The 72,089-nt window shown below is 44.6% G+C and overlaps 1 protein-coding gene across 1 annotated transcript; it reads left to right on the top strand.

Moving 5' to 3' along the window:
* Window positions 1-11,848: 11,848 nt before the first annotated feature.
* On the top strand, window positions 11,849-67,112 carry LOC115327572 (zwei Ig domain protein zig-8-like). Its single transcript, XM_040209939.1, has 3 exons — window positions 11,849-11,854; window positions 62,944-63,154; window positions 66,850-67,112. The coding sequence occupies exons 1-3, from the start codon at window positions 11,849-11,851 to the stop codon at window positions 67,110-67,112; spliced, it is 480 nt and encodes a 159-aa protein (XP_040065873.1).
* The last annotated feature ends 4,977 nt before the right edge of the window (window positions 67,113-72,089 follow it).

The following is a 72,089-nucleotide window of genomic DNA, read 5'->3' as shown; positions in this document are numbered from 1 at the left end:
GTTTTTTTAAATACAATATTTAGCATTATTTCGCGCATTAAGTTCCCGGAAATTAGCAGCACATTCGGAAAGTTGAAGTTGAGTGTTTTTTTTTTCCATAACTCGCGGAAATGATAACAAACGGTTTCTCCGGACATTTAGTTGCACATTCACAAGATATATTATAATTTATGTTGCATAATTATCAAACCCGCGGCCTTTCTGTAACCATCGGTTCGAGACAGATTCTCTGTCGCTCGGTTAACAAGTGCTCATTCAACGCAGTAGCGCACTTCAACGACCCGCTGATCAATCTTGCCGTCCGCTACACCATTGTAAAAATTCATTACGGGCTTGAATCATCGCGATATGTGTCATATGCCTTCCAACGATAAGTGTTTCAGAATTGAATTGTAAAAAGTTGGTTATCAGATATATTATTTTTGTTTTGCAAGAAATTCTTGCCTCACTCTGAGCACCTATGCATTCGACCATAACAACGTAAAAAAGAAACATGAATAAACAACGGCCAAGGGGAGCACAGCTTCACGCACGAAGCCCGAGAAGCCCGGGCAATTGGCGCCTCGTAGTCGCGTCCAGCCGGCGCGCCGGCAACCCGGCCGTGGCCGTGGGGCAGGCGCCGCGACGTTGCGGCCACTGCGCGCCTCCGTCACCGAAGGCACACGGCACACGGCGAATTCTGCGAATCCCGATGAGCCAGTAGATTTATTGGAGTAAGACACATGGCAGCGTGGCAGCGTCTCACAGGCGTCCATTCTGGATGCCACTTGTCTCTATGCGACGCTCTAATTGGCCCACTGAGTCGTAGCTTCCACAGTTTGCTAAGTGTGCCCTTAGGCAACCAGCCCAACCAGCAATGCAGCTTGGAAGTTGGCACGACACGTTGTGCCATCTAGCGACTGAAAAAGTAAAACAAATTGGATAGTCCAGGACGGCCTGGGTCGCGAGGATTGTAAGCGGGCGCATTTAGAAACCACGTGTGAACGTGGCATTTTGGGTCGGCGTGAGCCTTTTTAGAACTGTTTTTTTTATAAAATTAAGTCTCAACTTCACGTCTCTATGACCTTTCCGGGTTCCTGTGACGTCTCTCCTAAGCCTTGAGCTTCCCCAAAAATAAACGCCGCTATTGCTGCGTGAAAGACTGCCACGGTCGTGCAGGTGACCCAAGCGTCAGACTTTACCGCTTCCTTTTAAGACCTTGGGAAGCGACACGGCGACAAAGTGGATTACTGGAGTGCGATGCATCAAGTAAGTGAATTTTACATTAATTGTTGAAGTGAACGAAAATAGATGTGCAGGCTTGAAAAGTGGTCTGACAGACTCCTTTTGCAAAATAAGTTATAACGTATTTATACTAGTTTTTTTACGAGTCTCTGAGACAAACCATTTAGAGAAATACAGTAGGAAAAATTGGGCCGATTGTTGCTTCGCTTTGACGTCGAGAATCAGGCGATCAGGTCTTCAAGCGAGATGCCCTTCGACCTGTTCCGGCACTCGTAGTTGTAGGCGTGCATTTGGTTGCGACCGCGCGCGCCGTTCGGCACGCGCGGTCGCAACCAAAACTTTTTAAGCATGCAAGTTTTTAAATAGTGGATTTTCGTAGAACAAATTTTTGTTTCGGCTACCAAATTTAATACTGAGTCTGGTAACAAATGTGACGGCGCGCAGAAAACAGTATGCAATTTTTTTTTTTCTAGAAAAGGCTCATGCGAAGCGTAAATATCCTTCTCACACGCACACTTTTTTGCCTGTCGCCAGACTTGTGCACTGTTCTCTAGCATGGAGAGTTTGGTTCTAATTACCCACATTTTATTCTAGTGTCGTGGGGGCGCCGGGAGAAGAAGAAGACGGTCGAGCAAAGCGCGAGCGGGGGCCAGCCGGCGAGGAAAGAGGAAGAGCGTGCTGCACGAGGCTGGGGCCGGGAAGGAACGATAGAGCCGTTCTGGCTGGTCCGGCCCATGTCGGTCCCCGGAGCGTTCCACCAGCGAGCTTCGGATCAGGACCGGCGGAAACGGCGAGCCTGGCCTTATCGGCCTAGTCCATTGCGATGCAGGAGTGGTTCTGCAGCGAAACTCTGGCTGTGATAGCCCGGAACAGCTAGCGTAGGCAGTGCGTGGGAAGGACGATCCGCAGGCGTGGACACGGATTCCGACTGCCAGCTATGAACGACGGGCGACAACTAGGGTCGGCGGGTCCGGACTGCCGGCTCTCGAAGACGGGCAACCGGGAAGTACAGTAAACCCATTCGCTGCCTTCTCGTTGCGTTGTGTCACTTCCTGGGAGACGAGCGAAGCACAGACCGATCGGGCGGCGATTATTATAGAGCGACGCCGCAAGCGCACGAAGACAGTTCAAACAGGTGTCCAAATGACAGCTCCAGATTATGCTCTCAACAATTGGACCTGTCAAGGCTCCCGATGGTCTTAAAAAACCGCATAAAATAAAAAGGGACATGGCGCGCACGTGCACACGGGGACTGCTGAAATTGGGTTCGTCGCCGCTCGCCACGGCCCGACGGGCAGGCTAGCCCGTCGGGCCGTGGCGGCAGCACTCTCGTGGCGCCGCCTGGCCATTGCCGGCTGGCTGTCATGCACTTGGCCCATCTTGCCCCAAACGACACTTAAAAGCATGATATCGCACAATGTGAAAGACCTCACTCGAAGCTTCGATCGATCATGACACCGCCTTTGTCGCACTTCCTGAGTGATGACTCATTGCGAAAGGTACGTTGAGGTGCGCGGAGAAATAAAATTCCGGGTGCTGATGAGGATCATGCGAGTCATTTAATTTTATTGCAGCTGTGCGAACGTTATAGTTGACGCAATCGTAAAATTCCGTGCCCACTGACACCAACTTGACAACAGGAACCGAAATACACATGAACCTTTCTATGCCACAGAGAGAGGAGCGCTAGCCGTTTGGAGCGCTTCCCCAACTCCGACGTTACCGCGCCGCCTCGAGGCGCCGTCAGTCCGTTGGCGTCTCGCAGTCTACCGTGAAGCGAAGAGCGAACGCCGAAGAGAAACGAAAGCGACCCCCCCCCCCCCTTTCCTCATGCCCCCTCTGCCCTCTACAGCTGATTGAGACATTGCGGAGGGCGCTGGCAAGGAGGAGCCTGCAAGAACAAGCACCCCCCCCCCCCTCCCCCCCTCCTCCGCCCTCGACAGGAACCGGCGCGTCACATGGCGAAGGAGCAGGCGAGCGACACCCAAACCAACCCTGAAGGCCCGAACCTCACGCAGTAGTTGCGAAGCGAGAGTCTCCTCGACCACTAAGACGGCCTGGGAGCTCACGTGACCAACCCAGCTATGAATATACCAGCGCTCACCGCGACTCATCATGGCCATGGTCCTCAGGCTCACGCCATCACGCAGACTAATGCGATCACCGGACTCATATCCACCCAAAGACTCACGTCTTGATTCAGGCTCATGCTCATGAGCCTCGAAACTCAGAATCACACTCATGAGTACTTCACTTAGCGCTCAAGCTCACACTCACACTCAAGAGTTTTAAGAACTAACAATCACACTCACGGTCAAATTCACGTTCATGAGTTCGTAGGGCTCACACTCGCACTCACACTCAAAGAGTTTTAAGAACTCACAATCACACTCACGATCAAACTCACGCTCATGAGTTCGCAGGGCTCACACTCGCACTCACACTCATTAGTTCTCAGAACTCGCGATCACACTCGCGATCAGACTCACGCTCATCAGTTCTCAGGACTCACACTCACACTCACACTCATAAGTTCACGTAACTCACGATCACACTCACACTCACACTCACAATTTTTAGAGACTCGCGGCCTCACTCACGATCACCTCAAATCTGATGGTGAGCGTGAGTGATCGTGAGTGATCGCACTCATGAGTGAGAATGCCGAGGTATGGTGATGATTGAGTGTCTGATAGTTGTCGGGCAGTACTAGTATTTTCCTGTGGGGTTCGGTTTTCGTCGGATGTTCCCTTCATTTGTGGATTAGCCTCGAGCAGACTTGAGAGCAGTTCTTTAACCAGTGGAGTGAAGGTGTGATGAAGGATCATTTCCGTCGCTACACACTTTTGGTGGAAGTCATTCAGCACCTCCGCGGAATTCCCCGAGTGTCCGCACATGCACCGCGCTGGTGTCGCATGCCCTCTCGAAAGAGTAGAGAAGAGAGGAGGAGGAGCAGCAGCGTGCGCCTCAGGCGAACTGAGAGGAGCAATTTACGCAAAGCCTAATCCGTGCAAAGTACGACGCGTGGAACGTGAGCGTTTAGGGCCCCTGAAATGTACTTACAGTGATTGCGCTGAGGAATAAAAAGGAATTGTTGGATATCTAAATGAAAGGAGTAAGTGATTTTTGCTTTATTATGCAGCCCAAAAGGAAGGTGAGCAAAAGGAGCTGATAGAGTCACCTCAAAAAACACCCCGCATGTATTTTTTTCGAGTTTTTTCTCTATAATCAGAAGAGGTCGTCTGCTTTTTTCTGCCATCGCTGCTATGTGTTCGTTTTTGCCGCAGCCCAAGACAAAGCCATTCTGCGTATTATCCGGGTGACAATCCCGGCCGTTCAAAAATCCCTTCTCGGGTCGTTTAGCCGCGATTTCACGTGGTATTTTACCCGCTGACATGCGAGACAGGTTACTCCGGTAATATTTGGAACATAGGCAATGCAATGCCTCACAACCTAGGCCTCCGTGACCGCAGCGGCACTTGCGTACCCGGTTTCTTTTATTATTTCGACCTACCGACTTCCATCGATTGAATCCGAATGCTCTAACGAAATAAGCCGCACATTTTTGGCATTTCCGTGCATTCTAGTACGTTGTCCCGGATGATTAAAGACATTCAGACTCATTATTTGCCATAAATTATAAAACATGAATTTTGATGACTCAACAACTTTCAAGGATGGTGCAACGAGTTATGTGCTATCCATAAATACCCCGCGAGACAAGAATATTTTTCCCCTTTCCACACAATACGAGTTGCAGAAACAAATAACAAAAATAGCAACATTAGCCCCCCTGCTCGCAGACAAAAAAAACAACAAAAAAAAACAAAGCTGGTACGTGATCACGTACCGGTTGTGTGCTGCTAATGTTCATTGTGCTAGCCACATTCAAGGGTAGTAAAATCACGGGCCACGTGCAGTTTACCCCACGTTGTTGGTGTTCGGCTATTTCCGTCACTACAGAGATCGGACTCCGACCACTACCGGAATGCTCGTTCAGGCATGGATTTTAACAAATCCGTATCAAGTACTCACGCATCTTTGCTGCCGAAACTAGAAGTCTAATTTGTCTGCGGTCGTAATGAACTGTAATTATCACAATGTGAACCGATATTAACGAATCTTCGTTTAAACGAAGTGGGCTTGCTTTATACGGGAACTCCAAAACTTTACAGAGGGAGTCTTGGCAAAAAAAAAAATTACCTGTAAAATTTATGCTATTCATATTACAGGTTTTTTTTTCTGCGGGTTTGCGATGTCTAGACGCAGTTATATTAAAGTAATATCTGTCAGAACTTTTTAAAAGGCGCAATTTTATATATGTATATCAATTGACAAAACTTTATAGTGAATACTATGTTGAGCTTCGGCCGAATGATAATCGAACATTGAAATACAAACAAATAACATAATATAATATGTAAGCGATAAAACAAACGTAGAGGAAACTCCCAAAGCCAAATACAGTTTACAATTCCTGAAATGATTAATAATAGCTTTATTTGATATGACCAAACCTTTTGTCAAGGTCAGTCATACATTACTGTTGCATAAATTGCTTTTATCTGGTGTATCTTCAGAGTTATCTACATCCTTCGAGAGTTACTTGTCACTTCGATCGAACTCGGTTTGAGTTTCTGACAGTCATTCAAGAACGATAGTTATTTATCAACGTCCTGTGGTCCCTAGGGATCCATCCTGGGCCCTCTTTTGTTTTTAATTTCTTTATAAACGATACGGTGTCTTCTGTCCAAATTTCTTTGTTGTTACTTTTTGCCGATGATCTAAAGTTGTTCAGAATTATTCAATCTACTTTAGCTGTGATAACCTACAGCGTGAAGTGTCTTCAATTGTTCAGTGGTGTGAACATAATATTTTATTGCTTAATCATGCAAAAACAAAACTGTTATCTTTATGCCGTCGTCGTAGACCTCACGACATCCGTCACAACACAGACGACATGCAACAAGCACCGAGGAGAAGCTCACTTGTAATTCCGAATACCTCTCCTATAATTTCCCAGCGATTGTTCTTAGCGTCATTATCTAGGTAGTCTGGCTGGGTCTTGTAATATAAAAAGGGAAACAGTCACACAGTTTCAAGGAGCCGCTCCGTTGGGGAAGACATCGTGGGGAAATAGGGATACCAGACGACACGAAACAACGCTACGTCCTTCGGAACGTGAAAGACGCGCGGAGGACCAGCTTGAGCCTTGCCATGGCCTCGCGACGTCATTATCTACGCCACCTCCCACTGGCTCCTCTCTTCTGCGGTGAGTAGCGGCGAGCCCTGAGGCGCGCAAGGAGCGGTTGGCTCTGCGGTGCTATACGTTGCGCCGCTGAAGCCGAAAACTGGTTTTGGTCGGCGGCCGGCCGCGTCCACTGTCGCGCCGCAAGCCTCCGCGACGCCAGTGTGGTCGCGCCTTTACAGGATTTCTTTGTCTTGTGGTCGTGTATACATAGGACGAACGGGACATTGCTTAAATGATAGACTTCAAAAGCATGCGGCTTGTCTTGGCAACAATTACGGTTCTCACTTGCCGGTGCGTTGTAAGACTTGTGGTTGTTCCCACATGCTGGACGATGCACAGGTAGAGGGACGCAAAAAAGAACGTTAGAAAGAGAGTTGCTGGAGGCGGCAAAAATACATGCTTGCGACAAATACGTTTCCATAAGCGTTGCATTAGTGTATATTTCAACCCAAAGAGTACAGTTTTATTAGCACTATCTAGCTTGTAATTATTAACACTGCGCGGTTTCCTTTCTCGTTCGGGTTGTGCGGTGAGGTGATGTGGCGGTTTTCCGAACATTTTGGACAGAAAGTGGGCGCGCTATATCGCCTGATTTGGTGGTAAGCTATTGGGATGAGATTACGCGCGTGCACAGCGATAGCAAAATTGGAAGCGTTCAATGAACTGTAGTTGCCAGTTAGCGCTTGTCCTGTGTGCTTCTACGTCTTTTTGTCCCATCCTTTTTGCGATTTTTTAATATGATTGACACATTTAGTCTCTACTGCTGGATGTTTAGCCTATACGTGGTATCTTTGGCTCCGGTTTGGTGGCAACTATGTGGCAATCAAAACTAAACGCTAGAAAATAGTATATTGGAATTAACTTCCACCTCGTCGCAAACCCGAAATTTGGCCCGTATTAGCCCTCTGGGATTACCATGCTTGAGAATTTTGGACGTTTCTCTGGCCCACTACCTAGCTTCAGAACTCCTAACGTCGTTGTGCATTGATGGGTGGCCTCTACGCACCACACGGTAGTCCTAGGATCCAGCCACAATCCTTGCGCCTTGCTATTGCCGTAGTGCATCTTAGTAGTTTCCATCAATATGAAATACCCAGTGTGATCAAATGACACAGGAAAAAATACTAAAGGTCTAAATTTTTGGCGGCATAATTGGTGTACTGTGAACCAATTCTATATTTTTAATTACCCTTGGACTTCCTTTAAAGACACAAAGAGTAGCAAACAGTACCAGGATGAAACGGAAGATTAGTTAAGGTTAAGCCACACACAGATTAGGAAACGCAGGGTTTGTTGTATTCTCGCTTCGCCACGCGTTTATTGACATTCTTTTGCGGAGCGCAAGTTCGTCTGCTTTTTTCGCAGGGGTTCGGTTGAGTTCAGAACGCCGATCTCTGATTGGATTCGATTGGAAGGAGAGTGGCTAGGCTTAAAGGTCGGTAGCATTGATGTCTAGCCACTGTGCTTCCAATGACAGCCAATCAGAGTTCGGTGTTCTGCCGGCAGTGCAACCCCTGCGCGAAAGGCAGACAAACTTGCCCTCCGCATTGGATATTTACACAATCTCATTGACAGCAGACAATAGTAATATTGCCGGAACTTATCACCCCCGCCTTAGTTGGGGGGGTTTGAAATGAATTTCGGGTTGAATTAGAATTATATTTTGCGTATGGCACAATGTTCAGTGTGCCAAAAGGAAGAGGGTAGTCAAAATCACGCGTTTCGATACGAAGATTTGAAGGTATGGCGGACTATTTAGTACCTTCTTTCCTTCGAAGGCTCTTTGCCTTTTCACTGCGATACGTCCTCGGTACTCGAAGCACGTCAGCCGGTTCCACTTCACGCTTTGGACACGAGCGCCGCGTAACTCGAACAAACGTGCTCGTCGACGATCAATTCGTCGAGGAATACTTGGATTCGTGTCCGATGCCAATGTGTGCCACGACGGCACCTACCATCACTTGCGAGAGATAAGCAGCGCGGTGGACGCTTGGAAGTTATCGCATTCCTAAATCAACACTGTAAAAATCGACAATTTCACACTACTAGAATTTTCCGCCGATGAAAGCAAACGTTACTCAGATTGCCCGGTCGGCAAGAATGATAACTCGCCTTCCAGATATGATTGTACCAGATGCAAGAAACATTGACGGCTAAGCCTGGAGACACCAGACGGCTGAGAAAACTCTCGGTTACGGGGCCATGCCATGTCTCAACCAAGGAATTTATCATTTTGCGTTTGAGTTGAGGAGGAAAGCTGACAAGGTACAAGCTGAAAAATCATTTCATGACCCCTTACAGCTGCCAGTTACCATTAGTATTAGTATATGTATTAGTATTTTTATTATAATTTGTAGTATTAGTATTAGTATTTAGTATTAGCGTTCTGAAGACACGCCCTAACGTCCTCAATCTGTTACTAACTATTGGAGAGGAGAGCAGACCGTGGCGCTCCAAGCGTCTAAATTTAGAACTACATGTATGGGGACAACAAATGAAAATGACTCAGCGCTCGGCTTATTTAACCGAACTCAGTGTCAGCGTTCAGCTGGAGTTCGTGTTCTCCGGTCGCCTGAGGAGGAGGAGGGGCTCTTTTCTTACTACTCCGTCCAGCATGAAGAATGCAGCGCGCATGGCGAATATGCCCAGCTCAGCACAAAAGCTGAAGTGGGTCAAGCTCGCATTCTCTGACGACTGCTTTCGAAAGAGATCCGGCACTATAATAAACGTCATTCGTTTATTGTTAGTATTGTCTCGTTATGACATGGACATGCCCACAAGGCCTGTGAACATGTCCACAGTCTTTGTGTTGGGTAAACATCGAGGTGTGGGGACAACGAGCGGGTCAGAGCGCCTCCTATAGCTCGATCTCATCGCCAATAGCGCTTCACGACAGCACAGGTATTAACTTTGCTATCTGAAAAGCGGTTGTCCAAAATATAAGCTTGATTTAAGCACATCCTTTGTACGAGGCTCGTTCAACAAGATACCTTTATTGTTTCCGATGTCTATTGCTCTAGCCTAGAATTGGTCAGAACAGGCAAAACAGGCTGGCATGATCCATTGACCTAGAATGCAAGCAACGTGAGTTGATGGGGAGAGTTCGACGGAATGTCACCTTAGGTATCCGCCGTCACCCTCCAATCGGATGACAAACGACAGCAGCAACGAATGCTTCCGCGAGCGAATACCAAACTGCGAGAAACTATGTGGCGGAACTTCTTGGTATTGATTGAATCGTGCACCTAGAGTCGTTTTTTTTGTATACATTCATCGCTGTAGGTTTGTGCCGAATTCAAAGTGGCGCATCAGGAAAAGGGTGTCCGTCACGTGATTGCTATTGTCGCAGCAAATGTGTTGTTGGATAAAAAAAACGTTTACTGCTTTGTTCACACCTAACGTACCCCGGCATCTCATTAATGAAGCTTTTACCAAGAGGGATTTTCGTCCCTTATGACTTTGCCTTCACTGTGCAGGTCAGAATTTCCAACTCTAAGCTCAGCGCGCCGTATTCACTTAGTTTGCGCTCGGCCACACGCGCTATCGTCATTTCATCGCACTTCGATCCTCAGTTTCCGATATCAGCATACTCAGATTCGGTTAATATCACTGCAAGACAAATATTATTTGTACCCTGTAGTAGACCCGGGTCGAGATGCCTACTGAGGGTTCATTCCAATACAGCAGGTCGGAGGGACATGACCAGCTGCCAGGTCTCCAACTCGCCGAAGAAGGGAATTCCCGAGCTCCCGTGTCTGAGCTCGTGCTCTACTGTCAAAGACGACGATTGTCTTTTGCAGTCACCACATTTTCTTTCCTTTTAGGAAGGCTTGTAATGGTCCGGCTCGAGGTGGCTGCCTGACGGATGTCTCCTACTGCAGTCTGGCTGCAGTGGAGACCCCGAAGGAACTCGTGTGTCACTGTACTCATACTGGGTGAAAACCTGAAAAGGCCCTGGCACGTCCATTGGGAAGGTTGCAATGTCGGAATCGTCATATGTCAGCCTTGGTTTCATTTTAAACTTCGTAGATGACGTTGAGAATTCTTTTTGTGACCACATCTTTTATTCAGTGTTGTTTGTGGAGACGATGTTTTACTCACACTTTCTACTGGATGGTGAAGGTGGCGGATCCCTCGTCTTTCTTTGCCGCTTTGGCATGGGTTCGTACCTTGGAAAGCATTAATAAGCAGAGAACCGACCGGTAGGACCTGCTTGTGAGCAGTCCACATGGCGGATCTCCCTTTGAGGTGTGGGGGTGATCCGGTACTTAAGCAAAAAGTTTCGCATCGCTGCCTTCCTCTCTGTCGGAGGAACGTCGAAGAGCAGACTTCAATGTATTCCCAAACGTCTCTGCTTGTTCGTTGTACTTGGGATGATACGGAAGGGTAAAGAGATGAGCAATTGCGCCACTGTCCACGATTTGTTTTAAATTTCGAGCTGATGAACTGTCGCCCATTATTGGTGATAAGTTGCTGTGGCACGCCTTGACGAGAGAAAATCTCCTGCAAAGCATCGATGGTATCTACCGTTGTTTTGAATTTCATCGGCATAACCTAGGGTCATTTGGTGAATGCATCTATGATAATGAGATAACTCTGCTGATCTAGCTGTTCAAAGTCACCATGAAGTCTCTGCCACAGTAGCTCCGGAGCTCCCCAGCCGCCCCAGCGGTTAAGAGGAACGCGTGGTATGTTATCGAAAACACTGCTGCAGGGCTGGCATTGCTGCGTCGTGCGCTCAATGTCTTTAACTATGTGTGGCCATCAGATGTACGACAGTGCCAACATCTTAATTTTTGTTCATTCCACGTGTCTTTCATGAAGAAAATGTATTAATTGGTGCTGGAACTTGCGTGAAACTACCCTTCGCGAATTCGATTGGATGCAACCATTGAGGATGGTTAATTCCGATCTCTCTCTACGAAACGGTACGAGGTCAGAGTCCGTCACCTTATCTGGCCAGCCCTGACTGATGTACCGCTATACTCGGAAAGGACAGGATCTAACGCGGCTTCCGTGGCGATGTCATTTGCCTTCACTGGTAACTAAGACAAACTATGGGTGTAAAGCGCGAAGACATTTTGTGTTTCACGTGAGATGGTGAAAACTCCGCTTGCAACTTCTTTGTCGAAGTCCTCGTCAGGACCTTGTGAGAAACGCGAAAGTCCATCAGCGTTTCCGAACTTAGCCGTTGTCACGTATTCAATGGTGTAGCTGTAGTTCATGAGTATGAGGGCCAAACACTGGAGTCTGTTCGCCGATGTCACGGGGATGCCCTTCATGATGCCAAAGATTGCTGTCAGAGGTTTGTGTTCACTACAGAGCACAAATTTGTGCCCCCAAAGGAACTGGTGAAACATGCGGACACTAAAAATGATGGTAAGTGCTTGCTTTTGTATTTGTGCATGAACACACTCTGATAAATTCAGTGCCTTAGAAGCATGTCCTATGGGACGTTCCTTGCCTTTGAGCTTCTGGTATATCACCGCGCCCACGCCTACAGACGATGCATCCGCCACAATTTAAATCGGCAGATCAGGGTTCAGTAGACAATGAATTCCCTAGCCGTCAGTTGTTTTTTCATGTTTTCAAACACATCTACGCACTCGGAACTGCATTGCCATGCGGTGCCTTTTCAGTAGTTTGTTCAGCGGCGCACATTTTTCATCAAGGTTCGGAAGGAACTTGCTGTAATGCTACACCATGCCAAGAAGAGATCTTAGCTGGCTGGTGCTCTTAGGCTCTGGCATATTTAGGATAGCCGAGACATTTATCATGGAAGGCGTGAAGCCTTTTTCGGAAACGACTTGCCCGAAGTACTCAACCTTTTCTTGAAGAAAGGCGAATATTTCGTCTTGAAAGTGAAGCCGTATTCCTGCAGCCGCTGTAGCATTTGTTGAAGATGTCGGATGTGTTCAGGAGCATTTCTTCCAATGATGACAATGTCATCGGAGTGCTTTGCTTTGAAACGTGTTTATTGATCGACCAAGGGAGTATCATCGAGGTAAGAGGCAACGCCTTCGAGCCCTGCAGTTATATAGTCCACCGTGCGCTGAGACACTGCTGAAGTGGAGGCGACTTCAAAAGACATACGGTTGAATTTGAAAAGACCTTTGTGCGTTTTGATCCCGAGAGCCGTTATTGCCTCTTTATAAGTTTCAGGCAGAAATACGCTTCTGAAAAGTTTAACTTCGTGAATTTGTTGCCGCCATTAAGTTTAATGCAAAGCTTTTCTGGGCATGTCAGTGGGTACTGGGTTATCTTGAGCTGAGGATTCACGCTGACACTGAAGTCACCGCGGACTCGAACCCCTTCATCCGACTTTGGGACGACCACAGTCAGAGTGGCTCACTGCGAGAAGTCCACGGGTGTGAGAACGTTGTTCTTGTATTGCTTGGCCAAGTCTTTCTCAACTGCTTCTCGCGTAGCAAACGGTATTGGGCGGGGCTTGAAGAATTTTGGTTTCGTGTCAGGCTTGAACTGAAGTTGAAACTTGAGTTTAATGCAACAACCCAAGTCGCCAGAGAACAAGGTCAGAAATGTTGCGAACATTGTTTGAAGTGAGGCTTCGACTTCCAGTTACAGAGAGATTGAATAAGCAGTTTGTTTAGGTCGATCTTCAGCCTTTGGATGCACATTCTTACAAGCAGGTTGGTGCGTCGCTTGTCAGTCACAAATGCTTCTAGCTCTTCTGAGCGTTTCCAAGCATGACCTGAAGCAAGCACCGACCCTCGACCGTGATGTTTTTTTCTTGTTGAGGTAGAGAAGGCTGTAGTCGTATTTCGGCAAGCTGGTTCTCCCTATTTTCCGCACCATGTCAGTGTCTAGGAGTGTCAGCTTAGATCCTGTGTCGATCTGCATCATTACGAATGTTCCTTGAATAATACAACTGACAAAATCGCCATTTGATTCCGGAGTGACGAATACGTCGGTGACTGTTTTCACCTTTTCCTTGTTATTGACAGCTGTCTTGTGGCGTTCCTCTGATCGGCATACTTTTGCAATGTGGCCTCGTTTTCCACATAAATTGCACGACCCAGTTCGGACGCGGCAGGACTCTCCCAGTGGTTGGTGTTGCCGCATCGAAAACACTTGACAGGTGCGGAAGTCGACGGCTTCACCTTTTCAACGATGAGGGCAGCGTGGTCACCCGGTCTAAGCGTCGGGACTCTGCTTCGGTGGTGGGGGTTGGGTCGGCCAGCCGAAGTGTGACGTCCAGAGTTAGGTCTCTATCGAGCATCAGAAGTGCCCGGACGAGCGCCTGGGCACGTCTGCGCACCCACGATGATTGCCGTCAAAAGGGATGAACATCTGGTGCCGGCTTCAGATTCATAGTCGCAGTTAATGAGGATTGATATTGCCGCGCGCAGGGGTCACGGACTTCTAGAACTTTCTCGTTTATTCTTGCTCCGGACATAACTTCTATCGTTTATACCCGCTTATGTTGTTCTAGAAAGTGCGTGTTCATTCTCGCCCCGAGCGCGCTACGCTCGAACCTTCTCTGCCGAATCTTCGAGATAGTGACTTAATTTAGATAAGACGCCGCTCGCGACCTTGTCGAGTCAGTCTCGCCCCAGCGCTCGATCCTGCGGTTTCGCCGACTTCGACGCCCGCGACGCTCTGTTATTATATTTTGTACTCTTTTATTTTTGGCACAAGTTCGCCACATTAAACGTTTATTGCTTCCTGTTTATCTATTGTTTTTAGGGACCACCCGTGACAATATAAGCCGCGTTATGAAGACTTAGATTGTCTCATTCTCTCTCTGACGAGTCGAAAACAACTTCGCCAGTTCAAATTTCTTCAACTTCTTAGGTGCTAAAGCTTCTGCAAGCTTCTTGAGCAGCTCCTGACACGGTGTCTTCAGAAAACTCTGTGGCTGGATTAGGGAGTAGAGCAGCTTGAATGTCTCGGGACCAGTTAAAGCGATCAATAAGTTTCCCTTCTCTGCGCCAGCAGTGACCTTAGCGACGTCGAGTCAAGCTTGAAGCTTTATCTGATATAACTTCCAGCTCTCCTTTTTGGCGTCCAATAACCCGGAACCATGGAAACAGTAGGGTCTGGTTATCACCTAGCCTATATTTACAGAGTCTGGCAGTTTGACGACGGAACAATAAAGTGTCCGATCGCAGATTTAGTGCGCGAGGGTCTGGTAGCACAGAACATTTCTTGGGAGCCTGTAGTCAGCACACAGCTTTTGCAGTGGCGAGGATTCAAACCATAAGTTTTAAACCCGTCGAGAAAGGAAGCGGTAGCATGAGGAACGCGAAGAGCACGAGCGGACATTCTATCGCTTGGGACAAGTGTGTTGCGCCGTCTCGCCGCAGCGGCGCGCCCGTCACATTACTCTCCTCTCATTCGTTGCGTGCCGCTCTACCTTTTCACTTTCGCCGGGCACATCTCGTGGCGATCTGCCAGTCTTTGTCAGTATAGAGAATGCTATGATCTGGTTTTCCACCATGCTCACTGCTGCTCTGCCATGCTTCCATTGAGTCCGCTGTGGTCTTCACCTTCGTCGCCAGTGTAGTAGACCAAGTCGAGGAGATTACTGACAGTTTATTGCAATACGACAGGAAGGAGAGGCATGGCCAGCTGCCAGGTTTCCAGATCGCCGAAGAATGAAATTCAGGAGCTACCGTGTCCGAGCTAAGGCTCTGGTGACAAAGACGACGACGTTTTTTGCAGCCACAACATAAACCTAATCGTTTGAACAGCGAATACACAAAGCCAGATTGCGGTCTTTAAGTTTAGGAAACTCTAGTGGAAGTAATGCATCGTGTTAACAAATATTAGTTTGTATAGATTTTCCTATTACCATTAAAGACGTAATTACTTTTAGTGAAGAAAATATGGCGAAACAAGTAGTTAAATTCCTACATAGGATTTCATCATTCTCCATGCAAATTTTTATTGCACCTGATCAGAAAACATTAAAACCCAGAATTTTAAAAGCAATCTATGGAATATGTGCGAAGCAATATTTATAATTTAGAATGTGTGGTGCTCCGCTGTTCTTAAGGTAAGTAAAGCACCAAGAGGGCGAATCAGATAAATACAAATAGAAGGGGCACTTACTTGGCATTACTTGAACAATATTACAAGGTATTCCGAAGCTACGCATTCCCGTATATGTTAAACTTCCATCAAAAAAACGTAGGCTACAGGTCTGGCACTTTGAATATGCCTTCATTCCAATGTAGTTAACGCAGGTGCATTACTTCACAATGATCCATCTCCTTTCTGTATAACACTCCCTGGCTTATGAATCAATATAAATTATAGACTGAACACACCATCAATAAATAATTGCAACAAAATGAGGGCAAAACGACTGAATACATTAAACTATGTCAACATTTAATATTAAATTACTAGGAAAATAAGCCTATGGGGACATGTAAATGTTGTGAACGACAAGCAACCTAAGTCTTTGTGGCACAAAGTAAACCCACTAGAAATCAGGCTTTTATGATTCCTACTGATGCAACCAAAAGAGCATTTAAATGAAGCTGTTACCATGCGGGGTTTTTATCCCAGATGTTTTTATCCCTCAAGTCCAAATTTCGAACACTAAGTTGCGATGCGCCGCATTCAGTCGAAGCGTTCTCGGTCATGCGAGCGCCCGTAATTTCTCTGGCACTGCCTCTAAGACCTAGATACTCGTTTCTCATCAAGAAATAATAATAATAAAAAAAGGCAGCAAGTTAAAGGGAAAGGGGGGGGGGGGGGGTTCTTGAGGGAAGCGGTCTTTTTAAACTGGTCGCGGGCTGTTTTTAATGGCCGCTCCATTCTTGAGTGCCACCAGCGTCAGCGGCCCCAAGTATGCTACCTTTTGGGTTTAACTATCTCGCTCGGCTGGAGACGCACTTTTGTGCCACCGGAACGCAGGAGAAGCCGCGGAACGCGACTCCGGGAGAAGAGCGGCGATATTTTGGGGCTCCCCTTTTTGGCGTTTTGCACAAAAGACCCGTGTCAAGAGCAGATGGTAGCGGCAGCCACTAACATTCTCGCTGGCCGGCTAGGGCTGCGCTGCGCTCAAGTTCTTTTTCATTTCGTTTTTACTGCTTTCTCGGGTCCCTATTTGTCCTAAAATTGCTCCTGTACGGGACAATGGATACAGGCTTAGGAGAGAAAGACAGAAACGACCGCCCTACGACGAACCTCGTCCGCGTTGCGCTGGCTTCGTCACAATGCAATGCAATGTAGTCGAGGAGCTCCTACTTTTTTCCCGTGCAGGTCTCTTTTTTTTTCTGCTGAGCATGTAAATGATTTTGTAGTACGCACGTGATCACTTCAAGGTCTAGTTTATTAACCGCTTCGATTCAGGATTTCTCGTCATTACCATCTATAAGACAGTTCACTTGACATGCTTCCTGCTCGACATCTTGAGAAGCGTCATGTTGATGCACTTCCGCCTTTTGAGTTTCTACTCGTAGGTGAAATATTTGCCAGCTCGCTCGAGTTCTATTCCGGCCTGAGGGACTGCGCGAACCAAGGTAGTCGGGTACATAAAAGACGTTCGGCTAGTATTTTATTTTTGTACATACCAGTCTTTATTAAAACGTGCCGATGGTATAGAAATCGACACGCCGGCGGACAAACTGGCATGCGTAATTACTGCCGGAGCGACTTCGACAGAAAAAAAAAAACTTGGCAAAGTAGGCATACATTTATGAGGCCCAAGTACTTCTCCGGTCGTACTTACTTTTCTTTCTAGTAGATGGAGCCAATCGCCATGCTTGTGTGCTTTTCCAACATCAAACCGACACCAATAAACAATCACCACTTCTTCCCATTGTTTATTATAATACTTATTTATTGTGCTTATCAATACACACATCTTGTCACTTAAGAAAACATCTCTACAAATGACAAATATTGTATGCAATTTAGTTACCTAAGCCTTTTGTTCATATAAACCTCGTCCTAAACAAATTCTCTTGATACACCATTGCACACACAGTATTTAAATCAGACATTACATAACCAATTAACACATGTATTAAATGTCTTATTGTAAAAAGTTTGGATATTGAGGTAACTAACAGCGGTGAAGGTACGTGCATATTGTTAAGGGTTTTTTCGATCTTTTTTGTGCACTAAGGCAGCTTACCTTTTGGTGTATAAAACCACTGTCCTTAATGTACGTTGAATTTAATGGTTGCTTATGCTGCATTTTCGTGCTTTAACTGACGTGACCTAACCAGCGTTTATCTTACTACTGTACGATTTTTTTTATTTTTTTTATTTTTCACCTAATTTTTATGGTTGAGATCTCGCTCGCTCTAAGGTTTCCCGGACCTTCGTCAAGCTGTCAGAGCATCTTGTTGTTAAGGTCCCCTGAACTTAAACTGAAACAATATAATAATTTATTTATTTATTATTATTAGCATCTCTGCATTCGGTCTAATGAAGGAAGTGGTTGACGCTGTTAATGAAGATGTCGGAAGCCGGGTAACCGGAAGTTGAAAAGGTGTTCCGTGAAATTCCTGTATATGGCTGGGGTTAAGTTTGTGTAGACCACGTGTTTTTCTTTTTCTGAAATGGAGAGCTCGGTGGTATAAATGCAGATTTTAGCAGCTGCGCCATGGTTGTGTAAAACTGTGGGAATATTTATAAAATAGTTCAAAGTCGTTCGCATAAAATAGAAACCGGTTCATCCATCAAAAAATCGCTGCTCCGTCTTTATGAGCCGATGTTGTTCCCGAAGTTGGGTTAGAATACGTCGAGCTGAATATTAGAAACGCGATCTAAAGATTTAGTAAACTTATCTTCGAAAAAACATCGTTTGACGAGGGATTAAAAAAACTAAAAGCCTCTACGCCATAAAATTACGTCGCTGTTCTTATTTGACGAAAGCGTTTTGCGCAGCAGACGACACTCACATTGAATTCGAGCTGCGCGCTGAAGGTTTCCACGGTAGCTTAAAGTATTAATTAGCCCTTCATTGAGGAGTACTCGGTATTCAACTACGGTTCAGGAAGTAAGTCTTCAATGCGCTTTAAGATGTCTCGAAGGGAATTCGAAATTATATTTCTCAGACCTTTTATACCATCTTAGAAATTAGTAAATGAACGTCTCATCATCAATGTAAAGTTTGTGTCCCTAATGATGCCGTTTTCACTTGGTTGCGGAAAACGTACCTGAACGACAGCGAATGGCTTGAAGCGCTTCATTTTGTGCTTTGGATTATGTGGGTGTTCATCTATTTCCTACATGGGGCACAGCGTTTCCAAGGATTTTCAGTTAGCCTCATTCTGTAGAAACTTTGATTTCAAACGTACTTTTAAGTCGTCCCTTCTTTGTGTGTGTTTCCTATGTGTGTATGCTGTGTTTCCTGCACGACTGTAACTGAGCATAGTAGGGGTCCCACCTCTAGTTGAGCTGCACACTGCAGCTTTCTTTTTCGGATTCACCATCATGGAGTCTAATTTGATCACTTCTCTTCACTTCTTCTCCACAGCTCTCCCGTATTTCCCGTCGTTCTGAACTCGTTAGTGTGCCAACGAGCCTGAGGCCAACGGTGCTACAGTTTGTAAGGGATTCGGCTTAAATGTTCGAGCTTCTGATGCGTAGGCACGGGTATGTGTGGAACGCGGGACTTTAATCGGGAGGAACCTGTCGCCCAAAAACCGCTGCATTCGAGAGATTGTGCAAACAATGAGGCGATACCGGCCTTTCTATTCATCCTAAACTCCGTTTCACCTTGCGATGAACCGCGGGCGAATGCTAAGAGCCGTCAAAGTGAATACAATGATGTGTGCTGTCACGTGATTTTAGAAAGAGATGGGTTGCAGCGACGCCTGGGGGCGAGTAGTAACGGGATGAGTTAGCAGCGTTGGACTTACCAAGGTGGCTCGTAGTATCTGATTGCGGTCCATCGTTAGGTGAAAAGAAGGTCCGAGGAACATTCGGGGCCTCGATGCATTTTCGCTCGGTCAGAAGGAGACAAAGAAGGACTAGAAGCGGGGAGGAAAAGTGGGACGGCGTCGCGTGGCGCCTCTTCACAAAGCGCTCTGAGCAAAGCCAGGTGCGCCAGTGTTCCTGTCCTTCCCGAATCAACGTGCCCCGCTCCTGAGATTCGCGGCGATTCCCGATTGGAATTGGGCGGAGAATGAAAGCGCCATTGTTCATTGCAGTACGCGAGGCGCGTGCTGAGTCAGATCAGAGGCGTTCAGAGTTTTTTTTTTTTTTTCTATAATGAGTCACGGAAACGAAAACAATGAACGTTAGGAGACTGGAACAATAAAGGGATGCGTCCGTCTGTTTAAGCTTTTTGTTGTTTTTGGTCTTTACTCTGTTCGTGGGCCGTCAGATACAAAAGAAAATGTTCGGATAAAGGAAGCGCGACTCTTGTATTCCCAGATAAAGCTAGAAGCTGAAAAGGGAATTTTTTTGTTGTTCCGAGGAAAATTCGGGGCCTCGATGCATTTGCGCTCGGTCAGAAGGAGGCGGAGAAGCACTAGAAGCGGGGATTGATTGATTTTTTAAAACATCAATCAATCTCTGATTGATGAGACATACGGCGCAATGGTAATCAGTCTTCCAGATGTCGCTATACGCTTTTCTGCCGTTTTTGTTGAGCGGAACTCCTAGGTGCCATTTCCGGCTTGTGGTGCATCGGCGTCACCGTCGGCGTAACCTCGCGTTGCATTATGAGACATTTTCCGTAATGACGTCACACGTGACGTCATCGGGGTCATGAGTGACGTCACTCGTAACCGCCCATGAATTATGGGACGTTTCCCATCATTAAGTCAGACTTGACGTCACACGTCCCGTCACGAGGGTTACTACCGTAACAAGTGACGTCACGAGTGACGTCACGAAGGTCACATGTGAAGGTCAAGACGAAGGTCACGACGTTCACTCGTGAAGGTCAAGACCTTCACGAGGTCTTCACGAGTGACGTCACGAGGCTCACTAGAGTCAGGAGTGACGTCACGAGGGAGATGGGAGGGAGGAGAAGAGGAGAACGAGAGGAGGAGGAGGAGGAAAAGTGTAGGAGGAGAGGGTGCGGAGGAGAAGCAGGACCGTAACTCCTCTCCGTACTCTCCCCTCCTCCTCCTTTTTTGCTGCGCTCTAATTCGGCATTTCAGGGAGTTGTAAGCGTCTTTCATTTTTTTCAGTTTATTGAAACGACTCGCTTATTTAGTTTATTCGTCTTTTATTTTCAGTTCTTTAATGGTGTCTCAACGAACCACGACAGAACTTTAAATTGCCTCGCCGTTATTGACCGCTGATAAATGTGCCTCCGTTCTTCTTACGCACATTCGCACATTTTCAGGAGTGGGAGTCGCCATCGCGTAGTTGATTTTCAGTATGTTTTGGATTCTTTTATCAGCCCTTTCTATCTTTTCGCGAAGCCGTTCTCAGCGTCGTAGCCATATCTCAAATTCGTGCTCCCCCTTTCCATCCAATCGCGCGCGCACGGCTCGAACAAAAGCCGAACTTTCCAGGCGGGCGCGCCTCGAAGTTACGGGCCAGAACAACGATACCAGCAACAGCTCGTAAAACAAGCCAAGACGACACCAAAAAATCACCCAGTAACAATCTCGGCGTCACTCGCGCTCCCGCGGAAACTTTCCTAGTCGAGAACGTAAATCCAAACAAACAATAAACCGCCGCATATAAAGACGGCGGAGTTTTCGATGCAAAATCAACTGCCACAGAAAAGACGGTAAGCGTGATGCAAAAGGAAGACGGTCGCAACCGAGAAGAAGGGCGGAGTTTCGATGGCGACGTTCGCGTACTATGCCGTGGAGCTGTTGTAGAATTGTTCTTTTTATTTCCCTTTTCACGGCACCTCCGAGGGTCGTTTCTTTCAGTTTGGAGCGCGAGTGTTTTCCATTTCACATTACAAAGGACTGCAGTGAATGCTACGAGCCGTTGCAGCCACTCCAACGTCATGAGTCTGTCACGTGACCTTGGGGAGGGCAGCAGAAACGGGTAGAAAGGGCGCGTAGTCAATGTTCGCAGCTCTGGATTGGCTCGGCTTGGCTCGGAACGTCCGTTGCGATCCAGGGTAAGGTGAAGCGGAGCGTAGAACCTCCGAAACATTCAGCTCTCTCATTGACGGTCTGGTCGGGTATGAGCGCTTCGTCTTCGCCCCTTCTCTTCTTCTGCTTCCTTCGTTCCTCATATTACTCGCTTGTCGTTCGCGCTCGGTCGGTTCAAAATTGATTCTTGACTCGCGAGTGTGCGAGTGCACTACCACGGGTACGGAAGCTTGCTTCGTGCTTGGGCGTAGGAAAGAGTTGCGCTCTCGGCGAGAGGAAGTTTAGCGGAACGAGAAGGAGAGAGAGAGAGGGAGAGCCGGCTGCGACGCTTGCCGAAACGCGAACGGAGGGATGAGATGTTGCGAGGTTGAAAAAAAATATATATAAAGAACTGAGATTTAGGCTTAGACAAGGGACGAACTGTAAAAACGCGAAAAATGCGAAAGCCCTCGACGAAGGTTTCGTGTTTCATCTCCTACTTTAATAGGGATGCACGTGTCACTCCGCAAAAAAATCCAGTGACCTCGGTGCGTACTAGCTCTGCGTAGTCGGAAAGGCTGGACCCGCTGTGCCCCCCCCCCCCCCCCCCCCCCCGCTCACCCCACACCTTTCCTTTAAATTACGAAGGGAAGGGGAGGATGTCGAAATGTATCGTTGTGGGCACTCGGGCGCCAGTTGACAGAGCAGTGTCTGCCTTCTTGGCGAACCTAGTATCTCAGTGCGGCGGCGGCTGCCCTCTTCCTCGGTGCCGCGAGACTGCTGGAGAACGTAAACAGCCGCGATACGTATGCGTGCTTTCGGAAGGGAAGTGTCCACATCACCAGGGGAAATGTTGGCACTGTGAGCGCGACGTTTAATGCAAATGCGCGGCGTGAAATGTAGAAGGGTGTATACTTGGGTAGGTATGTCGTGCATTGTAAAATATGAAATTGAAAGGAAAAAAACACGTACGATAAGCAGCAGGACTTTGTAGTGTACGTCGTCGGTCTGCTTGGCCTTCGTGTTATTTAGTTTTCGCTCTTATTCTTGCGGTGTGAAAGGTATTCTCATAAGCGAAGTATTTGGTTTAATTTTGGGGTTAAGAAACGGGGAAGGAGGATGCGACACCCGAAAGCAAAAAGTCCGCAAGGGGCGGATGCAAAATTTCAAGCCAAAATAAAAAGAAATTAGAAACAATAATTGTTAAAAAATTAAAAACAAACAAACAAAAGAGTGTTAGAGAATAAGTAAACTAAATAAATACAGGGAGGTTGAGGGGCCCTGAGGAAGACGCATGCCTCTCAGTAAGATATATTGAATTGCAAAATGAAACCAGAAAGGTTAGACAACGGTTGCTCTCGCGTCGGTTTTTTTTTTTTTTTTTTTCCTGTGATATGTGAACATAAGAGAAATTTACTCGCTTACAAAACTTTTTCATGTCCTCCCCCAACCCCCCACACCCCCCCCCCCCCCCAAAAAAAAAAAAACAAAAAAAAAACAGATTTTTTCTTTCGAAACATAGGGGTTATTCCACGTAAAGGCCGTCCCTGAAAGATTTGGAGCTTATTGCCTCATTAAGAAATAACTTATTCATTACACGTTATACTGCGATGACGGCACAGAGTTAAAGATGATTCGTTTTAGTTTATAAGGAAATAATAATGCGCGGCTTCATAAGACGCAAGCCTTATGGTCACAGTAATCATATTAACTTAAATAAAACAGCATGGAATGTGAAGTTGTTCGAGAGAAACAGCCACGTGACTTCCGATGTATCTAAGGCGAAACGAACTTTCGCGCTGGTCCTCTAGGTTTCGTTTCATAGAATACGGTTTGTTTTTCTCGGAAAATACACTTATCTCGAACAGAAGTGTAATTGAGTGGTTTTCGTTTATCACAGTGCAGCGTTTGGAAACATACGAAGGAAAAGAACAACTACATGGCACCCCTTTTTCACGTCTATCTTTAGGTATGAATGTTGATGGTCGAATACATATGTTATCTAAAACTCTTCGCGATCAAGGGATAATGAAAATAGATCGATGTTGGAATGCTGTGAACAAAATGCTCCGCGTGCTTGAGCTCTTCAATGGTGACATGCATAAAGCGAGAAGGACAGAGCGCGGAGTTGAGTGAACGGAGCTCGAACCTATGAGTGTCCATCTAATCAATTGCACTGGGTCTTGGGGGACTCGATATGTTACGCAATTTCACAAACCTTATTTTAAGGGTTCTTTTTTTTCAGCTCTGTATATTGTTTTTTTTTTTGTGGAACAACATACTCATTTGGAGAGGGGCGACAGCCAGCCTTAGAAATTTTGACACTGTACTTAACGATATATCCTCACGTTTCTTGTGCTGCAAAACGTAAATGTTTAAATCAAAAGATCAACAACTTAATAGTAATCTGACTTCTTCGAATGCATTTTCGCTTGGAGCAGGTAGGGTAGGAGTCGAATGAGTACAAGTCGAGATGTCAAGTTTCTTGTTCTAACGCAATGCCTTTGTGATGCTACAATTCCTGTTTTGAAATATAATGACCGAGCGACGCTGATGAGTGTGATTTTGAGCTTCTTATGAGAGCGGCAGTGCAAGAACCGTTTTTCTTTCATAAGGTGCTTTTCGTCAGGCGCTTATCCCCGCTGACAGGCAACCAGCCGATGTTCCGTCGTAATGCCTGGAAATATATTTTCTTTTTGCAATGATTACGCCAGATTATGCAAGTCCATTTTCGTTCCTTGTAATCATTCAGCATACACGTTTTAGCTCGTCGTGATACCGTCCAAAATTAGAGGTTGGTCTAGAACTGTACGTTGTTTCTTACTTATTTGCAGCCTCGCTGTTTGTGTATCGTTTACAGGGAATTCGTTGTTCATAAACACATGAAAACAAAACAAATAAATGAATGAATGAATGAATGAACGCATGTCTGATTGAATGACGTGGAAATATTAATAAAATATCAGATTCACATAAAATCATAGTTTTCGTAGTTAAAGGGAATTTGTTCTAACAAGACCACAGAGGCTTAAGAGTGTAACCTCTAAAAACTAACAAAATAAAGAAGCAGTTAACAAATACTTTAATTCACTAAAAATGTTCGAATATTTTATTTGCGCGTTGAGTGGAGGAATCGCGGTTTTTCACCGTCCCCTTTTTTTCGAAGCTCCCTCAACATATTTTCACTCCCCGCTTCGAAAGTTTTACTTATCCGACGTAATCCCTTGGGTTTTTTATTCCCTCAAATTAAATGTAATCTCTATTGCTATCTATAGCTTAGTGTGTTTCCCTTCAAACCGAGTTCTTACTTCGCAGGTATACAATCGTAAGTTTGGTTTACGCGGGTTCAGTCCAAATAGGCGAACCGTTTGTTATTCCGACTTGCTTCCGGTTCGGGTTCAGTAGCCTCGCATTTTGTTCCGATTTGGTTCCGGTTCAGAGTGAATTCGATAGAACGGTTCGGTTTTCCAGTTTCGCCAAGTGCAAAGGGGATCAATCCGGATGAAAAAAATTACACCATCTTCCCGATGTGAACCATGGGGTGATGCGGTGCATCGCGGATCGTTGACGCATGGCAACTGTCAGTTGCCATGCGTCAAGCGTCGTATGCTCATGAACGGGAGTCGAGGAGCGATGAGCCGTTCTTCCACCGTGTTCAACTCGGGTAGATGGTCCGGTCGAGGTGGGTAGTGGTAGCCGTAACTCACGCTTATCGCAGGGACTCCACCCGCGATCAACGAGTCTTTACACAACGCACACACAACGTAGTCGTTGTAGTCAGTCTTGCTCTTGCCGTCGGTGTTACCGTCGTCGTCGTTGCTGGCGTCAGCGAACTCGTTGCAAAGAACTGACAGTGCGTTGGTGCGATGAGTCTCGTCACGGATGTTGCCGAAGCGCGTGAGGTTGTTGTCTAACCAAAGTCTATCACACACCTTGCAACTGTGTGCGAAGCTCCGGTCCAGGAAGTCACGTTTGAAGCGAGAGCGTCGGGCTGCGCGTGCTGCTTGTTTCGCGCCGCCGCTTTCGCTGCGCGCTCGCGGTCGCGTGCAGCACCGGGAGCAGCCTCTCGTTGTTGACGTTTACACGCGGCTTCCCATTCTCGAAGGTCGGGTTCCGCCGCTCCCGTCGTACGTTTACGTTGAACTTCACGGTCCCGAACCTCAGGTTCTGCTGCTTGACGTTCTCGAACCAACGCGGCTTCCCGTTCTCGAAAGTCGGGTTCCGCCGCTCGCTTCGTACGTTTACGTTGAACTTCACGGTCCCGAACCTCAGGTTCTGCTGCTTGACATTCTCGAACCAACGCGGCTTCCCGTTCTCGAAGGTCGGGTTCCGCCGCTCGCTTCGTACGTTTACGTTGAACTTCACGGTCCCGAACCTCAGGTTCTGCTGCTTGACGTTCTCGAACCAACGCGGCTTCCCGTTCTCGAAGGTCGGGTTCCGCCGCTCGCTTCGTACGTTTACGTTGAACTTCACGGTCCCGAACTTCAGGTTCTGCTGCTTGACGTTCTCGAACCAACGCGGCTTCCCGTTCTCGAAGGTCGGGTTCCGCCGCTCGCTTCGTACGTTTACGTTGAACTTCACGGTCCCGAACCTCAGGTTCTGCTGCTTGACGTTCTCGAACCAACGCGGCTTCCCGTTCTCGAAGGTCGGGTTCCGCCGCTCGCTTCGTACGTTTACGTTGAACTTCACGGTCCCGAACCTCAGGTTCTGCTGCTTGACGTTCTCGAACCAACGCGGCTTCCCGTTCTCGAAGGTCGGGTTCCGCCGCTCGCTTCGTACGTTTACGTTGAACTTCACGGTCCCGAACTTCAGGTTCTGCTGCTTGACGTTCTCGAACCAACGCGGCTTCCCGTTCTCGAAGGTCGGGTTCCGCCGCTCGCTTCGTACGTTTACGTTGAACTTCACGGTCCCGAACTTCAGGTTCTGCTGCTTGACGTTCTCGAACCAACGCGGCTTCCCGTTCTCGAAGGTCGGGTTCCGCCGCTCGCTTCGTACGTTTACGCTGAACTTCACGGTCCCGAACCTCAGGTTCTGCTGCTCGACGTTCACGAACCAACGCGGCTTCCCGTTCTCGAAGGTCGGGTTCCGCCGCTCGCTTCGTACGTTTACGCTGAACTTCACGGTCCCGAACCTCAGGTTCTGCTGCTTGACGTTCTCGAACCAACGCGGCTTCCCGTTCTCGAAGGTCGGGTTCCGCCGCTCGCTTCGTACGTTTACGTTGAACTTCACGGTCCCGAACCTCAGGTTCTGCTGCTTGACGTTCTCGAACCAACGCGGCTTCCCGTTCTCGAAGGTCGGGTTCCGCCGCTCGCTTCGTACGTTTACGCTGAACTTCACGGTCCCGAACCTCAGGTTCTGCTGCTCGACGTTCTCGAACCAACGCGGCTTCCCGTCCTCGAAGGTCGGGTTCCGCCGCTCGCTTCGTACGTTTACGTTGAACTTCACGGTCCCGAACCTCAGGTTCTGCTGTTTGACGTTCTCGAACCAACGCGGCTTCCCGTTCTCGAAGGTCGGGTTCCGCCGCTCGCTTCGTACGTTTACGTTGAACTTCAAGGTCCCGAACCTCAGGTTCTGCTGCTTGACGTTCTCGAACCAACGCGGCTTCCCGTTCTCGAAGGTCGGGTTCCGCCGCTCGCTTCGTACGTTTACGTTGAACTTCACGGTCCCGAACCTCAGGTTCTGCTGCTCGACGTTCACGAACCAACGCGGCTTCCCGTTCTCGAAGGTCGGGTTCCGCCGCTCGCTTCGTACGTTTACGTTGAACTTCACGGTCCCGAACCTCAGGTTCTGCTGCTTGACGTTCTCGAACCAACGCGGCTTCCCGTTCTCGAAGGTCGGGTTCCGCCGCTCGCTTCGTACGTTTACGTTGAACTTCACGGTCCCGAACCTCAGGTTCTGCTGCTTGACGTTCTCGAACCAACGCGGCTTCCCGTTCTCGAAGGTCGGGTTCCGCCGCTCGCTTCGTACGTTTACGTTGAACTTCACGGTCCCGAACCTCAGGTTCTGCTGCTTGACGTTCTCGAACCAACGCGGCTTCCCGTTCTCGAAGGTCGGGTTCCGCCGCTCGCTTCGTACGTTTACGTTGAACTTCACGGTCCCGAACCTCAGGTTCTGCTGCTTGACGTTCTCGAACCAACGCGGCTTCCCGTTCTCGAAGGTCGGGTTCCGCCGCTCGCTTCGTACGTTTACGTTGAACTTCACGGTCCCGAACCTCAGGTTCTGCTGCTTGACGTTCTCGAACCAACGCGGCTTCCCGTTCTCGAAGGTCGGGTTCCGCCGCTCGCTTCGTACGTTTACGCTGAACTTCACGGTCCCGAACCTCAGGTTCTGCTGCTCGACGTTCTCGAACCAACGCGGCTCCCCGTTCTCGATGGTCGGGTTCCGCCGCTCGCTTCGTACGTTTACGTTGAACTTCATGGTCCCGAACCTCAGGTTCTGCTGCTTGACGTTCTCGAACCAACGCGGCTTCCCGTTCTCGAAGGTCGGGTTCCGCCGCTCGCTTCGTACGTTTACGTTGAACTTCACGGTCCCGAACCTCAGGTTCTGCTGCTTGACGTTCTCGAACCAACGCGGCTTCCCGTTCTCGAAGGTCGGGTTCCGCCGCTCGCTTCGTACGTTTACGTTGAACTTCACGGTCCCGAACCTCCGGTTCTGCTGCTTGACGTTCTCGAACCAACGCGGCTTCCCGTTCTCGAAGGTCGGGTTCCGCCGCTGGCTTCGTACGTTTACGTTGAACTTCACGGTCCCGAACTTCAGGTTCTGCTGCTTGACGTTCTCGAACCAACGCGGCTTCCCGTTCTCGAAGGTCGGGTTCCGCCGCTCGCTTCGTACGTTTACGTTGAACTTCACGGTCCCGAACTTCAGGTTCTGCTGCTTGACGTTCTCGAACCAACGCGGCTTCCCGTTCTCGAAGGTCGGGTTCCGCCGCTCGCTTCGTACGTTTACGCTGAACTTCACGGTCCCGAACCTCAGGTTCTGCTGCTCGACGTTCACGAACCAACGCGGCTTCCCGTTCTCGATGGTCGGGTTCCGCCGCTCGCTTCGTATGTTTACGTTGAACTTTACGGTCCCGAACCTCAGGTTCTGCTGCTTGACGTTCTCGAACCAACGCGGCTTCCCGTTCTCGAAGGTCGGGTTCCGCCGCTCGCTTCGTACGTTTACGTTGAACTTCACGGTCCCGAACCTCAGGTTCTGCTGCTTGACGTTCTCGAACCAACGCGGCTTCCCGTTCTCGAAGGTCGGGTTCCGCCGCTCGCTTCGTACGTTTACGCTGAAATTCACGGTCCCGAACCTCAGGTTCTGCTGCTCGACGTTCTCGAACCAACGCGGCTTCCCGTTCTCGAAGGTCGGGTTCCGCCGCTCGCTTCGTACGTTTACGTTGAACTTCACGGTCCCGAACCTCAGGTTCTGCTGCTTGACGTTCTCGAACCAACGCGGCTTCCCGTTCTCGAAGGTGGGGTTCCGCCGCTCGCTTCGTACGTTTACGTTGAACTTCACGGTCCCGAACCTCAGGTTCTGCTGCTTGACGTTCTCGAACCAACGCGGCTCCCCGTTCTCGAAGGTCGGGTTCCGCCGCTCGCTTCGTACGTTTACGTTGAACTTCACGGTCCCGAACCTCAGGTTCTGCTGCTTGACGTTCTCGAACCAACGCGGCTTCCCGTTCTCGAAGGTCGGGTTCCGCCGCTCGCTTCGTACGTTTACGTTGAACTTCACGGTCCCGAACTTCAGGTTCTGCTGCTTGACGTTCTCGAACCAACGCGGCTTCCCGTTCTCGAAGGTCGGGTTCCGCCGCTCGCTTCGTACGTTTACGTTGAACTTCACGGTTCCGAACTTCAGGTTCTGCTGCTTGACGTTCTCGAACCAACGCGGCTTCCCGTTCTCGAAGGTCGGGTTCCGCCGCTCGCTTCGTACGTTTACGTTGAACTTCACGGTCCCGAACCTCAGGTTCTGCTGCTTGACGTTCTCGAACCAACGCGGCTTCCCGTTCTCGAAGGTCGGGTTCCGCCGCTCGCTTCGTACGTTTACGCTGAACTTCACGGTCCCGAACTTCAGGTTCTGCTGCTTGACGTTCTCGAACCAACGCGGCTTCCCGTTCTCGAAGGTCGGGTTCCGCCGCTCGCTTCGTACGTTTACGTTGAACTTCACGGTCCCGAACCTCAGGTTCTGCTGCTTGACGTTCTCGAACCAACGCGGCTTCCCGTTCTCGAAGGTCGGGTTCCGCCGCTCGCTTCGTACGTTTACGTTGAACTTCACGGTCCCGAACCTCAGGTTCTGCTGCTCGACGTTCACGAACCAACGCGGCTTCCCGTCTCCTCTCCTTCACTTGAAGGAGAGGGGACTAGAGGAGGAGAGTTGCGCATGCGCGCGCGGTGTGAGTAGAAGCGAACGCACGCGAAGTGCACGCAGCTGGTAGAGAGAGAGAGCGGAGAGAGTAACGCGCAGCTGTTGGAGAGAGGGAAGGAGGAGAGTTGCGCATGCGTAGTGTGAGTGCGGACTACGACGCCGCGGGACATAGACCCGAGCAAGAGATGCTCCTCATCTAAAACAAAGTAAAGTTCATAACTCCATACGTCATATGCCTTAAAATAATAAAAATGGCCACCAGAGGCTGTTTGGCGGAAACGAGGACTTTAAAACAGTTATATGCTTAATTTCGTTTTCTTTTTTTTTGTGACCTTAACTTTTTCTCGCGGACACCGTTCTACGCAAAATGGGCGGTCATGCAGCAGGGTTGGCGAAAACTCGTTACGTGTCATGAAAACGCGTTACTTTTTTCAGTAACGTGGCAACGTACTCGTGTTTGTTTTTCTTTTTCAAAACAGTCAAAGGTAACGTACTTAGGCTACGTGTTTCAAGTAACGGGTAACGTACTTACGTTACTTCTTACATCTTCCAAAAATCTGAAAAATGTACGCTCAACACTTCTTGCATTTCTATTCTTCGTTTTACTTTAAATGCAGACCCAGCCGACGGCACGACATGATGGGACTAATCAGACAGGGTCAAAAGGGTATAATCCCTGAACCAATATTAAAATTAAAAAAAAAAGAAGCAGCGGTTTGATCTTTTGATACTGCTTGATTGCTCCATCAACTCGTAGCGTCGGCTGCCTCTGGACTTACGCCGATACGAAATATATGCTCCAAGTCATCAATTATTCCACTCATTACGCATACCCTCAAAACTTTCCGTGTCTCCTCCACGCGAAAAGTCACACTTAAGGAAACCCCCCCCCCCCCCCCCGCCCACGCCAGTAATAAAAAAAAAAAAACACGCTGTTACCATCAATTTACAAATAAAAAAAGTAACGCGGGAGTAGTGTGAGTCACTTTTCATTGGTAACGGTAACGGGTTCCTTTTATTTTACAAGCAACGAGTAGCATATTCCGTTACTTTTTTTTCGGTAATGCCTATTACACTGTCATACAGGCACTCAGAAAGAGTACCAAAGTAAAGTACTCACATGTGAAGTCATTACGCCAGTACGCACAGTGACACCGTGACGGTAGCAAGCACAGCACTCGAGAACTACCCGCCTGGCATGAGCGAACGCCTTGCTCGAACAACGACTGTGTTCAAGTGGAGGAAGACAGTGAAGGGCGGACTAAGAAACTTGAAACAGAAAAGATAATTAAAAGGGGCAATATGCTGCGCTTGGAGAACGCACACAGATACACACAAAACAAAATTATTCAAGAAGAGTCCAGGGCTCTGGGCTGCGCTAGGCGATTGGCGTCTGGGCGACTGACTCCGCAGTGTCAATAGCACGCTTCGCGGCTTCGCCTCTTGGCACCTCCTGAATTTGCCACGGCGGAACAAACAGGCCGGACGCCGTCGCCTTTTTGTTTTGCTTTTTAGGTTTATGTTTGCTTTCTCTCTCTTTGAGGAATATGGCTTAGCAGCAAGTACACACACACACATACACAAACACACATAAACACAAAGCTTAAGTCTTTAGCATCTTAGGTTTCAATGCACTTTGATTTATGGCTGCTATGTTTTCTTGGTCCTAATTATTGTGGAATATCACAATTACTGAATATTATATTTAAAGATAAAGGTGATATATTTATCACTTTAGGAGTTTTTAATGTTCACTCTACCTTTCAATTTGGTATTTAAATGTTTATCTATAGGAAGAGTTATTTTGTTGTTCCACATTTATAGTTATTTTCTGGCCCACGAGACAACGACAGATCCCCAATCCGGCCCCTTAAATGGCAACTCCGGCCAAAATTCAAAAAGAAAAAATTACTGGTATTGCTTTAGTGCCAAAATATTACGGCAAGGGGACGCCGCATTCCTAACTAATGGCGATAATAAAAATACGACCCGCTGTCTGCAGCCGCTCTTTAGCGCGCCGCCGGCAGGTCACCGATCGCTAAAGCAACCGTGGGTTGTGACGTCATGGTCGTTCTCATTTTTTCTCTCGGTCCAGACGGGTTTACCCGTTGCGCGGTCGAGCAGCGAAAAGTGCGCTTCTTTGAGCCGCTTCCACCGCTACTTCGGCTGGTGATTGGCGTGTTTACCCGTTGCTTTTATTTGTAGGCTGTCTAGCTTCGGTATAGCCTTTTGTTTATTTCCTTGTGAGGACACCAAGGCTCGTTTTAGCGAGCAGATCGGTACACACTCGCACGCATCGCGGTGTCAGACAGAAGCACTCTCCTTGCGAAGTTCGTCAGCAGGGGGCAGTGGGTCATGTGCTTATCGGTTAAGGTTCCAGCTATCGTCGTCTTCGACGTCTTCACTAAACGACGCGTCTGCTAAAAAAAGCTTGCTTAGTTAGGAAGTTGGCATACAACCTTGATTCGGAGAATCAAAGTCAAGTGCTTTATTTATCCCTTATGGAGGAAGGAGGCAAAGATTAAAACGCAACATTTGTAGGTTGTCGATGCACGTCCGGCATTAAATTTGTGAAAACAATGATTCCAGCCGAACCACAGTGAAGATGTAAGGTAAAACATGCAGTAAAAATGACAATGAACTTCGCAATATCAAATGGCATACCGTAGACAAAAGGTGAACCTAAAAATCTGGATTGATCTGGATAAAAGTATCCAGATCAATAAAGCAGTCACTGTCAAATACAGTGTTGAACATAGAGCATTTACGCTTCGTTGAATGGGGAATGGTCGGCATCTAGACTGCAACCACTAACTGGCTCCAAACACAAGATTTTTTCGTTTTGTAACTTTTGAGTGTGGCAAGTCTTCTCTTTGATATTGTCACAAATTAGATCCACCACCTAGACGAACTTACGCGGTGAATTACAATGTCGCAGCTTACAGATTCGCTTTTTACGCGCCTGCGAAAAAAAGAAAAGAAACAATAAATCAAACATATACAGCCCAGCACACGGGTCTCCGGATGCCGCGCCCCGCGCCGGAGAGCCCCAAAGCTACGTGTCTGGGACTGAGCCCCAGCGCGAACGCGAGTATGACAAGCGCACGCACGGCGACTGCTCCCCGAGTACTGTACGTCACTGGTAGTGCGGCGTAGAGCAATGCAGCTCCATTCACGAAGCCAAGATGACAATTTAGGCCTAGAAACGAGTACGGACGAGCCCAGGCACGGTTACGGCCCCCGGGTAGAATGTTAATCGACACCTGCCGCGCGCGTTCCACCGCTCGTTCGAACAACAACAAACAATCAGGATATTTCGCCACAGAGTCACTTCCCGGTATTGATTTCGGCGTACGCCATAACCACTACCGTAGTCGAAGCTGAGGGGTAGTGAGATCGGCGTCCTACACTGGCACCGAACGAGTTCATTCACCCGCCAGTCGCTAGCTTTTGGGTATACGCACGCACTAACTATGGCTACATATGCTGGATATCTACCACAGTATTACCACGTATAAAAAATTAAAACGAAAGTAGCTTATTTTTTTTTATCTTTAAACGGCTAGCGCAACAGAGGTAGGTGCCGCTTGGACCGCATACTCGTTGAACGAGAACGACCATGACGTCACGTGCGCCTAGCGGCTGATGTGCAGTGTTGGCGGAGCCTCGAGCGGCTGATTTCGGTTTTGTCGACCGCGCCAAAAACAAAAACTTTGAGGCGCCAATATCTTTAAAACTACGCACAATAGCGAGAAACAAAATTACACCTTGTAATTCAGGCACGCTGACTGCGTTAAAACAGCCGTAATCCAAAAATCTAAACTATGGCCTGTAGTTGCTCCTTCACCGAAACGTTTGCAGACCCTTGATTTGTAAACGGTCTGGGTTCAATTCCCGCCTGGCGCAAGCACTTTTTTTACTGCGATAGCCCCTCCGCTCTCCCCTCACTTTAAGCCAATCAGTATCTAGCCTCGCGGCCACGCTTTTATCCCGGCTTCACTTTTGGGCTCCTCGAAATTCCCAGCACCGAACCAAAGAACGTTTCACGTTAAAAGGAGAACCCTGAATATTTGTCCGAATACAAGATCGGCGCATCTACACATTTAGGCACTCGTCAGCGCGTCAGAAAGAAATTTTGACTGTCTGCGTTTAAGTTTCTGGAAAGCACATTCTAGTGTTCTGTACTGGCGGTGACAATAAAAAAAACATATAAACAGTTCACCACAGTTCATACAAATTAGTTTGGCAGTAGTTATATTTTCCTATTATTCAATCTCAAATAAACGGCCCAGTATGAATTGTGCACGTTTAAAATAAAATAACAAGGCACGGAAAACAATGTTAATTCATTACATAAAGGAGCAATGAGAAGAGCTCCACGAGAAGTTCGCGCTTTGTAGCGTAAGCTAGACTGGCCGAGGTTGAGCAGTTTCGCGTGGCTCGCATAATGAGCCGTGCTTCGTGCTGCGCATGCGCGAGGAGCAGTGATGTCACACGGCGCGCAGCTTGCGCGCCGGAGCCGCCGCCGCCGCGCGTTCCGCCGCCGCCGCACCCGCCTCGCCGGTCTGCGCATTCCAGAGGAGTGACGTCATAGCCGATGCAGACGCACTGGCGTCGCCGCGTGCCCAGCTGTGCGCCTCCGTTGCGCAGTAGCTAAGTCTGACGCTGCACCGGAGTCGCTTGATAGCGCCTCTCATTTTGTGCGCATAAGCTCACGCTACGTATATCCTGGCATAGCGGAGCTGAGCCACCGCAATTTTTTTTTAATTTTTTCTTGAGGTAAAAGCACGTATGTGACCTTTTGGCTATAAAGTAAATTATCATCAAACATTGCTCGTGCAATATTGGGGATGATGGTAAAATCAAAAATATTTCGTTCACTCTTCTATAACGTCTAATCATCCCTTTATTTCGTTTGGGGCGCCACCGTTTGTACAGCAACCTTAAGTCATTAATTTTAACAGCCAATCTTGATAGAGTAATGTTGTGATGCGTGATCATGGGAGAAATAAAGAAATTTTACTCTGCATTTATACCAACCCTAACAAATAGTTTCTACAACTAGGCTAAGATAACCTCAATTTAACCGAATCGTCTGTTATAGGTTTGGTGTTTTATTCGAATATTCTCATACAAATTTGCCACCGGTCCTTCTGCTGCTCACCAATAAACAAGCGTATTTAAGACACCCATAATTTGTGAAATGAATGCTCCCCAGCTTCAAGATACTACGACTATGTAGTGCCACTCATTGATAAAGTAATGAAGATCGATATTTTATGGCTTCCGTTGAATACTGTTAATACCTAATCTATGAACTATTTAGTTAAACCTGTTTTACTTGATAGCTTCACTTGCGAACTGGTATAAAATTATTATATAAAATCAAGAACATTAACCTCCTCGAACTGTGAGAACAATACGATTTATTGATGTATACTTTTAGTGACCAGAGCACGCAAATGAATTTTATGTGTGGCCAATATGAGCCACCAAATTTCACATTAGTAAAGCGCGAATTAAATGAGAAGTTAGTAAAAAATATACGTTTTAATTTTCTAATTGACAAAACGGAATTGAAACATGTGGTTAGTTTTATTCATGTTGTAATCGTGTTGCGTAACACTCTGTAATAATCACTTTGAAAAAATCGAAACCTGAACTTTCTATGCTTCATTAAATAACCGTTTTGAATAGGTATAGAAATCAAAGTTTTAACCAAAGTGCCATCTTCTCCTAAACAAGTTTCTTTTTTTTTTTCATGAAACATCAAAAAATGAAGGGCGGCTACATTTTCTAGACAAATGATAGATAAAAAAAGCTCTCCAATGTTGGCTGTAAAACTGATGATGTGCAACAAATCTACAAAAAACACTAAAGTGGTTTTGTAAATAGAAAACAACAACAAAATAACTGAGATCTCCCTGGAGCGACAATGCAATCTCGCTGTGTTTTCAACGCGGAAGAATTTTACCATAAGGCTGTTGTAGCTTGAGGCTTCCACAAACATCCGCGAAATAAAAGTGCCGTAAGATGAAATGTTTCTGTGTGTAGCCGATATTTTTCAAGGGACCAAGTCTGTTGAGATAAAACAAACAGCAAAGTGATAAAGGAAATGTGACTCGTGTTGGTCGAAATTGAAAAACCTATGAACACGGAAGTGAGGCGCTTTTTTTTGTTATTGTTTTTTCAGGGACGAATGATTTTTTTTTTTGTGGATCTAAAATATATTTTATGCTGTTGCTTAGCATAAAACGTTATCCGAAGTAACCTTCCGGATGTTAAAAGGCTCCTTCAAGGGCGTGTCTTGTGTGTGCAGTAAACATAAAATAAGAGGAGTTAAGTAAAAACTTCTGTACAAACGTTTGTATTTTTACCGTTTCTTAAGAAAATGGCCAGTTTAAGATAACACCGCGCTTTGAGAAAGTAAAATTACTTGTAATAGGAAACATATAAAAAATTTTCCTAAAATGCTTCATTCTTAATAATACCAGCATATCTATATATATACCCTTACAAAAATTATATCTGGCCATATCTGAAGATTTTAAATATGGCACATATCAAAAATTAGCAACATATATCCTGATATAGTATAGCTGGCAGATATCGCGTCATAATGGCAGATATAGTCCGATATCCCTGGCGAGGTATGAAAATCGAAGCTTTGGCTAAGTATGAAAATTCCAGATCTGACTAGGCATATCAAAAGGAGACAAGCCTCAAATCAGCACTTTATATATTTTTATTGTCTACAATTCTCCCAAGTGCCCCGACCCGCACTCGACAAATCATTGAAACGGTAATCCTTCAGCTCTCCAGTGATCGGAAATTTTTACCAATTCCGTGGTTACGCATTTTCAAGTGTAATTCGGAGTCACCCTGAACAAGCGTCCCATAAAGCCTAAGGACCTGTCTCATCACTTTTAAAATTTCTCGTCATCGGCAGCATTTATGATAATGTGCATGCGATCTAACTTTGAACCTGGCTGAGCCGCAGAAATTTCTTACAATTTTATAATTCTCCTGATTGTTGTGTTAGCAGGAATTTCTTAAAGGCCGAGAAATCACGCCAACCAACACCGGGATTTAGCTTGGATTCAGTGGAGCTGTTTATAGTATTTTTAGCGTTTCTAACTCAATATCAGCGTCTTCGAAGATATACGAGACTGACAATAATGTAAGAGATATATCTCCAGCTCATCCACGTTGAAGGGTGGACAGCAGGCACAGTAGTGACATGTTGACGAGACATCTTAAAAGTGATATGACAGGTACGTGGGTTTTATCCAATCTTTGTTCAGGGTGACTTCGAATTACACTTAAAACTGTGTAACCATGAAATTAGTCAAAATCTCTGATCGCTAGGGATCTCAAGGAACACCGTCCCCATGATTTCTGGAGTACGGGCCGATGCGCTTGACGGATTTAGCAAATAGTGTAATCGGACGTAATTATAACATTTCAAAATATTTAAGCTACATTGAGATACTCATGAAAATTAGCTCAAATAATCCCTAACTTAAGCTTGCCAAAGCTGAAGTTTGGGATTATTTGTGCTAATTTTTAGTTCGCATACGCATACGAGGAGAGGAGTTGAGCTCGCATAGCTTTATTCAGCTCTGAATAGAGGAGAGGGCACGCGTGCCCGTGCATTTGTCTGCATCGCAAAGAAAGGCTTTCTCTGAGAATATACGGAGTGTTCGCAGCCAAACTTTAGCACTTAAAACATCGTACAAAAGTAACGAATGAAAAGTGCACTGAAACACTTCACCTGCGTCTTTAAGTGGTACATTTGTTGTACCAAAACTTCATGAGTGTAGAATGTAAGAAACCAATGTGAGCCTAAAAAAAGCTTGTTTTTTTCTGTTTTTTTTTCTATCACAAAGAGGGAAACGATGAAAACTTTCTTGTTGACTCTGCTACACACAGATCGTACCACGCCCCAAGCTCGGATATGCTAGATTCACTTCCGAATGTTTGTATAAAAAAACTAACCATTTTGCTTTATGTTGCGCCGCCTGTAGGTAGAAGAGACAAACATACTTTTTTTTTTAGCCTTTTCCTTTCTGTGCTTAAAAACAAACACATAACATATCGGGATAATTATTTTCCCCTATAAACTACACTCGTGATATTTGAATATGTCAAATGCATCTCCTAAAGACAATTTTGCGAAAACATTGATTGCGCTCAGCATATTGTGTGTTTTTTTGTTTTTACAAAAACATTTTTGTTTCCGCACAAGTGGCACTCAAAAACACGCTATATTTAGTGACTGACAGTCTAAGAAACGAAAAGTGCGATATCTGCGGACAAGAAACCCGAAGAAAGAATTGAAAAGCTATAGTCACTCACCAAAAATAAAAAAGAACATCAGGCCTCCCGTTTACACTCTACCATGACCTCCTTTATATTAGGAAATTTGTGAAATTGCGAAATAATGGGGCCGCTGTAAAGGGGAAAGGAGATCAGAGAAGAGGGCGCGCGCTGTGGCTCTCTCGGGCAGCGCCAAACAATGCCCCAGTGCTAAACGCCGGAAAAACACGAACGCGCTCCTTTTTGTTTAGAATATATATATATATATATATATATATATATATACATATGTATTTTTATTTTTTTTTTTGAAAGGAGAACCTTTTGCGTCGACCCTTTTATATTCCGATCCTGTCACGTTTTTTCCACGCGCCGGCAGCTTCCTTTCTTTTTTCTCCGTTGAGGTTTGTTGGTGTTTAGCCGAGAGGCCACCGCGCGTATCGTTGGCGCTGGCTGAGGCGCTACCCGAGAAGTGGCTCTGCGCTACCATGCGGGTAACCGTTTTGGTGCCGCTCCTCGCTTCTTTCCCGCGGCCTCGTGCTCGATGGCTCTGTCGCGGAACTGACAGGCTTTCTGGAACTGACAGGCTTTCTGAAATAAAGAATTGGCTATGGCTCCACGACTTCCGACGTGCTCTGGATGCGCGCGCGCTTGAGGTGCACGATTCGCCGAAGCCTTGACGGTATAAAGCTCGCGCTAAAGGCGGGACAGCTGTGAACATCCTCTGTTCCGTTATGATCGCGTCGTCCACTATAGACGCTAGAACACACGTGGGAAGCCGCGCCCTCCATTTTCTAAGCTGGCAGTCACTTTCCCTTCCCCTAGTGTCTACCAGCGATGAAGGGTTGATATCGCTGAAGGAGCTCGTGTTCGGAACATTTGGGGTACGCGGATGTTCGCCACGCTACAAGGTTGGCACATGCTCAACATTTCACCTTAAAGGGAGTTTGGTGGGAGCAAATATTTACAGGTTAGGTTAGTGCCCCAAATCAGCACATTGCATCACACTCGTAGTTTTGATGACAGCCTTAAGATTCAAACGGCAAAAAAAAAGTGAAAACGAAGATATCTTAATGAAGCAATGGTGAGGGTGCAGGCTAGCTGATGTAAATTGAGCATAGTTGTAAACCCTAGACTGGGGATACGGACAAGGGACGAAACACAGAACGACTCGGACGTCCGTGTCGTTCTGTGTTTTGTCCCTTGTCCGTATCCCCAGTCTCGGGTTTACAACTATGCTGAAGATAGCTTGTTTGCGTTAACTAGTTCGAGTAACGTACACAGCCGGAATCGGTAGTGCGCTACAGATGTGATTCCAAATATTTTTTTTCTATTTTCTTTATTGCACGGAGGTATCAATCCCCTTTCAGATACAAAATATACCGCAAGGAAGAACAAGAGGAGAGAAGTAAGCTTTCTTTCAATTTTGTTTAGCTTATATCTTATTTAATCTGAAAATACTTTTGCGGCAAACTTTGCATGTCAGATGCAGATGTGCAATTCGTTCATTAGCTACATTAATGGATTCTTGAAAAACTGTGTACTCCCATAATAATTGAGCTTTAATGCTTTGATGCACTTATACTTATATTGAAATTATAGCTAAAAATAATCGACCAAGTATCGACAAGAATAATGCAGCAAGTAATTATAAAGCTACCTTTCTTTTTTATCCGTAAGGCTGCCTGATTTTTTTTTTTTTATATTTAAAAACGGCAGACCAATATTGGCTTCAATTGCCTTCGACCTTCGAGGCACTTTTTTGTTTTTAATATTGGTGGCGGATAGACAATATATATATAATCTGATGTTCATTCGTTGCATATTTCAAGGCTACTATGTTCACACCGACATTCAACTTCACGTTGAGAAATGCACATATTTATTGCGAAGCAAATAGATATCAACCAAAATGCCAAGGGAAAGGCACGTTGATTACGTTTATTAGAAATGCATCTGCTTAAAAAAAATATGAATAATTGAATAAACAGACGGAACAACAATTTTACAAAACAATTAAGAGTACAAGGTGCGATATTAACGCACAAAAGGTCTCAAGGTCAAGTTCTTTTTTTCTCAATATGCACATTTAAGACAAAGAAACATCGGTTGTGTTCTTAAGAAAGTTTCTGTATTGAAAGTAGTAAAATCAATAAAATCAAGGATGCCTACTTCTTCCCATGAATTCTGAATGACAAGTGAAATACGGGAACAGCTTATTCGAAAGTGGTCAGTAAGTAAATTAACAGATGTTAGGAGATAAGGTTTTTCAACTTCAGTAGAGGAAATGTTATTCCTGTATTGGCACCGGCTTGCCACGTTTGTTGTTGATACAAAGTATTTTATTATAACATATTTAGATACGTGTCACCGGGATAATTCAAATCTAACAACGGAACCTTGCAAAATCAATGAAGCTCATATTTTCAAAATAACACCCGTAAGACGGCTTTAACGACTCAGCGATTACGTATTAGAAAAAAAAAAGACAAGGAGCAAAAATGGTAGAAATACACTTTTATTTGAACAAGCTATTAGCCTAATTCAGATGAGACAAAGAAAAATCAACTTCTTTAAATTTAGTTGGCAACATTGAGCCAGGTTTATTTTAGTTATTTTGAAGAGCATAATTAAATCTCCGTAAAATAAAAAAAAAGCAAGAAAGCGGGTGGCATAGTCCGCATAAATAATTCGCAGCTCACGAGTGGTCGTAGATCCGGACGGTTTCTAGAACAATCGATTGCGGTCGTATCTCTTGTTCTTCAATCCCCATTGTTTCCCGACACCACGTTGAATTGCTGGTGTCCTTTTCAATCTGCGGAGTACTTCAGCCGTGGTCATATCACATTTCTTCAATATAAGTTATTTAGAACCTAGTAGGATTTATTGATTCCTATTGCAGTATAAGCGCTGCCACCGATTATAAACTTCTCATTTATTTCACACGTCGTACAGGCATTGTTGGGATCACTCTCGCCTCTTTCCCTAGCACTCTCCCTCCCTATTCTATCTCGGCATTTTGCTATTGGCACAACGCCGAAACATTTCCTCCAATATACTGCGTGAAGGAAGAAGCGAGTGCGTCTATTTCTATTTCTGACGAATCCCCATTTTTCGATTACACCATTCTGCGATCGCTGCCGCTCTCGCGGTACGCTTATCAGCAAACGCCTCCCGCTTTATGCACGAAATAGAACATGCAGCCAGATAATCGAATACTCACCCGTCCCCCGTTTGGGCGTGTGTGAAGATAATTTTCTTTTTTCGCTTGCTTCGACCTTTTTCTCTCCTTCCTTTTCCCGCTTGCGCCGTCCCGCGCTCTGCTTCACCACCCTCTCCCTCGGCGACACCCTAGCGATTGCAGTCTCGCATCCCGTAGCCTCGGCTACGCTCGAAATGAATCACAGTGCGACGAACTTTCCGCAAATGGCGCGTGAACTCGTTTAACGCTTCGACTCACTCGTTTAGGCGTCGAAGACTGAACCGGTTGACCTTTTTTCTCCTCATTTTACTTTTTTTCTTGGTTTGCAAACCCACTATCAGCAGTGAGTCAACTAAATCTCCCGGGAATCGAAGGCCGGGCAAGTGACACGGCGATGCGAACGGGGAGCCGACTTCGAATAAGTAAAATGAAGTTACGAAAGGTTCAGCATACAATATAGGACGCAAGAAGTAATGTTCGATGCGCAAGTGCTGACCGCACACCGCTAACGTTACAGGCTGCCGTGGTGGACGCCCCCGTTTTCTGCGCTGGTCCTTATTCGCGGTTGTTCGATCAGTGTTCGGTTGGGCGCACATTTTCGATTAACTTCTGTTAGGAACTGTAACCGTCGGTCACGGTTGCGTTTTATTATATACTCGCTGTGCACTATTATCCCCGGCTGTCAGTAACATGAAAGCTAGCCAAAAAAAGATAAGAAAAAAAAAAGCAATGAATGTGCGGCAAATATCTCGTCACAAACCTGGTTTCTCGTCCAGTTTGTGTTTTCGATTGTTCTTGCAATTTCCACAAACGAGAACGGCCACCTACTTCATATATATTCGTGTGGAGCTAAACAATCTTTCTGTTGCAATGTTGCAGTGTTATATAAACATTTACTGCATTCAATTGATTCGTGGCTTGCGGTTTTGTGTATTGGTAATCAATTGGTAAATAAAAGACATTAAAGAACGCTAGCTTTTGGTCGCCCTTCATTTTATTTGCAGGACCTGGACAACACTCTGTCATGGGGACATATTTCCAGTTGACAGCTCTGAAAAGTTAGCGGGCAGGATCTAAAGCAGAAAAGGCTTGCCCAACACAACAAGAAAACAAGTTCGACCTACCCGACCTGACCAGACCCGACTCGACCCGACCCGACCCGACCCGACCCAATTATTCGTGACCCGAAACTCGTATAATTTACTCCAGCTGATATAACTCTCTCCAGCTGACCAAACTTGACTTACTCCGACCAACTGAAAAAAAAAAAGATGACGAAATTATCAAATCAAATAACGCGCCGATCTTAGTACCATTCAATTACCGCTTATGTAATACTCTACTAGAGTTACTTGGATTTAATATGCAGTTATTGATAAAGTGTAGATATGTTCCTGAAAATAGCTGTTATATGCAGAACCGTTCCCATGCCTCTGAGATGAAAAACTTGTAAACTCGAACATAAGAACTTTTAACCGGAGACGGCTTCGTGAGACTTAGTTGAACTTCCCGAACAATATTTAGTAGTTCATGTAATGGGTGTGAACGTCTGTTATATATATATATATATATATAATTTGAAATAATGTAATGAGGATAATGTTATGTCTTCTTTTAAAATTAATGAAATACTCGAATTGGTAATATCGTGAGCAAGATTTGCGTGACGTAAAGAACTAAATTTTGCTGAGATTATGGCAAGATTAAGTCTGTCGTTTGATATAGTAGGAACCAGCACATCAGTTAAACACGCGCGTATTTAGCCATCCTTAAGATTTGAAGGGAAATCATTTGTTCACACACCGAGGGAAATTAACTTACGGAACTCGGAGGGTGAGAAATCCTCACAATTCTAGCAGGGCGGTAATGGAGCGACAGAAATGATGTCGTTCGGATTAATGAATTCTGGGGTGTCCCCTTGGCGCTACGCACTCTTTCAATAAATCTTCCTTCCGGGCTCCGCAAAACCGTGCATTTTTTATCTCGAGCATTGTTTTTTGCTTTTTGTTTTTATTTTCCTATCTAATATACAAGTAAAAAACGGGATAAACGTAACCATAAAAAGGCTATAAAGTGCATTTCGGACGAAGGATGTTTCATTTGGCCAGGAAGAAAAAAAAAAAACAGTCGCAAAGTCACAGATTACATGAACAATCCTCTCTGTTTATTTAAACGTTTACTGTTTTTTTTTAATTTTTAATAATGAAAAACAATTGTCAACATATTCTGAATAATATTGTTTCCATTCTATATACAAAATTGGTACGTTTACAGTTAATTTTTTGCGCTATGTCTTATGTTTCATATGCAAAATGTTCCAAAAGCCGGGATTCATTTGCGACACCGGTATTCACAAGGTTTTATTGAAAACACGCGCAAACAGATGCAGCAGGGAAGGACAAAAGCGACTAATAATTGCAAAGCAGGCGTGGTGACAATCCCTTACGTAAAAGGCGTCTCAGAATCTATTTGCCGGTCCCTCCTTCCATTAGGTATACGAACCAATTTCAAACCCCATATAAAAGTACGTGACTTCATTTCGAAGCCAAAGGATCCATCCCCTCCTGCATCGCAAAGTGGTATTGTGTTCAAAGTGAACTGTCACGACTGTGACAAGTGTTGCATCGGAGAAACCTGCCGCAAACGGAGTACCTGCCTCAAAGAGCACAGAAGAGACGTAGAGAAGGCAAGATATACCACAAGATCAAAAACTGAACTGGTGAAGTATTGTTGGACGACTGGTCACACTTTTGACCTCGCGAACGCTCTGACCCTGGCACGTGAACAACAATGGGGCCCCAGAATATTTCTGGAATCATGGTGCAATCGCAGTGACCCATCCGCCTGTAACACCAATCGCGGCCCCCTCCCCAACGTCTACACCAATATTCTGAAATCAATTTTAATTTAACTTCACACCTACGGCGGTCGAAAAAGTTGAAACGAGAGCCGACGATATCTCTTGACGATGATGTCGTCTCCCGTGTGCCATGGACGAAGAAATCGGCAGAACCAGCGCTACGGATAAAGAGAAGGAAAAGCAAGCGTTTGGTTGCTGGCAGCTAGTCGGGTGCTTCTAGGCTGCACTGATGATGTCGCCCGCATAGGAGACGAAACATCTACTTATCAGTTGTTGGTATTGCTATGAAGGTCGGAGGTATTTGTTTTAAATATGTTTCATATGTTAGGTTCTTATCGTCGAAATAACATTTTATGCGCGAAAACGGGGAACACTAGGATTTTTCGAAAATGTTAGTGATCTCAATTAACACATGGGTAATTAAAGAGTGCATAAAATTACAAGGCATAGTGGGCTGCAAAAAAATTAAAAGTGACTATTTTTATAATGTATTTAAATAGCTCTTATCTGAAATAAAGAAAAGATTTGTTTTCAGCGTTGCTTTCGATTTAATTTAGAAACAAACAGTGGCACTCACTTCTGTAAACGATTGCCCGCTTCAGTGGACGGTAGTCAAAACTTAAAATCTGAAGGAACGTGGGTTTTTCTATCAATAAATAACATACAACGGTAATCATTGACACATGCCTAGAAGAAAACGTACTAGTACGAAACAAAATGGGATCCGATTTCCTAGCTTGAGGGGAAGAAATAAAAACTAGCCAGAACTATTATCCCAATCTTCTGTTCTTTTCATGTTTAGTTTTCGTCTCCATTTTCAATTTGACATCTCGGCATGTCAGATATTCACCAAGTCTGCTGTATTTACCATTACTCACAAAAACACAAACCCCTAATTACTCATTTCAACATATATCGAAATACTTCCTCAAGTTACAACGCTGCGTTACTATGCCGTCGACATGAAAACTGCAGGTAATATAATTTTAATCCCAAGAAAAAAAAAAGCAGCCAGAAAACTTAAGACTCTAGTCTCTCGAGCAATATTGCGGAAATAGAGGCAGCTTAGTTTCCAAGAAGCTAGAAAGCGGAGGCAGCATATAAATATAGTTAGCGGGAGCAAACGTGTCCTCTGGCAAATAGCGCGCGTCTGGCCGGCCATGAGTTAGTGCCGACATATATCTGAGCGCTCTGAGCGCGCTGAGCTTTCTGCAGCGATCACGTAATACAACACCGCTGCTCTCGGCTATTTTGAGTGAGGCCGCTGTTGTGCGCCGTAGCTCAAATTGTAAAATAGTCGCTCCGTTGCACGTCCAGGGGGCGGCTGCATTCACTGAGCGTGTGACGGTAAAGAATGGAAACTAATTTTGCGCGTTTGTTTACTTTTTTCCGAGCGCAGAATATTTAGTATCGTTATCCGCTTATTTTTCACTTTAGCGAAAGGTACGATTTCAAAAAGGGAGACTGCACTAAATTTAACGTTTATCGCGAGTCTGGTATTCTGCATTAAGCAGGCATGTAAAAGCCTCGGGGATTCTTTACAGCATTTTTTTAGGTCGTCCAAAAAATTTTATTTTTTTTGGTATGGGGGATACGTTTAAAAATAATTTCAGTGTTTATAACAAACCATCTGGGGCTTGTATTTCTCTAGTAGTTCATTTCTTTCACCACATATTTGCTGCACGCTCAAAAATTATCAGGTTAGAAGTAGGAGGGAGAAACATCACAATATAACGCGGCTCATCAAATCAAGGTGATTAAGCAACTGAAACAGGATATTGCCGACGCGAGGCATAGAATTGCATTATATAGGTCGCAAAACCTAATTGCTGATGTCGCTGATTGTAGGTTAGGTAAACGTTGCTCATGGAATATCATTCAACATGTCCGATGAAGTTTTTTATGTCCTCTAGCTTCACAGAGGCGACGTCTTTGACTCCCTGAGTGAGCTAGGGCATCTAGCCTTTTAGTACTATTTATGGAATGCAGGACTGGTTCTTAGGTCACTTGATTACGTATTGGTAGTAAAAAATGGGTTATTTAAAAGGGCCGAACAACCAAGACTGGATTCATCTCATCTTGTTCGACCATTATTCTTCAGACTGCAATAATCTATATAGCGTTCAGGAGATTCGAAGCAATCTCTTGTCCCTAAACCTCTTCTAGTGCATAACGACTCCCTAAACAATGTGGTTTTCTTGTCCAGCTTTTCCTCCCCTGATGTTTATTTGTTTTGTTACTGTGTTTCTAACGCCGGTGAGCTAATACCTGATTATTTTTTTTGTCTTTTCTGTTTCTTTTTTTTTGTATTTTCATAGCGGCATTTTGGTGTACGATGGCGCATCTCAGTGTCCGCAATTATGAAGCTCGTCGCTTAGCCACCAGCTCCTAATGGAGCCTGTAATCATAGAAGCTGCGACCAAGGCAACGACGCGCTCGGACGACGGCGAAACATAAAACCGGCACCATTTTTCTTTACGCGCTTTTCTTAGACAAGGATTCTTCACTTGTTTATAGTTTTGCTGCCCTTGACTTCGCATTTGTCTCCTTGCTCTGACTGTTTTTTGTTTGTTTGTTTTTAATGCGTCGTTCGCTCATTACGCTCCTCGTATTTTTTGTATGTGTAGCGATGCATGGTGTCGTCTGCCGAGTTCGAGAACGCGTTTGTCATCGTGAAGAATGATGTGTCTCCAGATTTGGTAATATTTTTGTTTTTGTGGGAGGGTGTGTTTTAAATACGTTTGACATGTTGTCGCGTTAGGCGCTCGAAGACCGTTTTTTTTCTTCAAATTTGATGGTCTTTAAGTATCTATCTTGTCTTAATATGCAGTGCCTCGATTTTGCAAAGAGAGCACTTAACAATAGCTGTCGTGACTAATTCAAGGAGAAAATATGCTTGTTGCGTCTCGAATGGGAAACTCATGATACTTTGGTAGCAAATCACGTTGCATCCGTAATCCCCCGGAGTTTTATAGAAATGATTACATCGATTTATTTTTAGGCAACAGGGTAACTGCGGAATTGCGGAAATGATGTACTGTGCTCAACGAAACGAATGGAACCAGTAGCGCGCGTGGCCATGTGCTGATGCAATGACTCCAGTGATTGGCCGATCAGCCAAATGGCGGAGCCATTACATTACTCTAGGCTAGTGCCCGTATATTCTGGCGGTATACGTTCCTCAAGCGAGTTATGCGAGGTTACTCAAGTGAGGATATGCGCTGCGCTGGACAATTCCGGTTTGTTATGTATTCAGTAATAAGGCAAATGTTGTGACCCTCAAAAAAACAACAACATAACCACTTTATCTTTCGATTCTGTATTAGGATTCCTGATATTGATGCAGTACGTGTTGCGTAAATTAAAGCAAATGAGTGTGCTACTTTATTGTTGGTTTAAATTGGTACCTCAATCGCAGCAAGATTTGTAATGGTAGGATACTTTTGAATAAAGATATATAAAAAATAGTGCATGACGCTGTCGCTCATGCACGCTCACAAACTAGGACTAAAGGTCACCGAGAATCGCTCAGCTAAACAAAGCAACAAACCAAATGAAGATCCATTGATATATCCCTAAAGAATGCGTTAGCATGACCATTAGTAAACTTCACACACGTCCCCGTTTGGAAAACGCTATAACTGACCCCTTCACTTTATTTTTTCGCTTTTTCATATGGCGTTTTCTTTAAAGGAGCGATGCAACAATTTTTGTACTTTGCGCAAATACCGCTTAAAACGGATCCCTAACGTTAATGACCTATGAAACACGCGTTCGTTCTTCACCCCACGCAATAAAAGTCCCAGAAAAAAATTTAAGAAAAACGAGCAGCGTTCACCCCCTCAACTCGCAGCCAGAACAAGCGGCCACGTGATCTGGAGCCGATTATATGCCGCCAGTGTTGATCATAGCCACGCGCTGGGGTTGGCAAAGCGCAGGACACGCGCTGAGTTCCAGGCATTGTTATGGCTCGGCTGTTGTCGTCGTTGCAGCGATTGGACACGGGTCACTACCCGAATGCTTCTCGAGCTAGCAATTATCACGAGCCCAAGTCGAGTGCCCACGCAATGCTCGGGACCAATCTATGAACCGCATTCAAATATCGTCACTTGGGTGTACTGCGATCCCCACGTTACGTCATCAAATTTTGAAAAGGAGAGATTCAATGAAAATGATCGCTTTTGTCCTTGAAATTACACCGCAACAAAGGAGTTTCTTGGCGAGTGGCGTTGCGTGTGGGTATCCTTGAGTCCCAGGTGTGCTAGTAAGCTCGTGTAGAGTGAGAAACATTCGAACTGAATATCGTTGCACCGGTCCTTTAACGGCCTTTATTTTGTGCTGCCTCTTTTTGGCTTCGTTACGAGGTCAGTGTTAGTGTTTCCAAAAGGAGGACGTGTGTGGTGTTTCTCAAGGGTCACGCTAACGTATTCCAAAAGAATTCACCCATGAATCTTCCTTTAATTTTTTTTCTGGCCTTGGAGTATCTCGTTCGCCACCTTGCACGATTAGCCGCGTCATCCACTACATGACGCTGATTTCGCTGTTCCTCGGTTTCAGGAGCCCGTCTCCTTCGTTCACAATCCGTCTTCTTTTACCACCTACTTGGACCAGCGCTAGTACTTGGTTCACGCTCCATTTTGTAGCACAAAGAAAGGAACACGTGCTCCGCACAGCTGCAAGTTTTAGACTCGCCCCAGCATCCGCGCGCGCATTGGCTTCCGGCCCGTGACGTTGCCTCCCTCTCACCTTTGCCCTTGACTACTTTCCTCCTCTCTACGCGGCACGCTTCCCTTTCTACTGTTTTGTCCACAGAAGGGCGCTGTCAGCTTTTCCCCGTCATGAGGGTACTAATACTAACGCGTCGATAAAGAGCACATTGGAGAAAGAGCGCTTGTCTGCAGTACTTCGCTGTCAAAGGGGGTGCACCCTTTACAGAGCAGTTCGGGTTTCTCGCTTCAGTGTGTTAAAGTACGAAGAAAACAGAATTGAGCCAGCACTGTTATATTATTAATCATAAACGAAACAAAACGAAACAAAAAAAAATTTCGAGCCATTCCACTCAGTGAAGGTGGTTGTCCAGCGAAGCTGTTTAACACACAATACGGACGTGACACAGAAGTTTGAGCAAAGGTACAAACACATTTACTGTCTTGACTGGAGGTCATCGTGACGAAAGTTACGCACATACATTTATTGTCTTGATCGGTGGTCATTATTTCGCGTGGACGTCCATCGCCGCCTCGAGGAGCCGGAGGAAACTAGACACGCGCGATGGGACCGGCACCCCGGAAAAGCGAAAGGAAAGGAAACTAGACACGAAGCGCTTTGAGCGACCACAAATAGAGGGTGGTGTGAGCGTAGACATGGTCGACGCGGATCGCACATCGACAAATCTTTGAGAAACCTTTAATATCTACTTGAGAGTCTACTTATCTTGAAAATGATGCCTAATGATACCTTCCATACTGAATAGACTTATTGCTAAATTGCCCAATCATCAAGCAGAATGCAGGGAATGGTGGTCCACGTGCCGCATGTGCCGCCGTCTGCTACAGTAACTGTTCTTAAGCAAAAGCCAAAAAAAAAATTACACCTAGCACGCGTGTTCGTGAACCTCTTATTTTAGTTGTTTACTTTGAAACTTAAATACGGGGACGGCGTGCGCATGCGACGCCAGCGGCGGTGCGAGCGTAGAGTTTTCGTTGACGTACTTAAAAAATCCACGGAAACGTAACCAGGAACATCTTCGCTGTTAAAACTTCGTACAGTGTACACTACACTTTCCTATGAAAATGGGTCTTGTCGATCGTTTGCGTTATTAAGCGCGAATTGAAGCAGCTCACTTTATGGATGAAGCGGAAGGTTCATTACATTGACGGACTCCTTTTGCGTATATAGCGCGACGCAAGTCGGACGAGTGATCGCCGATTTTATATTCTTTTTTTTTTTAATTTACAGTGTGTTATAAAAAAAGAACTAGTAGTGCGGAATTTGTTTTTTATTCACGACAAAAAAAAACAATAAAATTAAGCGCGCGCCTATGTAAGTTCCGAGTAATATGCGGCAAAGCACCGATGATGTGTTAGCTCTAAATGCGTTGCACTGCTTAGGTATTTCAGCGTAAAATGTAGATGTTGCTTGTTTCTTAGTAACATGACACACATCGTACTCGTGATGCTTCAGTGGTGCGATTCTTTTTGTTTCTATTACCATCTTTAAAAAGAGCAGCCCAAGTAAATGCGACGCTTTATCGGAATATATTTCGGATAGTTCAGAAATGTTGTTTTTGTGCGTGAGAATAAACTTTTGTTTAGATGACCAAACAAACAAATTTATGTGTAGAGAAAATAGTCTATTTCTTGCGCAAGAGTTGCAGTCACGTCAGGATAACGCCAAGATAAGATTCTTTTTGATTAAAAGGATAGCGGATAGACGTAAATGCAAGATGTCTTGATGTCTACCCCCTAGGTTTTTTTCAAACAGCTAATTGGAGCTTGGCATTCTGTCGTCGTTGCAACCCTTGCAGAAGAGGTGGACGAACATGCGGACCGCTTAAGCCGGTGGCTGTGTTGTTTCCTAAAGGCTCCATAGCATTTAGAACGGTTTATTTCACGTCCGCGTAAAACCACAGTCTGTCCCACACATTAGACACCACACCTAACTAATTTTTCGTGAAGTTAAACGAGATGCCAGTCTCAGACAGAAAAGCGCCCAGAAATGACACTAAAAATACTATTCACTGAAAATAAAATCGGAGCATCCTTCTGTCACCCGTAGTATTTATGTTTCATTTAGTCATGTCTTGTAGTGTGACTAATCCTCTTGCATCAGACAACCGAGCTTCCTCCCCTTTTTCCTGTTGCTGTTATATATCCACAAACGACTTTGACAAATCCCCTCGAAAAATGCATTGCTTAGGTAGCTCTCCTTGTCTCTAAAATCCAAGACATAAAAAAAATATACTTTTTTTTTGTTTTTTTTGGGAAGATTCTTTAAACTGATTAATAGCGACAAGGATACGCTTATGATATACCACATTGGTTTTCTCAAATCTGCTGGTTCAGAAAACCCGAGCGGTGGCTAAAAATGCCTTTTTTCTTATAATTTGTTTTTCGTTTCTTTTTTCTTTTGTGTACGTGCGTTCACAATATAAATCTAGACTGAAAGAGTTCTTTAAGATTTGGTCGCTGTTTCGATGATAGAGCATTGCCGAATTCATCTTGCTAGCCTGGTCAGTTAGGTCTTCAGTTTTCGGAAAGTGCTAACAGTGACCTGTCTATAAATATATATGCATTGAATATCACATAAACCCCAAGAGTGCATTGGAGTTTTATCCTGAATTGTCGGCAACAATTTTATTTCGCCCATAAACGGAGAGGGTGCTGGACGATAATTCTTTTCCAACCAGCATTGCCATATGTACTATTTTGACAGTGTTCAGACGCTTACAGCCAACAGTTTCAGCTTAAAAAGCTCCGCATAAATATGGGCCTCCAGGTAGCATAGTTATTACTTTTATAGCAATACACACGCTACTGTGGTTCCGACAAACTTTTTCGCGCCCTATCACGTAATGACTGATTTCTAAGCTGCGCTAGCAGAGCTTATGTTTTTCACCGTGACGAGTCTGCAATTGTAATAGAGCGTCAAGAAAACAAACATTATAAAGTGAGAAATATTATGATATTAAAACAGTTAAAATTGTAGAGGTGTCTGAAACGGGACCTTTAAATCGTAGACAAGACAATGACTCCCAAATTACTTCGCGTCATTTACGTTTATTATGAAAAAAATACTGCGTGCTTGTTCATCTCTAGGTTTTTCTGTGAGCCATAAAATTCGATAGGTTGTCAACTTTCGACACCGTGTTTGCGAAATAAATTCAGTTGAGGGAAGGTTGTGAGTACGGCCATGAAGAAGAGTAAAATTAGTTTCCGCGTTTGATGTAGGCCGCGAACTGCCGTCAATAAGCGCTACAGTGCCAAACGACACAAGTCATCAAGCCTCGGTGCCAGCTCGAGGTTACCACAATAACCGGGACAGCCTATCGCCTGTACTGTGTACTCCGAATGTCGATGCGCCTGCTCACATGCTTGAATAAATAAGCGTTACAGCATATCGACTCAACCTGTAAATAGTCTTATGTCAGGTATTCCTTCTGCCTTGACTCGTATCTAAGAAAAGTGACCTCACTCGAAATGTTACTTCAAGATTCATCCTCTCATAAAAACATAAAGTTCAACTGGAGGCGCGTTCATTTTTTTTTATTTTTTTATTTTACTGCCACCGATCCATATCATTGACAAAACTGGCAGAAACTGCAGGGGAATGTCCCACGTGACCCCGACAAAAGTATTATAATGCATTGTTCCTTTTTGTGCAGGAAGTGCATGAGCGTGGATCAATAAAAGGTGTAATTTATAGGGTAATATATTGGGTTGGCCTGATTCGTAGACATTAATGGACACATCGCGGAGGGTGCGGAGGGTGCTGAGGAATGGAACTGATCGTGAACAGGAACTTACGCAACTAGTCTTTGTGCCTGCGGTGCACTTCGGTCACATATAACTGAAATTGAATGAAGACTTTTTTTTTGCATGTTTTTGAGGAAACTACAGGAACTGATGACTAACTAGCATAAAATATGCTATCGTACTTAAAAAAAAAGAAGGTAATTCTCGTTGCAAATTGACCTTCGCGTTTTATAGGCGTAGTCTATGCACTCCATGACGTACTGCAGTTTCGATAGGCCTTTTATTGACAGTGTGCATACGGCACGTTCAAAAGAGCACGCCACGTCACCTCCACTCAAGGCTCTTTTGGTCTGCCCACTTCACTCGCCATCTGCAATTTTCCGCATCACAAGTAACACAGCATACACATTATTGACTATTTGCTGCCATGCTCGGCACCTTTCAATCGAAGAATACGGGCAGTCACCCTTGTTGTGGACAGTCTTCCGCTGATATTACAGGCGTCCCACATGCTGCGTTAAGGCGGGAACACATTTGCGAAAAAACGAACCGAAAATCGGAGAGAAATCGGAGGCTGCGAAAATCGTAGCTTGCAATTTACGGAAGACGAGCCACATGAGGTGGAATGCGCGGCGCGGAAATCGCAATGCACTGCGGTTTTCGTGCTCCGACTTCAGGAGGCTGTGCGGTAGTCTGGCGAACTGGCGAACTGGCGTCCCATATTTCGCACCTCTTCAAAACTTAAGCTATTAAAACCTCGTTGAATGCTACGCGAGCCTTTGTATCACCACCTTTTGGTAAAGACAGAAGGGGTTTTCTACGAAGGTTGAGACGAGAACGCAGGGATGGCATACGATGTTGCCTGCGCTGCTTCCGAAGCTGCGTGAGCCGCCATGTTGCGAGCCGATCGTATCTTTTCGTTCCGCCCTGTTCCGGGCTTTCGCTCACCGAGCTCCTCCGCCCCGAATTCGGAGGCGCCGTGCGAAAATATCTGGCGCTGCAGATCTTTCGAACCGCTCCCGGTTTTCGGAAAAGGGGAGGAGCCTAGCTGCCGTGCGATTTTCGTGTGCGGTTTTCGCACGGAATTCGGCTTTTTTTCGCAAATGTGTTCCCGGCTTCATCGAAGCTGTCCTTCCTCTTTATCTATTTTTGGAAATGTGGCGGATTCCTGCGGCGTTCTGCATTCTGTGCACGTACGAAGTCAAATCACTTGTGCTCACAGTGTGCCAGTGCCCGTTAAGAAATTCTGCCCTTATATTTCTATCTGGGTGGATTCATCTCTTGGCCATCGGAATTTATGGAGAGCGTAAGTTCGTCTTTTCTTTTTGCAGTTGTGGTGACAGCATAAATGCTGAACATTAGTTGGCTTTGATAGAAGTATAATAGATAGACCTTTAGGCAGCTTGCTTTGAGATCTGCAAATCATCCTTTATTCAGATCCAATCAGAACTCGGCTTTCTGACGTCACCACAACCCCTGCGAACGAAGCAGATTAACTTACGGGAAAACAAAAATTGTGTACCCATCTCTAACGCACGGTTGTCGTATTTAACTTCTCAGAAGAACAAGAATAACGGCATGAGCAAATTTAGATGTCTTTTTAACGTTTGTGTACTACGGATATGGAAATAAATCCAGGTTGCGCAGCTTTTCGATAAAAAAATATGTGTTTTGTCTGGAAATTTAGGAACTTAAAAGTTCCGAAGAAGCCAAGGTAGATTTAAATTGGATCTTCTTTTGCCATAGTTTAGGACTCTCTAACATAGATCGCCAACGAAGTGCCAGAGTTATCCCTTTACTTTTGAATGGTCTCCTTGCAAGTGGCAACTTTGTTCCTAAACTGGCAAAACAAGTGCAATGCTTAGGCTTTAATGCTGATGGTTTGCTGTCAATATACCATTTGCCAATATACCATTTCATATATCCCCCAAGTGCCCCTGTCCGCGCTAAAAGAATCATGGGAACGGTGTTCCTTCAGCCCCTTGGTCATCGGTAATTTCAACCCTATTCTTGGTTACACATGTCTTGAGCGTAATTCGGAGTCACTCTGAACAAGCGCCTGATATACCCCAATGACCTGTCATATCGCTTTTAAAATTTCTCCTCAATGTCAGCGTTTTTGATGCTATGCGTGCTGTCCATCCTTCAACCTGGATGGGGCTGCATAAATTTCTTACATTATTATCATGTTGATATTAATTTAGAAACACTAAAATGCTATAAACAGCCCCGCGGACTCTGAGCGAAATCCTGGTTTTTGCTGTTGTGAATTATCCGCTTTTTAAGCAATTCCTGCTCAAACAACAATCACAAGAATGATAATATTGTAAGAGAATTCTGCAGTTCAGGGCCAGGTTGAAAGGTGGAACGCATGCGCAGTATCGAAGAGGCTAACCTTGACGAGCAATTTTAAAAGTGATTTGACAGGTCCTTGGGGTATATCACGTGCTTGTTCAAGATGACCTCGAATTGCGCTCATAAACTGTGTAACCATGGAGTTGGTCGAAAATTAGCGATCCCTAGGGAGCTGAAGGAACACAGTTCCCATGATTCCTTGAGTGTGGGCCGGGGCGCTTGGGAATACTGCAAATGGTTTAATAAATACTGAGCGAGAGGAAATTTGTGGGAACTCTATCTCAAAGCACTCTCGCAGTAATTATAGTGCCATCGAGCAGAAACCGTATTAGGCTTAAGGTAGAAGGCGTGAAATTTGGACCAAGTTTGGCGGTTCTCTGGCATGCTACCTGGGAAGGGATCGAAAGATGCATTTCTGGGTTTGCGAATCATGATTTTTATTTTAAGGTGCTGAAGAAAATAAGGCAGGATAAAGTTTAAGACGACGTTTTTTCTTAAATCACAACTATCTTCATATTCACCTAGCGCAGTGGTCTCAACCTCATTTGAGTGTGGGGTCCGGATAGCCCACACCGGAAAGACCGGGAGCCAACGTAAGATGGGGGGGGGGGGGGGGCGGGGGGGTTGAGAAGATTTTAATGGGAAGAGACCTCGTGCCCTATGCTTTTCGTAAACTCACTGTTTTGCCAGTGACATCTTTAAATCGGATTTGCTTATATGACTACTTTGGGCCCTGACCTGATGTGATAACGAAATTAAAATTACACTGTACCGCCAACGTGCTGGCATTTTTAATAGAACAAAAGAACAGGTAATCTGTCGTTCCCGGTTCAACATGTATTAAAAAAAAAACTTTCATTTAATTTCAAAGTTTTTGAATTCCTCACAATTTTTTTGATAACACTCTCAGCAAATACTTTTAATTGTGATAATTTTTTTGAAGGTGAGAATCCCGAGCTCATAGCTTTATATTTGACACTTGCTCCTGCTAAGCGAGTTTGCGCAGCCGACATGCATTCTTCAACGAATAGGTTCAACAAACAGCACGAATATCAAGTCTAAAATTATTAAAGCGACTGGATTAATGAAATAAAAAAAGCAGAAATTGATTAGCTCATAATCGCGTTTGCGTTAAACAGGTATTGAGGGTGTTTTCTTTTTGTAAAAAGTGTATTCATTTCACCCGAATGCAAATTAAACAGTTGGCAAACGGTGTCAAGGTGTCTAGTTTTTTTCTTGTTTAAGTACCTCTCCCATTTTAAACGGGGACCAAATATTTCATAATTATTAGGGCCTATGGCAACCTCAGAAGTAGGTTTGTATGGGCCATGTTACTGGTTTTAAACAACGTTGAGCGCTTTTTTTTTATTTTTGAGGGCAAATAATTGAAAGTTACCTTGCCATCGAACATATATCTATTCAATGTCTTCAAGGGTAGAAAATTAAGTTTTATGCTAAAAGTAACACAATAAAGTTCAGCTTAAACCTCAAATTTAAAGTTTAATATATTTGCCCCTATTCCTTCTTTCTTTGATATTGTAAACATTTTAGGGATACTTTCTTCAATCACACACCAAATAATGTTTAAAAAAGAGCAGCTTCATTTACTTTTTCATTATTCTACATACTATGCTTGTTTTCCAATGCTGAAATCACACATTCTTACACTCGGTTTCCAAAGTGGTGTACTACTTTCTCCTAGCTAGGACTACCAATCCCCCACAAATGCCGCGTCGACATATGGATTAATTGCCTGTCTTTGTCTGGGAATCTTTTTACTGCATCAAGCAGCATCTTAAGTAGCCTACACAACGCGTGTTATCTCCTAAACAAAACAAAAAAATAGACATATATTGGGAAATTGTACGAGAACGTTCTTTTACTTTAAGAGCTATCGCTACGTGAAGGGCTTCCAAGAGCATTACAGATTTTTTATTCAACGGCATAGTCGCACTTACCCATCGCTAATCCATGCTGCCAAAATTGTCGTATGCTCCTTGTAAAAAAAAAAAAAAAATACAAGTTCATGGAACGTTGAAGAAGCACGAATCGAAATGAAGGGTCTGTTCCCGGGATAAACTGGCCGACTTATTTGCTTGCGTGCATAAAATATACATCCGGGCTCGGAGCGGAATGGCACAATGAGCAAAAAGGGCGTGCTCCTCAAACACCGCCGAACGAAAGATTTTCTCGCAACGTTCTCGCGGGATCGCGATCACCGCGAGACCTTCGCAGCTTTCATTCGTTGCGTGTACGGGGATAAGAGCGGGAATGGGTACGCCGCTCGAATATTCATGACTTGGCCGGCAAAGTATCGGTTGCCAGACGAGCAGACCTCTCGCTTCAACATCTTCTACCTTTTGGACAAATAAGAAGATAAGAACAAACCATCCGTTAAAGCAAGCTTCGCTTGCGAGATGGCCAATGCGAGCGAATAGGGGAGCTTTTGTGTGGTTCCGGATAAGATGTAAGTAATCTCGAGATTGCTGCTGAGCTATCGAATTTTTCGTTACACTCCGGTTAGAAAGCAGGGCTAACGAAGGCTAACTTAATTTTATGCATACATAGCTAGAATCGCGGCCGGGATGAAAGGCAAGAAATTCAGTCCGAAAACCATTATTTTATTAAAGGACACATGCAAAGAGAACAACTTTTTTTTCAACACCCTGGGCGGGAAGGGGATTCTATACAAATATTTGCAACGAACAAAACAACAGTTTTTGACAGCTATATTTACTGTGCGAAACGAATTTACAGTTTGCACTCGTGGGAGCCGCCACTGATCACGTGGCATGTCTGTGCGCCGCCGCGCTACGCCCCCGCCGCCGCAAAGTCACGCCGCCGCCGCTCGCTGAGCTTGAGGCGCCGCCGGCTGAACCCGTTTCTCCACGCCGCCTCCGCCGCAGCCGTCGGAAGGGAACACTCCGGCGCTCCGCCGCCGTCCATTTCTGAGCGGCGCACACATCTATCACGTGGTGCTTGTGCTCCTTCAGGAGTTTCCGTTGTGCTCTAAACGTTACTCTTTAATATTCGTTTTTCTTTTTCTTGTTGACTTCAAACGAAGATTAATAAGTAACTTTTAGAGCCCATATAAAGCCCCCGCAAAGCTCAAGCACCACGTGACCATAGTGGCCAGTCACGTGACTGCTACTAGCCACTTTTCCGCGGGTTCCTGCGGAAGTCAACTACAAATTCGTTTCGCCCCGTAAATATAACTTTCAATATGCTTTTTTTTGTGTAAATTTTGTTCGATGACTTTTTCTTTTATCTAGGTTGTTAAAGGAAAAAAATGTTTTTTTTTTCCCTTTGCATATGTCCTTTAACTATCACCAACATCATCCTTGATTTTTGTTGAGGACCCAAATGGGCATTATAGAAGGAAATGTGCGTATAACAGATAATAGCAACCATTACAAAATGAACATGTTATTAAACCTATAAAATCTTTACGATGGTAGAAAGGGAGAACGTGGTGACTGCGAAAATATATTAATATTATTTATAAAAAAAACACGGTGAGGAGGTTAGAATAAAGACTCTCTGTTACGGATAGTGTGATTAAAATTTAATGAAGAGTGAGAGACGGGGGACACACTGCGGCAGAGAGAAGGTTTGTCTAGGTTAGCTGACCGCAGTAAGCCTGATATACTGGTATATACAAAGAAGCCACAACAAATTAAAACAAAAGCTCTATTTTGAACGGCATCTAAATTGTTGGATATGTATGACTGAAATGAAGACCACAAGGAAGAAGAGTAATCTAGCTCAGATTTCACCAAAAAAAAGTAGAATAGTCGTTTGAATGAATCTGTTTTTGGCTTGAGATTAAGACACAAAAATATTTCAGGTCAAAGTTTCCAGATAAAATATAAAACTCGTAAGACGCTAAAGCTTCCCCTTTAAGAGTGGAACGCAATAGTCTTACCGGAACCCGTTCGCATCCCCTTCTCCTTGCCTTGCGTGGCACAATCAGTAGCCTGTCTGGCTCGCAACCGAAGGGTTATCGGTTTGAGTCTCGCCTAAAATTCTTGAAATATTTCTGTAAAGCAAATTCATTACTTGATGAAGTGAAATCATTTGAAACATGGAGCGATCTTTCATTCGCAATACATGTCATACTCTAATCAGTTTCTTTCCACGCGTGACGTCACGTTTCACGTGTGCGTTGTGGGTTGTTTGAAAATCCCGCTCGAGGTCATGTTGCTGTGACGTCACGACCCTATCGACCAACCAGAATTGTTTCGTCACACAACCAACGCCAACTTTTTTGCGACAAGAGCTGCTTCATGTTCTCGTGGTAATATAATATGAGCTCATATAAAGACAGATAGGCATCCTTACAATTGAGAAACTTTGTGAAAATAATTGTTCAGTATAAAAGAAAAACAATTAAAGCTTGTCATCTATCACTATTTTAGCGCTATAATTACTCTAACAGCATGTCAGTGAGATGACGTCATCTAAAATTTCTAAGAGACGCCAGGGAACACCGTCCTCGTTACCCCATTTAAGAACGAAGGAACTAACGCTTCAAACTGCACAGGGTTGCTAACTGAAGTTTTGTATAATAATAAACAGGCTTTTTTTTCTTACAAAATATTGTTCTCTGCGTCGGGGCTTTTAGCCTGCAGCGATAAGCTACTTTGCATGCCTTGAAATTAATTAATATGCGCGAACGTCTACGGTTTCGAGGATTAATTATGGAAATGTTCTCGTTTGCAATCAGGCTACTAGAATGTTACTCTGCGGTAACACGTGTTTGCTTATTTAATTGATTGGGGTATTTAAAGCAGCACAGGTAATTGTTTTCAGGTACGCGAGGGAACCGAATTAAGTTGCCAGCTATTTTATATGCGAGCAAGCAAATAAAAAAATAAACCACAAAAATATGTTCAATATTTATTAGGTTGAAACACAAATTACAGACAAATGTCATCAAAAAGCAGGCCGTGCACTCCAAGATGGAAGCACATTATGTTGTACACCTCATTATCTTATAAATTATATTATTCATTTGTATGGCTAAGTGACAAACTTTTGCAGTTTGTCCGGTTAAACACGTGATTAATTTCATCTAGTAAAGTGCTACTTCGGACATCGTTCATGCAAAAGTTATCGCTCCTCGCTGTGCGTTGAAAAAATTCACTATGTCCTTTTCACCATAGGTTTCTTACAATATATCCCGGATACCAGCATTTAATGGTCAAACAAAAGCAGATTCGGAAAGAGCTGCTCGGAAAGACAAGACGGAAAAACCGTGCCAACGATTGAATGATCCTCGAAAATCGACGCCTCAGCAATGCACCGAGCTTTTAGTGTGATGGTCCCCAGAACACATGGAAACGATGCTATCCCCAAAAAACTTCGGGTCCGAGATCGCCCTGTTTGTTGTATTTGAACAAAAGAAAGCAAACAAGTGCAACTAGAAGAACCGATATTTGAAATCGACCAAACGGCAACCTAAGCCTCTCACTTGGAGAGAAGTGCGTGAACGTGGCGCAGGTCAAACTGTCTGTCGTCGCACTCTGGACCGAGTCACGTCCGCGAAACGTGCGAACGTTTTGCTCTCCTGGATTTCCAAACGAGGCTTCGCCGCAAAGCCTGCCGTCCCGCTTTGGTCGCTTTTTGTTCTCCGGAAAGGGTTTCTCGCTCATGCACTCCGCAGCGGCCCAGCGATATCGAGGTCAGCGGAAGTGGCATCATCCTTGTGCTGCCTTCCAAACTTACACGCGACGAAAAAAAAAAAAAGATATTATAACAAATTGTGTTTGCTTTTGTGAAAAGACAACGGCGATGTAGGGTGATACGTGAGAGGAATATGCTTGCCTGTCAAGACGGTGCTTGTTTAGAGGGAACTGTTTGCTCTATGCGTGTTATTCATAGATTCGCAGAGTGAGGCAATAGATGGTTGCAGGATGGAGCGAAATTTCGAGTGTCTCTGGTGCTGAAAAGAATCTGATCTTCTCGACAAGTTGCAGTGTCGTGGTGTTACAGCGTCACTGTTTAAAAGCGAAAGAGCAGAATTGTGCCTAAAACGCGCGCGCTGCCGTCGTGGTTGCAGCAGTTTGCGTTTTTTTAGATGAATACCTTCTACCAGTTTTTGATGGTTATATGAAGGCACGGGTAAACTATAAACGGTAAATAGAGAGATAAAGTGAACGAACGCCTTAATAATAATTATTTGTAAAGTAAGGAATTTTACCATATAATATTAATCAAAATTTTTAAGCATATTTCGTAGGTTATATTTTACACAAAATTAAATAAAACAAAACTAAGGGCGATAATAATTTTTTTTTAATAAACAACTTGTCTATTTATTGCCTAAAATGCTTAAAATATTTATTAGTTAGTGTGATGTACACACACGTATTTTTTAACGTTAAAGGACGGCTGTACGCTCAAACATAGAACGCAGGACAAGACGATAAGGCGAAAAATAAATATAAGATTTTACACACTCTCGAACGCCGTTAAATATCCCGATATAGAATATTTGGGAGCAGTTCAGCGAACTCACTCAGTGTATCTGCATTTTATTTAATCAAATTTCGACCAGCGAGATTGGATCAGGCTACACATGCAACTTTTAGACTGGTGGGTATAAAGGCACTCTTTATCTACCTTTTGTTTCATTCATAATAGTACATTTTTAACCTCTAATCCCTGCTTCGAAAAATAAATTTGCTTTTACGCATGGAAGAGGTGATCACGAAAAAGCAGTGAGTTGAATGTCCAATTTATGCGATACAATGCCCCAATATGTGCCACAATATAACTGCAGACTGAAAATGAAGCGTGTGGGCTCCCATGCGTACGGGTTTGTCGTGGCGCAGTTCTGTCCACGACTCGAGTTCTAATTCGCCACACGCCGGATGAACGTGTCGAGTTGATTTGATGGATCAGCGACATTGAGAGACCGAGTGGTGCTTGTTCCCTCGACAGAGATGTCTGGACTGATCGCTCCCTAGAGGCGAAGGGTTCATATGGCACTCATTCTCTGGCACATCTTTTCCGCTAGAGTAACGCAATACGTTACAGAAGAGACAAGTGAGACAAGTGATACTAAGTGTAAGTAGTGGCTTTATTATTTTTTTTTTAAACGAAAACGATTTTATGGTAAAATGTTACTAACAGTTATTTTATTATTCGGAGGCTCAAAGACTAGTGCGTAGATTGCGAAAATAATTTGTCGAATGTGTCGTCATTCTGAATTCTATACAATAAGAGTGTCCTACTTCTAACCTCTGCTAGGGCTTTTTGACGGCTTCAAGCGGTTACCAATTATAATGCCTGGCGACACCCTTGCATTATTCGTGTCAACATCATCCGAGCGGTTACTTATTGCAAAAGCGCTGTGTTCACACTCGGCTTTTGCTCGGTGGCAATTAATCCTTTAGCGAATATGCAGGTTCCCGGCTGTTTCGAATTGAGAAAAAAATGCCAAACTGATAATGCCCGACGGGCAGTCCACACTAATCCACACGAAAATACAGCCCATAATTCGGTTTAGCTTAAATTCAGTAGCGTTCGACGCTGCAAGCTAATGGGACCAACCAAGTAGCTCCAGTAGGCCTTTCCTGTACACGATTGCTTGAGCGTTGACAGAACTCGTACATAAGCTTGATGAACACCCTGATGGGGCGCTTTTGGACGCTGTCTGATTGACCCATTAGCTCGTAGCATCGGCTGCGTTTGGACTTAAGATGAAACGGGGTTTAAGACTCCATTTTTGTTATCTCTTCGACTTACCGTCGCATAGAGAAAACAAAAACCGGATTCATGTGATGGGTTCTATGAAAGATTCATGGAGTCACTATATAGGGAAGAAGAAAAAATACGGGTTTACGTTTCTTATTAAACACAATCATAAACAGGTACCAACAATCTAAAAAGAATGTTTCAAATAAACTAATTTCAGACTTTTTGTTCGCCAGGTGTCCTGGATCCGCCGACGTGACTTCGACGTCCTCACGGTGGCGCTGGCCACGTACACCGCGGACGAGCGTTTCCAGGCGGTACACATGGAGCGCTCCGAGGACTGGATGCTCCAGATCAAGCGCGCCCAGCCCACGGACGCCGGCGACTACGAGTGCCAGATCAACATGCACCCGCTCATCTCCTACTTCGTGCGCCTCACCGTGCTCGGTGAGAACCCCGAGGGAGAATGTACGGAGACAAACTGAGGGAGAGGAGGGGACGAGAGCAAGCGATGACGTCAGAGCGCCCGGCTTTGTTAGGAAGGACAGGGGGAAGGCACAGAGGCTAGCTGTTTTCGCACACTGTATCTCTGCCTCCAAGCAGAGCGAACAAAAGCGTCGCCAGCTCCTCGCAGATGTTCTGGCGTTCAAACACAGAAAGCAGAACCCGGGGTCTGGTGTTCGAACGCCGAATGCCGAACCCCAGATCCTGCTCGAGAAGCAGATGACGCGCTCGTTCGCTGTACTTTGAGAGAGACGGCGGTTATAGACAAAGGGCAGAAAGCACGTGAGTCTTCTAACTATCCTTCCAATCTGAGGTCGGCGCTCTGATCAAACCGAGCGCTCATTTCTCCTTCTCTCCTCCAGTTTTTTTTTTTTTCGTATTGGGAGTCTTCAGGAAGGAGGGACATTAGATGAGTGTGCGGCTGAAGCTATGCAGCCATTGGAGGATGGGAGACGTCACTCCTTTCACACCCTCAGCGGACTATAAGTAAGGTATTAAAAGTTATGCTTGCATTTTTTTTTTGTTTTGCAATTGCATTTCAATTTCTGGACAAGTAAAACTTTATGTTTTTGTCTGGGCTTGAGTAGTATAAGCCTGTGAACTAGCAAAAAAATGTGCTCAGATGTTCATTTTTAAGGAAATGCCAAATTAGAAAACCAAATATTATCTTCGCAAGTTTCTTCTACTACATAATTGCTGCAATCAAAGTTACATTTTTACAACTCCCTAAACTTGCTGCATTATGGGTACCAAAATACGCAAATAAAAAAGAGCTTCCTTTGGATCACTATATGGTACGACATTCACAACAATTGAAAAAAGACTTAAATACAACAGCACTGTTTTTATACAAACCCTGCAAACGTTCTTCCAATGTCGGGACGCAAATAATATATGGGTATATGTATTTATAGACGAGCGCAGTAAAGACGTCTCTTTTCCTTTTATTTATTTTGTTCAGCTCAGGTCGGGACAATATTGTTGCAGATGCGTAGATTGTTTTCCGAATCCCCTGACCTTGAACTTCAACTGCCATTTCGGGAAAGCCGGTCTTATATTGGCAGGATTGACACGACAGGACATAAGGCTTCTTCGAAGCTGTCATGTTTTGCACCGGTTTCGAAAAGCAGATATTTACAGTAAAAATTCATATCTTCTTTCTATAGATGCCTAGCACCGAACCAGTGTTGTTATTTTGTGTTTTACGTCGCTCATACCCAGTAAACGAATATCTGCGTATTGATCAAACAACAAAAGCAAAGAACAGGGACGAACGTGTTTCCGAAATAGCAAAAGAAAAAAAAACGATATATTTGACAGATGAAGAATGTTTCTAAAAAAGTATCGCGGGACATGACATTGTGCATCGTGTTTCCGAGCGGCTTCATAAGATGGCGTGCTCGAACTCCCAGTAGAATGTTTAGATACGTATGTAGTAGTATATTATTATCATTCTTTATCTACGATAGTACAAAGGAGGAGGTAAGCTACTTGACGGTTTCTTTGCATTTTTGCGATGATCCGATCCTTATTCTTTAGCTCCACCTCCACTGAACGTCCGGCACCTTAAAGCACTACACTTAGTTTTTGTTTTTATAGTTTTTTATAAGAGCAACAACAAATGAACAGGGTTCGACCTATTATTAGCATTGCTCTAGTTTTTAGTTCTATCCTTTATTTTAAGAAAAAGGGCGGTTCTAGCTAAACACTTCCACCGATTTAAATATTCAGGAAGCATTTTAGTCCCAACCAAAGCTGTTCTTCGGTAGGGACACTTTAAGAAAGAAAAGAAAAATACTTTCGTTTCTTTGTGACAGTATATTGTGGGCGTGCGAAGAACGAGGGTTTAAATTATATTTTTTCCAGTCGTTCTCCTCTTTCTTCTCGGCACTGTCCTGCGGCAAAGGAAATTAAATTGTTCGCCTCGACTCCTTCATGCTTTGTCTTTATTTTTACTTGCATAAATTTTTGTTCAGACTAGTACGTATTCTTTGAATATTTAGATTGGTAATGTTTGTCTCTTTTGTCTAGAAAAATAAAAGGAAGTTACGTCAATTCCCGCAGAGCCGGCTTTTGAAAGATCGAAGCACTGAAAGGCGGAGAAGAAGACTTGATTTCGCTGAAACGCGGAAGGATGTCTTCAGTGAAGAAGATCGCATTGGGATTTTTTTTCCGGCTACCCGTTTGACCTAGATAGATCTTCTGTGTTTCCTAGTTTGCTTTAGTTTACTGCTAAAATCAGTGTTTCGAAGAATTGATTTTCAAGCACTGGTGTTCTTCACATCTATAAAATGGTAAGCGTTACAAGATCTATAGCTTCGCAATGAACGCATAAGCTTTGTTTTAAAAAGTTAAAAAAATATTGCTAAATGGGCTTTGCCTGAATATCTTAACTATTAGTGGACAAATGTATTTGTTACCATAATAAATTAAATTAAGCATTGCCAGATATAATATGCATTCAGAAAAACTTAAGTGAGTTAAGAATTGCCAAAGTCTGGTATACATACAAAAAAGCCTTATAGTCCACCTGACAACAGATAGTCTCAATGCACTTGCAGCTAAAAAAAAGACATAACCGCAAATTCAGTTACACTTTTTAAGCACTTGCATTTCAAGTCTAAAGCAAAGCAGGAAACTATGCTAATAACAACTTAATTTAGAGTTTTAGGACCACTTAAATGAAAGGGATCATATATATTTTAATATACAGTAGTTTATAAAATACACAACAGTGTGGTCACAATCGTAGTTTATCCCCAATAAAAACAAAAAGAGGAAAAAAATCTTTTAGATACTTTTGGCATGTTGCAGCACTAGACAAATGAAAAAAAAAACATGATGCAACGCTTATAGATTTAAATGCGACTAAGTCGGACTTTACGGAATGCTATGTTTGCACAAGTGCTCGGTAAACAAAAGCCCATTCAAAAGCCAAGTTTAGCATAGGATAGCATAGATTTAAGGGAGGGGCCAACTTGAGTAATGGTGAACGTTTGCAATCTAATACACATGCCATACGGGCAACTCAAATTCCATTTACAACGAATGATATTCGCGTGATCAACGAATCGGATTGCGATGTGTCGCGCGTCGAACGCCCACACTCGGAGTGTCGCGCGCTGATTGGCCGATCGTTCAAATGTCATTCGTTGTTAATAGCATTCGAGTTGGCTGTGTGGCACGGGTATAACGGCAGGCGCTTCCTGGGCAGATTGGGTGCTTCTGCACATGCAAGTGTATTCGAATGGGGAGGGGGATAGCGGCGACGAAGAGACGTAGCAGGGCCGAGAGGTTCGCAGAGGATTGATGCTTTTGACTGCCCGTCGCAGCTTGTATCGCAAACTCCGCCCACAAACCACGTGACTCCGACCGAGCAACTGGAAAACTCTTAAATCTAAACGCACCATAGTTCGGACGTAGTGATGTGGTGCCTCTCACAGCACTCGACCCAATAATCGAGATGGCGTACGAAAATGTTTAACCGAATTCCACGCCAAGAAACACATGCTCTAGTTCGCAATATGCACGCGATCTTTCCCTCCAGTGTGAACGCACTCTGATCTTCCCGCTGAATGACGGCGACGCGACTGACGGTGCGTGAATGTCCCTCTCGCACCGCAGTGCCCCGGGCCCAGATCCTGGAGTCCCCGAGCTGTTCATCCTGGAGTCCCCGGTGTTCGTGTTCTGGTACCACAACGACCGCATTATCAACTATGACGCGGCCAATAATGGACCCGGGCACATCTCGGGCGGCATGCGAGGCCAGGACGCCTACGTCAGTAGCCTCTTCATCCGCAACGCAAAACCGCAGGACTCGGACAAATACAAGTGCGGCCCGTCGAACGCGGACTCAACCAGCGTCGTCGTGCACGTCTTAAACGGTAAAATCCTTTTTTAATTTTTTTTTTTATGGTGATAGTTTCTTTTAAGTCTTCTTTTGTAGCCAATCTTGCGTATGCTTCGTGTACTTAAGAAATGATTCGGTAAATTCACCGGAAAAATATCCTCCGCTAAATTTAAGGGGGGGGGGGGGGGATCACCGTGTCGCGACATTGAGACGTCATTTCACATTACGTTGCAATAATTCTAATATATTTAGCGGTAAAATTGTTTTAAATTTAAGGGTACAATTCTCTGCCAAAATTTGCGAAGAACCACAGTGCTGCCACATCGTGACGTCACAGTGGCAAAAGTTTCTTGCGAAATATAGAGTTCAGGTTGTTCCGCTATATCGTAAACATTAGGGGGAACACATTTCTCGTCTCATTTTGTGAGAAATGTTTTCATCTAGATTTAGCGGAATTTAGTGTCACAAGAGGTCATGGTGCCACATGATGCCACAGTGTCGCATGAACACGATCCGCTAAATTTAGCGTGATGGAAATCCGCTAAAGTTCACCATGGCAGTGTAAATGGGCGCAACACTTACCAGTGTTTCGGGTTTCGTTAGTTCATTCGCAAGAATCAGCAAGGAACCGGGTTTTTTTTTTTTCATCCTTTGCGACCAGAGCTTGTAATAGAGCTTGTGGGAGCTTCGGAATGGCTGCTGATGTCTCGCTAAGATAATTGGCTAGATCAGGGGACTTAAAAGATACATGCAAAGGTAAAAAAACTATTTTTTAAAAAGTTCAGATGGAAAAAAGAAGGTTAAAAAACAAATTTACAACGAAGAAAAAAAATTTAGAACTATATTAACGGAGCAAAACAAATTTGTAGGTGGCGCCTGCGGCCGCCGCCGCGAGTCACGTGGTAGACCTGTTTGCCGTCGTGCTGCGCCGCCGCCGCACGCCAAGCGCGGTGCGTCGCCGGTTCAACGCGTTTCTCCACGCCGCCGCCTCCTCGCAAGTTCGTCTGCTCCGGGGCGCCGCCGCCGTCATCTGATCGGGGCGCAGGTCTGTCACGTCTGCCTGCGCTTTTCCAGGAACTTCCTTTGGGCTCTAAAAGTTACTTATTCATCTTCTCTTTTTTTTGCTGCTTTCAAGCGAAGATGAATAAGTAACTTTTAAAGACCATAGGAAGCTTGCGAAAGAGCGGAAGCACTAGGTGACAAATAGCGGCCAGTCAAGTGATAAATAGCGGCCACTTCTCTGCGGCGCCCGCGGGCGCCAACTACAAATTTATATCGCGCCGTAAATATAGCTCTAAATTTTTTTTTGCGTAGTAAATTCGTTTTTTTTTTATTTCCTTCTCTCAACCATGCAGTTTAGAATTTGTTTTTCTTTTTTACCTTGAATGTGTCCTTTAAGAATATTTCGGCTGTACCTTATTGAGACAAACAGAATGCTTCCTTCAAGGTCTCCTTCCGTAGGTCGGCTATGAATATCTTCCTATCTTGACTGGAATTTCAGCCACGGGATTTAACTGGTAAGAATGGTCTTGTAAAGAGAAGTAATATGGCAGATGGACAACAAACTGTAGGCTCGCAGACTGAAACTCGAACCTGGTTAATAACATGATCAAGTAAAATCGTTAACAGCAACAGTTACGTATTGAGTAAGGCTTCTAGTTAACAGTGCCATTCGCGCAATTTTTGTTTTAAAAAGTATATTAACTATTGTATAAAAACATATCAGCTCAATTTGAGGCATCCAGGAACTTATTTAATTTTTTAAATATCTCATTTAAGAGCTACTGTTTTAGTAGTTTTTTTTTTTTTTTTTACTAAAGAGACGGTTATGTTGTCCCCCTTGCTTGAATGAAGTTGGGTGTTTGTTTTATATTAAGTTACTTTAAAATAAATGCCAGCATTAAGAAGTGCACTTTTGACTTGCAATAATTCCTAATTTCAAAACAAGAGGAGTATGCCAGCTGTTGACATGCCATTAAGATCAATCTCTCTCACCAGTGAAGAATAATCAGAAACCGGCCCCTTTTGCCGGTAGTTGCTTGAACTGACAACCGGCTTGTCATATTTGAGCTCTCAGTGGATGTAAAAAAATACCTTCAGCGTACTTAGTTCCCTAAAAGGAAGAATACAACTAAAATTACGAACGAACGCCAGGGCTGAAGGTCTATTTATGCTAGATTTCATTACATTCATTTTCTTAACTTACTTCAACATTAATAAAAATCTTTTCAGTGTTGCGTTTTTTTTTTTTTTTTTTTTTTTAAATTTAGCAATTTGGTTTTGGCTGGATAGAATGAATGCAATACCTTCGAGGCAATGTATGAATTCTGTATATAAATCAATATATATCCGGTATAAACTTGACGTTTTCATTAAGCGGTATTTTATATGCCAACATCATTGGCGGTTATGTTTCTTGTTTCATATCATCAATGGGTTAGTTGCTCTCTTGCATCTCTAAAGTCGGTCTTTTTTGTTTCTTTGAGACATATTGTTTGAACTTTTTGTGTGTAATTGTATCTTTTGTTGTATTTTTTTCGGTTTACATTTCATTGTTTACTTTTTATTTACGACTCCAACGTTCTCTAGAGATGTCAAGCTCCTTCCTATGCCACTGGTTCTTCTTTTAGTAGGTGCACATACATGCACTTGATCCCTCTCTCGCTCTCGCATGAGAAGCTGTTTTTATTCTTAAATTATCTGCCCCCCTCCTCCCTAAAATTTATTTTTCGATTGTTTTGTTTTTTTTGTTTTTTCTTAAGGCGACTATCACTTTTTTTTCATCCACACAAGCTTACAAACACGCGCCAATAGGATACACTGGTACTCCGATTTTTTTAGGTCTTCTCAACACGTCGAAATATTTTTGAAAACTTACTAGGTGGCCTAAATTGTGCTCGCTATTTCTATATTTGGTTACTTAGGATGGATTTTTTTCCTTTTTAGTTTTTTTGCCGTTCCAATTGTTTGTTATCTCCTCACCTGCGCTAAAACATTTTTTTTGCATTTTATGTGTTTTCTTTGTTCTAGTTTTTGCGTCCTTTGCGTTTATGTTATTTTAAGAATTTGTTTAACGAATTATTGATTGTTAGTTTTTATGATTAATTTTTCTTTGACAACGCCCGCGCGTTCAAATTATTTTGACGCTCCTTCAGAAACCTCATAGAGTCGCTTTGCATTCAAAAGCGTTCGGGTGTACCGATATAAAGCTCCAACTCTTCCACAGCAGCCTTCTTACCTTGTTGCCGAAAAATAACTGACGCAGAATAATCTGAATTATTGTTTCTCAAGCGAAAATAATTATATTATACCACTTCACTGACCCAAAACAACGCCATCGAAAGGCTGAAATAAAATACAGGCGGGAACCGCAGCTTCGGGTCAAAGAAGAGTAATATTTTAAACGAAAAACAAGGTTTTAATTAATATGTGCTAACTTCTTGTTCCCAGAACAGTTGAACTGTATGAAATCGATAAAGCCCCAGTTTCATCCTCACATCGAGGAAAACGTTTTTGTGAGTACTAGTTCTATTGTGTAATTTTGACCACTTTACTTCATTCAACGAACACTCAGATATGTTTCTAGAATTCAATAGATCGCCAGGTTTAATAACGAGCGCGCTCAGTTATTTATATCACTCTTCGCAACTTTTTTTATGAACCTCGTTTCGGGTTGTCTCGGAAAAAAAAAAAAAATTACTGTGTGGGGTATTTTTTTTTTTTTTTTTTTTTGTTAAACTGGCAGATTTCTTTTCAGGCTAGCATTTCCGGCTGTCGCTATATAAGCTGAAATCTCTCACATTAACTATTTTTTATCTCGTTTATTCGCGGAAGAAAAATATTTCTTGTGCGTTTGTCCGCCTTTTTTTTTTTTTTTTTGAGCGAAACCTCTTTTTAAAAATTTGCTTCTTTTTTCCCCTTCTACATCGTCCGCTTTGGAGCGCACTGCTTGGTTCTGGATAAATATTTGCTGATCCGTCACTTGAAGTGCGCCTTTAAAACACTTTGTTTTTTTTCGTGTGTGTGTGGAGACGGATTTAAACTGTTTCTGGACGTGGACGTGTGAGGCTGCTTTTCGATCGCCCAACCCACTTCCGCTCCGCCCCCTCCAAGACACGAAACGCTTTGGTGTCCGTCCCGGCTTTGTTAAGCATCAAGCGTCTTTTCAACTTTTTTCTCTTGGATATAGGCGTTTAGTTGAGTTTTTGCGTCCTTTGTCTAGCTCAATGCCCCTTGTCCATATAGGTGTTTTGATTCACTTTTTTTACGAAGTTATTTAACGTTCAATAAAACTTAAAGCGTAACCTAGCACAGCACCGTGTAGGTGCTGTGCTTCAAAACATCGCGTTGCGTAGCGTACGCAGCACTTACCCAAGCAGTCGTTTGCAAAACGGTGGCGCGTCGAATGACGGGAAGGTAACCGTTGGGGGAAAGGGGGGTACTGCTCCATCAAGCATCGTCTATGGGCAGGTCCGTAACCGAGCGCATCTAATGACGTTCTAAAAACGTTGGCCATAACGTCTTGTTAAACTGTTACGTCACGGGACACTATTGTGCCACGGGATGTTGTGTGCGCCCCAATCCTACCATGTAATACTCGGGATACGCTGGTGATGACACGTCTATAATTTAAAGTATATACTCCTTGAATGGACTCTGGAGCTCCTGGCACTCTTTTTTTTTGCCGTTTGGTATTTGAGATTTTGGGAACCTGCATCGCCAGACGCAAATACGCGGTATTTCCTAAAAGCTGACGCTTGCGGGCGTTGTGGGTTCTTCCCACCACTGCAAATGACGCTGGGTTTTGCCGTTGCAGTTGGCGTTGTAGGACGTAGGGTGTCCGTCGTCGATGTCACCGAATCCCCGAAAAAGATGGCCCTCCGCCCGCGGAAAAAAAAACCCGGGTCAGCTGCGTGCGAAGCGGAGGTGTTACCACAGAGCTACGCCATGGCGTTTATAACCCGCCCTATACTTGGGTTTCTTCTAGTATCCGATGCCCACTGCACGCGCTCACAGAAAGAAAGAACA

Source organism: Ixodes scapularis, unplaced genomic scaffold (genome assembly GCF_016920785.2).
Source record: "Ixodes scapularis isolate PalLabHiFi unplaced genomic scaffold, ASM1692078v2 PGA_scaffold11__112_contigs__length_91849675, whole genome shotgun sequence".
NCBI lineage: Eukaryota > Metazoa > Arthropoda > Arachnida > Ixodida > Ixodidae > Ixodes > Ixodes scapularis.
This window is presented reverse-complemented; position numbering and strand designations above follow the sequence as displayed.

Coding starts and splice junctions, on each gene's coding strand:
- LOC115327572 (XM_040209939.1), top strand. Junction 63,155..66,849: donor CGTGCGCCTCACCGTGCTCG/GTGAGAACCCCG, acceptor CCCCGGGCCCAG/ATCCTGGAGTCCCCGAGCTG.